This window comes from Pleurodeles waltl, chromosome 11, assembly GCF_031143425.1.
Source record: "Pleurodeles waltl isolate 20211129_DDA chromosome 11, aPleWal1.hap1.20221129, whole genome shotgun sequence".
Lineage (NCBI taxonomy): Eukaryota > Metazoa > Chordata > Amphibia > Caudata > Salamandridae > Pleurodeles > Pleurodeles waltl.
This window is the reverse complement of record NC_090450.1, coordinates 972444521-972516609: the sequence shown is the minus strand read 5'-3', so window position 1 is coordinate 972516609 and position 72089 is coordinate 972444521. Positions and strand designations below refer to the sequence as shown.

At 45.5% G+C, this 72089-nt stretch overlaps 2 protein-coding genes across 4 annotated transcripts; one reads left to right on the top strand and one right to left on the bottom strand.

Moving 5' to 3' along the window:
- Positions 1-49464: 49464 nt before the first annotated feature.
- LOC138265343 (uncharacterized) lies at positions 49465-55580 on the bottom strand. Of its 2 annotated transcripts, none has more exons than XM_069212969.1 (7): positions 55459-55580; positions 52874-53072; positions 51250-51315; positions 51033-51171; positions 50749-50885; positions 50192-50438; positions 49465-49732 (listed from the first exon to the last, which is right to left on the bottom strand). In XM_069212969.1, exons 2-7 carry the CDS (start codon positions 53003-53005, stop codon positions 49674-49676), a joined length of 780 nt encoding a protein of 259 aa, XP_069069070.1. In that variant the 5' UTR covers positions 53006-53072; positions 55459-55580; the 3' UTR covers positions 49465-49673. The 2 variants fall into 2 exon arrangements, with proteins under 2 accessions (XP_069069070.1, XP_069069069.1); XM_069212968.1 differs by lacking the exon at positions 55459-55580 and adding an exon at positions 51637-52399 and having other exon boundaries at positions 52874-53010.
- Positions 55581-55616: 36 nt separating this feature from the next.
- LOC138266446 (uncharacterized) lies at positions 55617-61660 on the top strand. 2 transcript variants are annotated; one of them, XM_069215237.1, is made up of 4 exons: positions 55617-55664; positions 57386-57479; positions 57966-58080; positions 58302-61660. In XM_069215237.1, exons 2-4 carry the CDS (start codon positions 57405-57407, stop codon positions 58775-58777), a joined length of 666 nt encoding a protein of 221 aa, XP_069071338.1. In that variant the 5' UTR covers positions 55617-55664; positions 57386-57404; the 3' UTR covers positions 58778-61660. The 2 variants fall into 2 exon arrangements, with proteins under 2 accessions (XP_069071338.1, XP_069071339.1); XM_069215238.1 differs by lacking the exon at positions 55617-55664 and having other exon boundaries at positions 57370-57479.
- The last annotated feature ends 10429 nt before the right edge of the window (positions 61661-72089 follow it).

Here is a 72089-nt window from a genome sequence, read left to right as displayed (position 1 = left end):
AGCTCTGCCGCAACCACCGACATCACCTTCGTGAAGACTCGAGGTGCTGAAGTAAGACCAAACGGAAGGACCGCAAACTGATAGTGCTGCGATCCCACCATAAACCGGAGATACTTCCTGTGTGACTTGAGTATCGGGATATGAAAGTAAGCATCCTGCAAGTCGACAGACACCATCCAATCTTCCTTGTTCAACGCCAAAAGCACCTGAGCTAGGGTCAGCATCTTGAACTTTTCCTGTTTGAGGAACCAATTCAAGATCCTCAGGTCCAGGATTGGTCTCAACCGACCATCCTTCTTGGGAATCAGGAAATACCTTGAGTAACAACCTCGACCCCTTTCCTGCTCTGGGACCAACTCTACCGCGCCCTTTGAAAGGAGGACTTGTACCTCCTGTTCTAGCAACAGTAGGTGTTCTTCTGAACAATAAGATGGGCGGGGCGGGATGAGGGGCGGGAACTCCCGAAAAGGAAGGGTATAGCCTTTTCCCACAATACTGAGAACCCAAGTGTCCGTTGTAATAGTCTTCCACTTGCGGAGAAAATGCTGTAATCTTCCCCCTAAAGGAGAGGAGTGAGTGGGAAATGGTGGAAGCCTAAGGCTGCTTTCCCTGCTGCACCCCTCCAGAGAACGAGGAAGAGGCAGAGTGCTGCTGAGAGGCTCCTCTGGTGCGGGGCCTCCCCCTCCCTCTGAAAGATCTATAGGGATGGGAAGAGGCAGGGTGCTGGAATCTCCCCCGAAAGGAAGAGGAGGAAGAGCCACGCCCAAATCCCCAAAACCTCCTGAAAATCCTGGAAGAGGCAGAGGAAGAAGGAGCTTGGAGTCCTAGCGATTTGGCTGTGGCCCTGCTCTCCTTAAAACGTTCCAAGGCCGAATCTGCCTTGGCGTCAAACAGCTTGTCCCCATCAAAAGGGAGATCCAATAGGGTTGACTGCACATCTGCAGAAAAACCCGAATTACGGAGCCAGGCCTGTCTCCTTGTCACCACAGTCGTGCCCATTGCTCTGGCCACCGAGTCGGTCGTGTCCAGCCCAGACTGAATAATCTGGGTCGCGGCAGCCTGGGCATCTGAAACAACATCCAAAAGACCCTGGGGAAGCTCCGTAAATGATGAGGAAATGTCATCCATAAGAGCATGAATATATCTCCCCGGGATACAAGTTGCGTTGGTGGCCTTCCACGCCAGACTGCAGGACGAAAAGATTTTCTTGGACTGCGCATCCAGTTTCTTCGAGTCCCTGTCCCCAGGCACCGTCGGGAAAGAACCAGGCGCTGATTTGGATGAACAGGAGGCCTGCACCACCAAGCTCTCCGGTGTAGGGTGCCTAGAAAGAAAGCCAGGGTCAGTTGGTGCAGCTCGATACCTCCTGGCTACGGCTCTATGAACCGCTGGGGAAGATACTGGTCTCTTCCACACCTCTAGCACCGGATCCAGCAAAGCGTCATTAAACGGCAATAGAGGCTCTGCCGCAGCTGAGGCCGGATGAAGCACCTCTGTCAGAAGGTTCTGTTTTGTCTCTGCCACCGGCAAAGGCAGGTCCAGAAAACTAGCTGCCTTCCGTACCACTGCGTGAAAGGAAGCAGCCTCCTCCGTGTATTCCCCTGGAGACGAAAGATCCCACTCAGGGGAAGTGTCCAGCCCACTGGCTGTATCTAGACCATGCAGTCCATCACCCGAGTCCTCTAGTTCTCCTTCTTCCAGGACTCGTTGGTACTCCTGCTCCTCTAATAAACGGAGAGCACGTCTCCTCGAATGAAGCCTCTGCTCGATACGCGGAGTCGACAATGCCTCCGCCGAAGCCGAAGATCGGCACCGATCTTCAGAAGCCACCGACGCCACGTCCGGCGCCACAGGTAGCTTCGGCGCCGATGAAAGAGCACTCGGAGCGGATGGACCCACCGGAGTCACAGGACGAAATCCCGACGTCGGAATGGAAATCTCCGGGACCAATCCCTCCGAAGACACCGGAGCGGCCACCGGCGCCGACACCGGCGCCGAGCCCACGTTCCCAAAAGGGAGAAAGGGCATAAAGGGTGCCGGCCGTAGAGGCGCAGGATCACCCAATGAAAAGGCCAAAGGGCCAGCCGGAGCACTCCCTGGAGCCATCTGTTGGAAGATGGTATACATCGCATTTAGGAATGCGGTACTATCGGCTCCAGGGGTGGGAAAAGCCGGATACTGGGGTGCCTGTATCGAAAGCGACCCCGACGCCGGCCTCGACGTCTGCGACACCGGAGACAACACCAGAGGCTGCACCACTTCAATCACCGACGCCTGTCCAGGTGAAGTCGGTGACGCCGGAGAGGGCAACGGCGTTGATGGATGCGGCGTGACCGTGGGACTGACCTCCCAAGTCCTCCGGCGCCGATCCGAAGACCTGGAACGAGTCTCCTTGCTTGAATGGCGCCGTGATTCTCTACGCCGCCGGGAGTCTCGATGACGCCGATGCCTTGGCGAAGAAGACTTCTTATGATGTTTTTCTTTCTTCGACTTCGCCATAAACAACTTCGCCTCACGTTCCTTGAGGGCCTTTGGATTCATGTGCTGGCATGAATCGCAAGTCGAGACGTCGTGGTCGGAGCTTAAACACCAAAGGCAGTCGGAGTGAGGATCCGTAACTGACATCTTGCCCCCACACTCACGACAAGGCTTAAAACCCGACTTTCTCTGCAACATTATTACTGCAGCAAAGGACTACGCAGCAAAAAATACACTGTAACCACGAAAGTAACAGTTGCTCCCTCGAAGATAACCGTTTCGAATGCACGGAAAAAAGGGAACTGACGTCGGCACGTCGTCGAGGACCTCTTATTGCCTGTATGACGTCAGACGGCGTCGCGTGGGCTAGAGTGACGTCCTCGTCGACGTGCAGAGACTAAGAAGAAGATTTCTGTCGAATGCTGGCGCCATGGGAGTATTCATTAGGTGAGGAATCCACAGGTAGTTGTATCCATCAGAAAACACATGTTTGAGGTATACAGAAAATGGGAAACTGAGGCCACTAAAAGAAAAATTAAGACAGATAAACTAGTAGAGAGAGAACAAAGGAAAACCATAATGCAAAAAGCAGCACACTACCACCATTCCCAAACCCAGAAAAGAATTGAGTCTGAAGATAGAGCCCATATAGCCCAGGTGGAGGGAAGTTATGTATCAAAGCAGACAGAATCCAAACATGCATTAGAGGAAGATGAGGTATTGCTACAGATGTTAGATAAAAGCCCCACTGCAACTCCAACTAAACCCCCCCCCTGCAGTAGCCCAACCTATCATGGGGGCACAGCAACAGCAGCAAGGGCAAGGGCAAAATTTGGGAAATCCAGGTGCACCACCACATCAGCACGTGCCACAGCAATCACAGACCCGAGTCCAAGTCCAAATTTCTCTGCCCTCTGCTCCACCATTACCATCCAGCACTGCAAGTTTACCACTAAGGTCCTCTGTCTCTAATACCCGAAATTGACAACGCCGACAAGATACAACCATTCATACACTATCGCCCATGTGGAGCACACCTATGAAGCCCATTTTGGCACCTACTACACGCTTCACTATTGGTGAGGATGAAAAACGGGTTATCAAAAATCAGTCAGGGACTTGGATGGCAAATCCTATTTACACTCATACCAATATTATGCACACAGTACAACATATGCCACATTCTGAACAGCAATTAGCAATTAAGTACATGATTGAAAAATTGAAAGCAGATTGGTGCTGTGGTTATAGGGACTCTACCCCCGTCCCTTATCAAAAATAATTATACCAACTTTGGCGTGATAGCGAAGCCTGTAGACTTGAGGGTGAGGACCTAATAGAGGGAGTACGCATTTGCTAAGGAATGGAGCAATGGAGGAATGGGAGGATCCTCCTAGGCCGGGAGCACCGTACCTTCAATTGATTACTTCCTGTATTATAAGAGGGAATTGTTGTGAGCGCTTTTCTTCCCTTAATTTTTCTTCCCACTTAGGTTACTATAGGAGTACGCATTTGCATTTTAGCGAGAGAACAAGTCCTAAAAATATATGAAAAGGGATTCCCAATGAGGGAAGTACATCCTGGTCCTCCAACTGCTGCTGTACTCGCAGCTGCCGCCAACCTACCGCCTCCGGTATCTATGGCTCAGTTTGTCCATGTCCCCTGGAAAAGGGAGAGGTGATGGCTATAAAAAAGGATTTGCCGGATCCTCGAAAGAATCCAGCTGGGTTCTATCGTGACCTTAGAACTGCAATTTCCACCACCACCATGACCCTCAAAGACATTGATTATTTTTTTGGGGTCTTATTGGGCCCTGAAGTATGGCATAAAATTCGAAGAGTATAAGATGCGCCTACTTTGGGAGCTACATGGTTTTTTTAGAAGAACATGAAGCACGCAGGGCACCAGGAGCCTTGCCTCATCAGGATATTTTAAATTTACCTAACCGAATATTGACTAAATTAGAAACTGTTATTGCCCTTCAAATTGTGGACTGGGGAAAACTTGCCACTTATAAACAGAAAACAGGTGAAGATGTCCCAGATTATTTTACTAGAATTGAACAAGCTTTCATAGATTTTAGCGGTCAAGACCTCGCCACCGTAACAGGTGTCACTCTATTTGTGGAACGCTTTGTTATTGGCCTTCTACCTGAAATATCACAAAAATTAAAAGCAACAGAGAGTTTGTGGATGACGAAGGGACAGGCAGAGATTTTACAGATGGCACAATATTATGAGAGTAGGTATAAGGAAGAATTAGAAAAGAATGAGAAGTCAGTAAAAGAATTGAAAAAAAGGTACTATTACAGCAGGCATATCCCCAGCGGGACAACCCCTCAGCCAAGGGGTGGCCCACCAAGGGGACGGGGAAGGGGTCGAGGGCAAGGTGCATCTGCACCACCCCAAGACCGCCGATTGAATATCAACCAATGTGCCTACAGTAAACAAGATGGCCATTGGCGTGATACTTGCCGATTACTGGAAGGAAGGCAAAGTATGTCACTGGATAGAGGGCACGCGTCAGGTAATACACGAGGGCGAGGAAGAGGTAGAAATGGTCAGAATTTGCAGAATGGAAACCAGGTCCTGCATAATACTAATATTTTTGACAATGCATTTGAACGACAATATTATGCTGATGATTCCTTTTCTGAATCCTACAATTATTAGGACAGCCACAGACAGGGCCAGGGGCGAGTAAGTATTCCTGTAGATCAGAGTGGTCCCTATATCGATGTAAAAATCGAAGGAGAGGGCCATACGTTTCTCCTAGATACTGGTGCCACCAGAACATCTATTGCACATTCTGCAGTCCCCGGGGCTCCCCTGTCTGGGCTTCATACCACGTCAATTGGGATTTCTGGGATCCCCCGTGGTGAACCCCATCTCAGCACCTATGAGAGTAACTGTAGGACCTTTTACAGTACACACGCCACTCTCTTTAACCTCAGGTTGCAATGAAAACTTGTTTGCATTAGATATGTTAAAGAAATTAAATGCAGTTATTCACTGTTCAATGGATGGTGTCTATGCAACTATGGATAGCATTGACCCTACCCGGTGCATGTTTTCACAGGAATACGACTTACCCCCAGAGCTAGCGGAAATAGACCCTCGCTTATGGGCCAAAGGCAAAAATGATGTAGGCATTATGGATATCGACCCTATTGTAATAAAAATCAAACCAGGTGCCCGGTTACCTCGTGTTCCTCAATGCAAATTACCTAAAGCAAGCGAAAAAGGGCTCAAGGCAGTCATTTCTGATCTTGTGCATGCAGGCGTAATAAAGGAAATAGTGAGCAGCCTCTGTAACAGTCCAATTCTTCCTGTTGTCAAGAAACAAAATGATGCTAATAGATCAGATGTTGAGCAATCAGTTACTGATAACACGGTATATCGATTAGTTATTGATCTCCGAGAAATAAATAAAATAGTAATTCCCCAGTTTCCTGTGGTCCCAGACATGAATAGTCTTTTCACCATGGTCCCACCCTCTGCGTGTTATTTCTCCGTCATCGATTTGAAGAATGCGTTTTTCAGTATTCCAATCGCCGAAGAAAGCCAATATTTGTTCAGCTTCACAATATTTGGTAGATCATTTTCACTGACAAGAGCTCCTCAAGGGTTTGTGCAGAGTCCCAGTATATATAATCAGTGTCTTAAACTTCAACTAGACCAATTCAATCCACCTTCAGGCTCTGCACTGTTGCAGTACATTGACGATATTTTAATTGCCTCAGATTCCATGACACAATGTAAGACTGATACTGTTGCATTATTACATCATTTAGCATCCCTGGGCCTTAAGGTGTCCCTCCCAAAATTGCAGTATTGTAGAGAGGAGGTCACCTATCTAGGACACCTCCTCTCTAAGGAGGGAAGGAGATTACATCCAGACAGAATAAAACTGGTTCATACAATGACTGCACCACTCACCCCTTCTGAAGTCTGAGCATTTTTGGGATTTACATCCTTTTGCAGACAGTGGATTCAAAACTTTTCACTTTTAGCGAAACCATTGATTGCTCTGACACTTTCAGATGTGCCCTCTCCTGTACCCTGGACTGACAGATGTGAGGAGGCATTTCAGGAATTAAAAAAGGCGATGAGCTCTGCTCCTCTATTGGGTAATCCGGATTACAGCAAACCATTTGTTTTATTTGTGCATGAAAAGCATGGCTGTACATTGTCTGTTTTGACACAGGATCAAGGTGGGAGACAACGCCCTTGTGCATACTTCTCTTCCACCTTGGACACTGTGGCGCAAGCTTTGCCTACTTGTCTTAGAGGAGTGACTTCTGCAGCTGCTGCAGTGAAACAAAGTGAAGGGTTTGTTGGTGGCAATTCGCTCAGTGTGATGGTTCCTCATGCAGTTGATATTTTGTTAAACAAGACACAGACGGGTTATGAATTAACACTGTTCAGTCCAAATATTACTTTGAAGCGGTGCAATGTCTTGAACCCAGCTATGTTACTACCCCTCTCTCAGGACAATGTGGAATTTGATCATAATTGCATTTTTGCCACTGAAGAAGAAACCAAGGGACGGGTAGACTTAACAGATACACCCCTATCTGACCCAAAGGGAGAGCTGTTTGTAGATGGATCTTGCTTCAAGTTACCAGACGGTACAACCACTGCAGCATATGCCGTCACCACATTAAAAACAGTGGTTGAATCTCATAGAATCACGCAAAATTCTGTACAGGCTGCAGAATTAATTGCCCTCACCAGAGCTTGTGAAATAAGTGAACATCGTAGTGTTAATATCTACACTGATAGCCAGCATGCGTTTGGAGTAGCTCATAATTTTGGGCGACTCTCGGCGAATAGAGGCTTTATCATGTCACATGGCACTACCATTCAGCATGGCAACTTGATTGTGGTACTTTTGAACGCTCTCAGTTTGCCCCGTCAGGTCGCAATCATTAAGTGTAGAGCCCACAAGAAAATTACTGATGATATAGGACGAGGAAATGCTTTTGCAGATTCTACTGCGAAAGCAACAGCACGAGCACCATTTGACAATGCATACGCTGAGAGTAGTATCTGGGGGAGCCCAAGAACGAAGTATTAGAAAATACCTTGCAGTGTGTAAGAGATATTCAAGCAGAAGCAACAGCAGAGGAAAGGGAACAGTGGGAGAAGAACGGTAGACTAGACAGTGAGGGTTGTTACACAGATGACACAGACAGAAGAAGATGGATGTTACCTAATTGTTATGTACACGCTATGGTCACTATGGCCCACAGTCCTGCACACATCAGTGCCCAAGGCATCAAGACAACTTTGGACCACGTTTGGAGTAATCCCATGATATCCAAAGCTGCTAATAACCTGGTCAAAAGTTGTATGGTGTGTGCAGTGCACAATGCAGGAAAAGGGACCCCTACGCCCCCTGGCCATTTTGCCCCTCTTGACCTCCCCTTTGACGCTATACAGATGAATTTTATCCACATGGAACCATGTAACAAACTGAAATACGTGTTAGTGGTAGTATGTATGTTTTCAAAATGGATAGAGGCCTACCCATTAAAAGACAATGGTGCCCTCTCTACCGCCAAGATATTACTCAAAGAGTGCTTTCCTAGATACGGATTACCAAGATTAGTCTGGAGTGACAATGGCTGTCATTTCGCTAATGAGGCAATGGGAAAAGTCTGTACCGCCCTTAACATCAAACAGCGGTTTCATGCTGCAAATCACCCACAATCAGCAGGCCTTGTAGAAAGGTATAGTTATACTTTGAAGAGCAAAATAGCTAAGATTTGTGCGGGGACCAATTTAAAATGGCCAGATGCTTTGCCCCTGGCACTAATGTCCATTAGGACGAATGTCAGTAGCAAGTCACGATTATCCCCCTACGAAATAGTCATGGGAAGGCCAGCCAATATCTGGGAGGTACCACGACCAAAGAAACTTTCTGAAGTACAATATCCTTTGTTTGTAGACTATTGTAAACAATTGACTAAAGATTTGCATTTGATCCACAAACAGGTCAAGGCCAGCCTACCGACTCCTCTCGAAGGCTCTGGTCACCCTTTCAAGCCATTTCTGCTCCTGAGGTGACACAGCAGCCCAGTGTCAAAGGTTTGCTGTTTGAGGATCAACAAACTCATCAATACAATCTGCATCCGCGCCCACCCAAATGAACAGAATTCTGAAAGTGCGTAAAGTGGTGACCCCTACGAAAGGTACATTTACATCACCCTGATAGCTCCCAGCCTGGAACTGCAAACTGAGGTCTTTTCTGAATGGCCAAGGAATCCTTTGCTCAGCAGAATATGGCACGCTTGCCTTCATGAAATACAGTTCCCCGCTTTCACCGCCACTGGCATTTCCGATGCCCCTGATGTACCAACATTAAAACAAGCTATCCTCACTGTTGTTACGTACACCTTGGGCGACGAGGTTGTAAATGAGATTGTGATGACTAAAACCTCAGCATGAATATGAACACGGGTGACTAGCCTGTGCAACAACACCAGAACAATGGTCAGAACAACTGTCTCAACAAGAACACAAGCATAGTAGGATGCAGCTTGTGCAACGATATTATCTGTGATAAGAAAGTGTGTAAGTGGGGTTAACAGTTCTGTGACTGGCGAGAAAAACCAAGTACCAGTTCTACAGAAGCAGCCAGTCATTAGGGTTGGTGCGGTTTGTAGTCCCAGCAGGAAAGAAGGGGCCTTTTTCTGTTAAGTACCCAGCACACCACCGATCTGATTTCAATTGCTGGCCTCTGCCCTCATTTTGCTGAAACACTGAACAAAACTGACGAACTATACTGAAGACGAACTTTGAAGTATCGCGACTTACTCACTGGGAGTTGAGTTCTGATCAGGAGTAAAAACCCGACAAGGAGTGGTCAAGGGACCTAGGATCAAGCCAACATCTATTGTCCAGTATTCGAAAAAACTAGTTCATGGACCAACTAGTGCAGCCGAACTGCTAGAGTGTGAAGCACAGGGTTGCTGAACTCTAGTGGGTTGTGAACATTGAAGGAAACTGACGTATTTGTCTACATACATATATGATTATTAGTATAGTGGTCTCAATATTTTGCATTTGCATATTTGGTAATTGGGTATATTTTTGAACACACATAGGTGGTTGAGACGAGTAAAACGGCACCATAGAAAGGTTGTAGGAACAAGGAGAGTAGAATAAAATTATGAAAATATATCCATTTGGCAGGACAAATATCCCTCGAGAGAATAGAGAAGAGTGGTCTTATAACTATTTCTACAAAACAACAATGAAGTACCTAGTGACCCTCATGTTAATATGTGTAATGTCCAGCGGTGTTGCATCATTGTTGCAAAATCCCACTTTACACCTACATCCATTGATGAAGGTTCATGGAAAGTTGGCTGAGACATTAAGTCTCACTTGACTGCTGGATTTGCCGGCACTTGTCTAGACACCCTGAGGACCCTATAGGCCTTTATCAAGTACCAGTATCACCAGGCGAATATGAAAGAGGGGAAGTGTGTCTTGTACCAAATACCACTTGGAGATGTGACCAACGAGAATATCAGTGGTACCCTAGGTGTGCTTTGCTCCCTAATACCCAGGCAGAATACAAGCTTTCCCCGATTCCTGGAGAGAATGCCACACTTAAAATGTTTCCCATATGTTTTGGTACTTATTTTTACGGGCAAAACCCAGAGGCAAAATACATGCGGAAGATCCCACCTGAACAATGTGTTTACACTTTGTTATTTGATATTAAAACAGGGAACTGGGATCTTGAAGGAGAGGACAAAATAGACAGAAATTGGACTGCATTAATTAATGGGACTCAGCAAAATTACACTGTAAATTATTGGAACCTGACAGTGGGAGGAAATGAGGTTCTGGTAGATCCAGAAGGATTGTTATATGATCCCTCCAGAGAACGAGATAGAAATGGGAAGAATTCACCTGTAATATTGTCACGAGTTTTCCTTGGCCCCCTCTGGATGGCTAGATGTTCTTATGTTGCACCCTGGGCAAATCTATCATTGCTAAATGAAATTTGGGCAGATTACAAGTACTGTAATAGTTCTGAGCATGACACACCCGAGGGTGTGGGTTTGCCCCGAATAAAATACAGCATTATAAATTCACAAATCCAGGGAGGCATGTATTTTGTATGTGGAAGAACTGCATATAAAATACTCCCTCTAAACTGGGAAGGCATATGTTCACTGGCATACTTGGCACCCAACATTACTGTGATATCAAATATATCATCTTCCCAGCCCCTTAACATGGGGAGTTTTGCGCATAGGTACAAACGAGGGACGCCCATATTGGAGGAACGAAAGAACTGGGTATTTCAAGTACTGCATGTTCTTATTCCAGGATTTGGAATTTTCGACTTACAGCTGGCAATGATGAACATGTCTGGTGAATTAGCCATTGCATTTAATGCCACCAGGGAGGCCATAGGAAGTGTACAGATAGAAATAAACTCTGCAGCCCAATTGGCGATACAAAATCGGCTTGCTCTAGATTTGATTACGGTACAACAAGGAGGAGTAGGTGTTTTAATCCAACATCAGTACCAGCAAAAATGCTGCTACTTTGTCAACAAATCATCAGAGATAGAATTAGATATTGGGAAAATAAAAGAAGCAGTACAGGTATTTGAAAAGGGGGGCCAATATGAAGGAGGCAATTTAAGTTTATCATGGTTATGGTCTTGGCTTGGCGGGTGGGGCTGGTTGTTTAAAGACATACTTTTTATTATAATAATAGCTATTATATTAAGCTGTCTGTTAGTACAGTGTTTACCTGCTTTCTGTTCCTGTTTAAAATTGTGTAAACTTCCTCCAGTTAAAATACTAGAAACCAATCGAGCTATGATGCAGAGAGAAGAGATAAATTCCCTAATGGCTATTGATCCCACTATTCTCACTACAGATACTGGTTGCTCATACCCATCGGTTGTTTATGTCCCCATGAATGGCAATTCCAAGGAAGTAGGAGTAAAATTCAACATATATGAGGAAATTTAGAACTCCTTTCAAAACGTTGGTTATGTTCAGGGAGAAAAACTCAAAAAGGGTCGATTGTAAGAATCCATTTTGTATTGCTCCTTTTCCTTTAACACGTGTAGTTTGAGCTCGCTCTCTCTGAACGCACTGCCTATCACATATGTTATCTTATGTATATTTGTTTAAGTAAAATAAGCCTGGCTCCACACCACGGGCTTGCAGCTGGTTTCTTTCCCTAGCTGGGGCACGTTACTCATTATAATCATGTGGTAAAAATAACTAACCGACCTCGGCTGTTGTATTTCGGGGAGGGAAAGAATGATATCTATACCTTTGAACCACGCAATCCTTTGAAGGGTCTCAAGAATGTGGGAAGTCAGGCAGCTGCAGAAGGGATTTGAGGACAAAGCAGGGAATGGAACCGGTGTGTGGAAACTGATTACCTCCTTAAAATACCTGTATGACGTATATCATTATTTACATACTTTATGTATCCTTTGATGTATGAGTATAAATATCACTGTTAAACGCTCCATGCCAGCACACTTTACTTCGGGCCAGGGATGCCAGTTGTAAATCTGTCCTCTTTTGCTGCAGCAAAAATAAATAGACCTTTAGTCATTGATTTTTCACTCCGGCTCTCCGTGTCAAAACTCCTTTGTAAATGCATTTGTAAGGGGCTTAGCCACTGCTGGGAGACACAAGCAGTTTGTCAGAGAGGCAAGGGGTCTAAGCTGAGGCTGCAAGTTCCCAAAATTCTTACGGCTGAGGCATTCCCGTACAAGACTTTTTCCCCCTCGGGCCAAGGTGAGCCGCACACGCCAGTACCTAGGGATGTGTCAACACCAGGACAGTGCGCGCTCTACGGGCATCTAGAATGCAAAAACCCAACACTCGCAAGATAATGTAATTTATGCATTGTGATGATATGTTATTGTTTAACCTTTTGCATTGCAGAATTCCATCCAAAAGATTAATTTTTAAGGTGCTTATAAATACTGTACATTTGCAATGTATTGCTGCAGACATTCAGAGTGTGTTAGGGTGTGGTCCCTTTCCAGGGCCTTCTAGAGACTTTCCCTGCAACATGCCTGGGCGTGGTTCTAGGCTGGGCCAAGACTCTATAAAAGAAAGTCAGCCCAACTTCCAGTGCTCACTATTCAGAGGTCCCGGTGCAGAGCAGCAGCTTCTTCCTGAGCTCCTGTCCCGGCGGCCTATTTGGATTTTCCAGTCTTCTGCACTCATCTCTCATTGGTGATCACTGTTTCCAGGCGGTAAGACGGTGTTTGGACATTTCCCAACACCGTAATTGAGAATTTTCGTATTCTTGATTTGAATTCTTAAATGAATAACAGATTACTTGTGTGCTGCCATTTTTTGACATTTGTATGGTGGTTTGCAAATAGGGAGGACGCGCAATTTATTCCATAAAGATTTGACTTCGTTATTACATTGTTGTTCATTGCGCGCTGATATTTCTTGACATTTACATGATGTTTTACGAGTTGGCAATCCGTGCAACTCGTTTCATGAGCATTTAACTTTGTTGTTCATTGCGCGCTACCTTTTCTTGACATTTACATGGTGGCATTCGAATCGGCGAAACGCGCGATTCACTTCTCGTGTGTAATTCATGCTGTTCATTGTGCGCTACCATTTTCTGGCATTTACATGGTGGCATTCGAATCGGCAACACGCGCAATTCTTTCCTTGAGTGTTTTTTCATGTTATTCATTGTGCGCTACCATTTCTTGGCATTTGCATGGTGGCATTTGAATCGACAAGACACGCGATTCTTTCCCTGAGTGCTTTTCATGTTGTTCATTGTGCGCTACCATTTCTTGGCATTTGTATGGTGGCATTTGAATCGGCAAGACGCGCAATTCTTTCCTCGTGTATAAATAATGTAAATTATTGTGCGCTACTATTCTAAAACATTTTCTTGGTAGCATTTCAAGTTGACACGTTGCGTGATTTATTCCTTGAATCTACGTTGTGTGATTTCATGGTGCACAATCCTTTATGGTGTTTAATACTCATATAAAAATCTGCAATGTGCGCAATTCACTTCCCAATGTTTTTTCTGAGATGAACACAACAATACCAGAGTTCTAGATGTAATGCTGTGTGTTCCTGATATATATTCTTAAAAGGAGATTCATATGGTTGTTTAGAAATTGCTCAGAGTGTTTCCTGATTCTCATGCTAAAGAAAGTACTCGAATCTGAAAGTCCTATTTAACTTTTCCTGTTTCCTCCTCAGGCATTCGGTCATCTAAAGCCTAGTTAGTTTTAGGACTATTCTAGGGTTGTTCATGTTTTTCGGAAAAGACGAAGCTTAGAGTTGTAGCATGGTACTGATTTCATGAGATGTAATTTTGATGTTGTGTTTTAACCTTTTGCTTCCTACAGGTCTCCTTCCCAGCTGTTCCCGTCCTAATCCCCTTTTCCCCACTTGGACTCTCTTAGACTCTGTGATAAATCTAATCAGAGTATTGGAGCTGTCTTGTGGTGGAAGTGTTGGGAACGTGCACAGACCCGAGGATCTGGTGACTCTGACAGAATAGTGAGCCCACAAATTATTATCCTCCTGGTTTGTGTATGTTCTCAGCATGGCCACACTGGACGAGCTAGTCAAGGCTATCACCCAGCTCCAGTCAGAAGTGGTATCATCAAAGGATTTGACAAATAGTCTGGCTGACAGGGTGAGTCAGTTACAGAATAAGGTTGAGAAGAAAGAACAAAGTCCCACAGGTGTGTCTTGGCCAGGTACTTCTTCTCAGACTTCTGGAGGTAATCCGACTAACATTTCCCTCAATGTTCCTTCAGCCATTCCTTTAGCTCCCCCAGAACGCTTCTCACGTGATCCCTTGAAAGCGCATTCTTTTCTGGTTCAAGTGGAACTTCACTTCACCTGCAGACCACATACTTTCCCCGATGCCCAGTCTAAAGTAGCTTTCTTGTTGTCATATCTGTCTGGAGATGCAGCTACCTGGGCTATTCCTCTTGTGCGTAAAAATAGTCCCCTGTTTTACAACTGGAAAATTTTCGTGAATTTGAGAGAGTTTTCGATCGTTGAACTGTAACACAGTCAGCAGATCGTGAATTATTAGACTTACGCCAAGGGAATCAGGACTTAGGGGGTCATTCCGACCCTGGCGGTCCATGACCGCCAGGGCCGGGGACCACGGAAGCACCGCCAACAGGCTGGCGGTGCTTCCAGGGCCATTACCGCCGCGGTCAGAAAAGGGGAACCGGCGGTTTCCTGCCGGTTTTTCCCTGGCCCAGGGAATCCTCCATGGCGGCGCTGCTTGCAGCGCCACCATGGGGATTCTGACCCCCTTCCCGCCAGCCTGTTTCTGGCGGTTTTCACCGCCAGAAACAGGATGGCGGGAACGGGTGTTGTGGGGCCCCTAACAGGGCCCCATAAAGATTTTCAATGTCTGCTTTGCAGACAGTGAAAATCGCGACGGGTGCCACTGCACCCGTCGCACCCCTGCAACTCCGCCGGCTCCATTCGGAGCCGGCTTCCTTGTTGCAGGGTCTTTCCTGCTGGGCCGGCGGGCGCCCTTTTGGCGGTCGCCCGCCGGCCCAGCGGGAAAGCCAGAATGGCATCCGCGGTCTTCTGACCGCGGAGCGGCCATTTGGCGGTGACCGCATGGCGGGCGGCGCGGTCAGAATGACCGCCTTAGTGTCATATTTAGCCAACTTTAATCGGCTGGTCGCTGAGACATCCTGGCCTGAAGAAAAACAAGCGGCCTTGTTTTACAGGGGACTCAAAGAGGAGCTAAAAGACATCTTAGCGCAAATCGACCCACAACCTGCCAACTGTCAAGATTTAATAAACCTTGTCTTGAGGCTTGATCATCGTTTAAATGAACGAAAAGGAACGTGTAAAAAGACTGAAAAACATTCTTGGCATGCTCATGATAACAAAGACTCAAGAACTCAGAGAGAAAGAATGCCGGAACCGATGAAAATTGGAACCATCAGGAGACCTTTGACCAAAGATGAAAAGGACCTACGCAAAACAAATGGGCAATGTCTCTATTGTGGGCGGAAAGGTCATTTCGCCAAAGATTGTCCAATAAAAACAAAGAGCAAGCGAGGCCCAGTTCAGAAAGTTGCAACCAATGCATCAGTCAAGTCGGAAAATCTAAAGCACCCAAGTTGCAGAGAAGGGTTGCTCTTGGGTGTCACCGTGGATCCTTCACAATCCAAACATCTAAAATTGGGAATAAGAGTTCAGGTCAAGAAAAAGACCTATTTCAAGAAGGCTCTAGTCGACTTTGGGGATACCGGAAACTTTGTTGACGCCCAATTGGTTCGTGCATGGGGGATCCCATGTATTGAAAAGAAGACCCCAGAAACCATCCAGGCAGTTGATGGAAAACTCTTGACTGGAGGTCCGATAACTCTGCAGACTGTCCCCTTGACAATAATTTGCGAAGGTAAAAATCAAAGAAAGACACATAAAGAGGAACTCATCCTTGACGTGATCCATGCTCCCCAGTATGGGATCATCCATGGCTTGCCATGGTTAACTCATCACAATCCAGAGATTAATTGGGCAGAACGAAAGATCGTGTTCTCATCAGTGCTATGTAAAGAACATTGTCTCCAAAGGACTCAAGAATCGGAAGTTCGCCATTCTTACATAGCTACTGCCGCAGAGAAAGAAGTTCAGTTGCCCAAACAGTATTCGTCTCATGAAGATGTATTTGATGAGAAGGAAGCAGAGAACTTACCTCCTCATAGATCTTATGACTGTCAAATTGATCTAGTCCCAGGGGGGATACTTCCCAACTGTCGTGTGCCAAGGCTGTACAGGCCCATGAATAATATGCGTACATTAATATCCTCCCCAATATTGTTGCCCAATCCTGGGAGGGTGGTTGGGAGTGCGCGGCGCCACCCAGGGCCATACCGCCACCACACGCAAGAGAGTACAGGGACTTGTAATATGCGTTCCCCATCTGTTGCCTGCTCCACTGGACCACTGAGACCTTTGTTGCCCGCCACTCGGAAACAGGGACACTCGGACTTAATTGGATCCCCAGTTTGTAGGTTTATTCATTAACCGGATCTCTTGGAGCTGTGTAGTTCTTGCATAACACTTATACTGCCTTCCGCTGTCTGTGAGTCCTTAATCTGTGCCTTGCAGGCACTCCGGAATGTCAGTACAGGAAATCAAGATGGTGAAAAATAAAACTTCTAGAACCACACTACAGGATCACCTGGAACACCCCACGAGAGCATCCAACACCAGTGACTCCTCTACCGCTCTGCAGCACTTGCAAACCATGCTCCAAACTCTCTCCACCCAATTTGAGAAAATATTGCAGGCCATTCATGACACTAAATCTTCATTGGAGGCCAAAGTTGACTCAGTCTCCCAGGGTGTTAATCTCCTCCGTGAGGTCCATGGCAGACTGACCGAAAGGGTTGAGGTAACAGAGGGGGTCATTACGACCTGGGTGTTAATCTCCTCCGTGAGGACCATGGCAGACTGACCGAAAGGGTTGAGGTAACAGAGGGGGTCATTACGACCTTGGCGGGCGGCTACTGCCGCCCGCCAGGCGGTAATCGCCGCGCGGCCCCCATTATGACATTCCCGCTGGGCCGGCGGGCGCAAACCAAGTTTGCGCCCGCCGGCCCAGCGGGGATGAGGCCGAAACATAGGAGCCGGCTCCTAATGAAGCCGGCGGTGTTGCGGCCGTGCGACGGGTGCAGTTGCACCCGTCGCGCTTTTCACTGTCTGCTATGCAGACAGTGAAAAGCTGGCCGGGGCCCTGTTAGGGGGCCCCTGGACACCCCTTACCGCCAGCCTCTTCCTGGCGGTGCAAACCGCCAGAAACAGGCTGGCGGTAGGGGTGTCATAATCCCCAGGGCAGCGCTGCTTGCAGCGCTGCCCTGGCGGATTACCACCGCTGGGGCTAAAACGGCGGGAAACCGCCGGCCCCGGCGGTGCGACCGCGGCGCTTTTGCCGCGGTCGTAATAGGGCTGGAAGCACCGCCAGCCTGTTGGCGGTGCTTCCGTCCTATTAGTCCTGGCGGTCTCGGACCGCCAGGGTCGAAATGGCCACCAGAGTCTTCTCTATGCGCCATGAGGTCTACTGTTCAAGAACTGGAGACACAGATGAGGCAGCTCAGCGCAGAGGTGGCGGTCCTTGATCGCAGGGCTGGGGATGCGCAAGGCCACTCCTGACGGAACAATGTACGCTTCCTAGGCTTCCCTGAAAAAGCAGAGGGCACGGACACAGAGCTTTTCATTGAAACCTGCCTAAAAGACACCATCCTCAAAGGGCAGATTCCCAAATAATTTTTCTCTATTGAAAGAGCTCATAGAATACAAGGGAGACCGCCATTGCCAGGAGCTCAGCCTCGCACTTTAATTGCTTGTTTACTTCACTACCGAGACATGTTCCTGCAAAGATTTAGGATGCATGGTCCATAGCAGCATGAGAACGCAAACATCACGACATAGCCAGACTTTGCGGCAGAGGTACAGAGTCAGCGAGCTACATACACGAAGAAGAAACAACGGCTCAGTGAACAGAACTATAAATATGCCCTGATGTTTCTGGCCAGACGCTGCATGGTGGATGGCAAGATGGTCCATATTTTTTTCCACACTGGAGGATGCCTAAATATGGATGCATGCCAAGGGCATCCCATATCCTTCGGCCGGCGAGGCGTATTCCAGTGAGTTGTTAACCCCCCGAAATCAGCGTCAGCACCGGAGTCGTCCACAGTCTAAACCTACCAAAAGTCAAGCAGCCGAAGAAAGGGGTGGGAGTGTCAGGTTTGTGTTGGGGGGGGTGGGGGAGCCGTCTACCGGTGACAGGGAAGTAATTCCCTGTGATCGGTAGGGCCTACCACCATGGTTTTCGTGGCATATGCTAATGCCACGAAAACCATGGTGGTAGGCAGGCTCATAATGCTGCCGGCGGTACTGTGGCAGCCGCCGGGCTGGAGATTGACATCTCCGGCGAGGCGGCTGATACTGCAATAGCGGTATGAGTGGAGAAGTGGCAATGTGGCAGTATTTTCCACCAGCCTGTCGGCGGTACTACCGCCACATTTACACTCACTGCCGGGGTCATAATGACCCCCACTGTATTCATTCATTCCTCTGACGCCATCAGGTGCACTTTTCTATCTTGCAGTAAACTCACATGATAGCGAGCTTATGAAACTTCAAACTAAGTTGCATGTTCAGGTATATGGCACTTCTTCATCTACATTCACCAGAGGGGTTCTAATATGGATTGCGTGAGGGGTACCATACACAGTATATCACCACAGGATTGACATTGAGGGTTGTTTTGTTGTTCTGGAGGGTAACCTGGATGGGTCAGCACTGCCATTGGTGGGTCTTTACTCACCCAATAGAGCACAAAGAGGATTTTTTGAATACGTTACCCCTGCACTATTCTGGGACCCACTGGCCCCTTGTCTGTGGGGCGGAGACTTTAACTGTGTGTTTGATGTGGATCTAGGTGGCTCTTTTCCCCCAATGCACTCTGCACCGAGTAGCAGTCTGTCTCACAGCCTAAGAACTTGGGCCAGAGACAGAGGATTACATGATCTATGGCGCATTAGACATCCACTCGGGGGGGAGGAGCCAAGATGGCCACCGATTCGGACGCTTGAGAACGGAGCTCCGACTCAGGCCTGGCCTACAGATCCTGGTGGGCGCCCCCGGACAGGGCGCATCAATAACTGAGATGCGTGCCGGCCCCCGGGGCGACCCTGGAACAAAGGAGCAGCCGAATCGCTGCTGAACGTGGATGAAGCTGCGCCGTCCCGATCGCGGGACTCCGGCGGCGTAGAGGAGGCGCCCGACGAAGCGGCTCCCTGTACACAAAATCGGAAGCAGGTGAGGGGGGGGCTACGCCGGCCGGTAGTCTCGGGCCCCCGGGACACTGGTGGGGCGGGGGGGTCCGAGCGCTGGATTGGCCCTCTCGGGCCCCCGGCAACCGGGGGTGGTGCTCTGCTCCCCCTCCTCCCTCACCCTCCCGGCCAAGCCATGAACGGAGCAGGAGCTCCGCGCCTCAATCCGGGCCGATCCTGCCGAGAGCAGGATCGGCGAAAATAAGCAGAAAGGAGGGGATCCTCTCCCCCCCTCCCCTCCCCTTTTCTTGGGAGGCATCTGCGGCAATAACAACGCGCCCGCTCCTGAAGCGGGGCATCAAGCTGGCGCGGACGTCCTAGGCCTCCGCCTGCCGACCGCTGCGCGCCGTTCCCCCCCCCCCCACCGGCAGAATACATCGCCGAGCTGAACCTGGGCACGAAGCTACGAGCCGGCCCATAGCGCTCGGTCTGGAGACCTTGAGCAGACGACAGGAAGCCGCCCCGGCACCAGGAACGCACGACACAAGGAACGCTCACCTGGGGCCAGGGCGAAGTGAGATACGCCTGCCGCAGGCGGGCGGCTGCATCCCCCCTCCCGCCCTTCCTCCTACACGCGGGGATTGCGAGAAACGGCACCCTGCCCCAGTAGGGACCGGCCGAGGGCACTTAACTCGGAGACTGACCTTTCTTCACCCCCCTTTCCCCCCCTGCGCAGGAGTGCACCCAGAAATTCTAACCGTAATTGAACGGATGTGTTCCCACGCAGACGGCGTAGACCCCCTGGGTCTCCCCCCCCCCCCCCAAAAGGGGACTTCGCGAGGGGCTCCCAACAGGGGGCAAGGGGCTCACACAGTCAATATCCAGTGCCCCGCCGGACCTGCAGGAACCACAGCGACATCCTACACTACTCTTTGGACCTGCCTCGCATAATAAACGAAGAGGCCCCTCAAAAAAAAAAAAACTGCAACCTGGAAGAAGCATAGTCGCACTCAAAAGCACACGACCACCGAAAGTTATATCCAATTAGTCCAATTAGAAAATACACTTCAAACGCACTCAGTGCAATTCGAAAAAGTACTACAGGCTATCATGGACACTAAATCTTCCTTAGAACATAAAATAGACGCAGTAACGCAAGACTTAAATCTACTTAGAGTGGACCACCGGAAACTGGCAGAGAGGGTGAAAACAACGGAGGATACCCTAACAGCGACAGGCCCAATTGTATCAGATAATCAGAAACAAATACAACGGTTAGACGCGGAAGTAAAGACCCTTTGGAGACGGGCCGAAGAAGCAGAAAGCAGATCCAGACGTAACAACATTCGCCTAGTGGGGATACCGGAATTCCCCCCGGAAAAAAAACAGGAGCTAACAGCAGAGCAATGGCTAATTAAAGAGGTACTGAATGGCTCCCCTTCCAAGTTCTTCTCGGTAGAACGAGCAAATAGAATCCCGGGCAGACCTCCACTCCCGGGTCAGCTTCCTAGATCCCTCATAGTGAGACTCCTGAACTACCGGGATCGAGACCTGATTCTACAGCGTTTCCGCAATAAAGGTCCATTCCAATTTGAGAACGCAGTGATCCACGCATATCCAGACTTCACTCAAGAAGTACAGAACAGGCAGAACTCTTTCATGAAAATCAAACAACGACTCCGGGAGCACAACATTAAGTACGCTCTCCTTTTTCCAGCTAAACTGAGGTTGAGTTTGGACGACCGCACACATATGTTCGCTTCCCCAGAAGATGCCTGGACATGGATGCATGCCAAAGGCTTCGCGCAATCAAACGAGGGTGCACCTGAGGAGGAAGAACGGACCGCCGCCGCAACAAGGAAACGTAGCAAGAGACGCCCAAGGGGCTACCCCACCGAGAAACAGGCGGCAGAAGACAGAGCGAAAATACTAAAAGAAACTCCGACACTCATGCAAAACCCCTTTGAGACATTCCGGACGACTCCTACGTCTGCATCAGACTCGGACTCGACCAACTCAACTTCAACAATCACGGAAGCGCTCAGAGGTCCGGACATCACTCCAAGAACAGCAGACGAACTGTGAAATAGATAATGCAATAAAAGCGAGACTGTCAGAAACCGGCCAGGACATTAGGAGTCCAGATTCCTGAAGCGGCTAAAGCTGGAATCGTAAAATAAACCGCACTGACTCCGAAAAGGATCTTTTTATGTTTAAAACAGTTCACCAGTGATTATAGCAGTATAAACGCAGTGGGCGGCGGAAGGGGGTTGGGGGGACAGATAAATGAGAGGGCCCTCTCGGGGCTGCTCACGCAAACGCATGTGCACATTCACAGACCAGGTCTGAGGAAGGGTGTGTGCTCCGCATAGGTGACACGCCCGACCCGAATGAGTGCCCCCCCACGAGTATCCGAATGGATACCGGCCCCACCAAGTAACAAAGATGGGGTTCTTCTTTTACTTTTTTTACTTTTTTCTTTAAGTTTGAGTGGTAGTAATCAATTAGAGGGATTAGTAAACACGGTGGGTGGGATAGTGGGAGTTAAAGGGGTTAGACGAGGTCAACATCGCCAGCAGGGTACACTAACGCGCTCGCCAGCTCTAGTCATAGACCTAATAAAATGCGCAGACAACTGGAAGGAAATGGGACTTAAGAGGGAACAAAAGAATGCGACACCACACAGGGAAATACGGCTCAACAAACTGTAGCACACACACAACAATATGAGATAATTACGTGGAATGTAAGGGGAATGTCCACACCGAGCAAGAGAGCGCAAGTGCACGCACGCCTCAAGCGCTTAAAGGCCCACATAGTTATCCTACAAGAAACACACTTAATGGAAGATGAATTACAAGAGATTCAGACGAAATGGGGTGGGCAGGTCACAGGCACAACACACTCAGCGTACGCCAGGGGGGTATTGATCTGGATAGCAAGAGGTGTCCCGTTTGCCAGAACCTCGCACAAGATTGACACAGGGGGCAGGTATGTGATAGTGGAAGGCCACCTAGATGGGAGACAATTAGCCCTCATAGGGATATACGCACCCAACAATATGCAAGCGAGATTTCTGGAGTCGCTAACCCCGGCGTTGCTGGACAACCCAGCGGCGCCCACAATATGGGGGGGGTGACTTTAATTGTCTCCCGGACGCAGAGTTGGACAGATCAGTTCCTCCTAAATCAGCAGTAATATTCAGAAGCATCACAAGCCCACTACAGAAATGGGCGGATGACATGAGACTACATGACCTTTGGCGACTACAGCACCCCAGACAGAGAGAATACTCATTCTATTCTGTGCCACATAAGGTGCACACAAGAATAGATATAATCTGGGGCACCACTGACATATGCGCGCTAACGAAGGTGTCAGAATATTTAGCTACGACACTGTCGGACCACTCCCCGCTCAAAATAACCCTGGGCTGGGACGGGACCCGACAGGTAATCTCCACATGGCGGCTGCAGCCAGAAGCGCTCCAGGACCAGGCCTATGCAGAGGGACTAGGCACAGCACTAAAGCAATACTGGGAAGTCAATTCTGGCTCCGCACCACAAGAGCAACGGAATGGGAGGCACACAAGGCGGTAGTAAGAGGGCTCTGCATGGCAACCTCATGGGGGGTCAGGCACGCCCTACATTCGGAGATAAGCAAATTGGAAAAGGAGCTGAGAACACTCGAAGTAGCGATAGCCGGTAATACAGCACCATACGCCACACTAACAGAAGCACGCATAAAATACAAAGAAACGGACTCCCGTCTCCGCAAACATGATCACAAGTATCACTTAATGCGTCAACAATCTGAGGGGGACAAGTCGGGCAGACTGTTGGCTTGGCTCCTAAAGGGACCCCAGCAACAGACCCCAATAGGGACTATAAAACTAGACAACAATGAATGGGTCTCCACGCAAGCAGATATAAACAGGGTGTTCAGGGATTATTACACGAACCTATACACAAAACGTACGGATTTTACACCCGGTCAGCTCGTAACTTTCCTATCTGGCGCTAATTTAAAACAATTATCTCATGAACACGCCGAAGAACTAGAAACCCCATTGAGTGTAGCGGAACTAGAGGCCGCATTAACACAAATGCCAAGAAACAAGGCACCAGGAATGGACGGCCTCCCAATGGAATACTATGCGAAGCATTCGGCCCTCCTGAAGCCCCATCTATTAAAAGTATTCGAAGAGGCCTGGAGACACAAGGCACTGCCCCCCACACAGAGGGAAGCAGTGATAGCGGTCCTGCCCAAGCAGGGACGGGATCCCACAGATGTCAAATCATATAGACCACTATCACTTTTAAACACCGACTGTAAAATACTGGGCAAAATGTTGGCCAACAGGCTGGCCCCAGTCATCCACACACTGATACACGAAGATCAAAACGGCTTCATTCCCAAACGTAATACATTCCTAAACACTCGCCGACTCCTGGGAGTGATGGGAAGCACCCCTCCGGAGGCATACGACGAAATGGTACTATCATTGGACATAGAAAAGGCTTTTGACACGCTGGGATGGGATTTCCTATTCAATACCATGCGGGAAATGGGAATAGGCCCAAAATACATACAATGGGTGCAGACATTGTACTCCGGGCCACAAGCAAGGGTCAGAACAGGCGGAACGCTATCTGAAAGCTTCCCGATCGCAAGAGGCACTAGACAGGGATGCCCCTTATCCCCCCTGCTATTTGCTATTGCTATGGAACCCCTGGCTGCTCGCCTAAGATTGAGGGAGGAGGATTGGGGTATACTAAGGAACGGGACAAAACATATAATATCTCTGTACGCTGACTATGCCTTAATATACCTCCGGAATGGAAACGAAACAATACCATCAGTAATGACACTCCTCGCTGAGTTCGGCACAGTGTCCGGACTGGTAGTAAACTGTGAAAAATCGTGTGTATTTCCCCTAGTCGCTCGGACACTGTCAAACCGAGCTACAACCTTAACCAGGCGCCTGAGATGGTGCTTTGACACATTTAAATACCTGGGGGTTCAAATTTACCATAAACCGGATGACCTCAGAGATGGTAACCTGGGGAGAGCACTCGCCTCCATTAAGGGATCACTCTGCTTCTGGGGCAAGCTGCCACTGTCACCAATGGGCAGAGTTGCAATAGCAAATATGCTGATACTTCCCCGCCTGCTATACTATTTCTCTGCGTTGCCACTCTTAGTCCCCAAGAGCTTTTTCCGCGAACTTAACGGTGTACTGCTACAACTCATATGGGCAGGAGGCAGAACACGCATCGCCCTCACCACATTACAACGCCCAGTAGCCGAAGGCGGCATGGGCGCCCCAAACTTCGAGCGCTACTATGCGGCTGCCCAGATCCAGTGGGTACTGGACTGGATACATAGACCTACAGTAGCAGAGTCAGCAGGAGCGTTGGCCAACCTAAAGGGCAACCCATTGGTCGCATGGATGGCAGCCGGAGCCCCGAAGGGAATAGCCGGCAAACCACAATTTCAGGTGGCGCATGCATGCTGGAAGAGATATATTCAGGGTGGATGCTGCGCGCTTCCCTACTCCCCTCTAGTGCAACTAGGGGCCCTCCCGGGATGGGCTGGTGGAGACAGAAGAAGGTCTTTGACGGTGTGGGCAAAGGCGGGCATCGAGAAGGTCGCCGATTGCTTCAAGGAAGGGAAATTAATGACCTTCGAAGAAATACGCGACCTCACAGCAGTAAGCCCAGGGCAATTTATGACATATCACGCCCTATGCCACACCATAAAGAAGACATGGGGGTCGGGAGAACAGGAACCCACGACCTCCGCTACAGTACACCATATGTTGCAATACGACGGCCAACTGCAAATAGTGTCAAACTTGTACAAAGTACTTAATAAGGAGACGGTACCCGCCCTGGGGAAAGCACTAAGTGGAACGAGGTGCTCCCACTCCCGATCACGCAAGAGGAATGGCCTTGCGCCCTACTACACGCTAAGGGAGTATCGAGAAACCCTAGGTTCAGATATACGCAACTAAATTATCTACACCAAACATACCTCTCTCCAGACAGGATTAAAAGTATCTTCCCTAGCTCTGAGCCCGCTTGCCCAAGATGCCGTGCCCCGCTGGCACATTTCTATCACATGGTATGGGACTGTCCCCTAGTACGAGAAAAGTGGAGCGCAATAGTGGTAAAGGTATCTGAATTGACGGGCCTGGCACTCACAGTAGAGCCTAAATCCTGTTTGCTAGGCCTGAGAAATAGAAACAAAAAGCACAAGCACCTACATAAGTTTATTGATCTAGCTTTCGTAATGTACAAGAGATTGATAGCAATGAACTGGAAGTCGGCCGCCGCCCCGGACCTGATGTCCTGGCACAACGCGACACTAAGATGGGCCATCGCAGAACTGATGGTGCTAAGGAACACAAAAATGGGACCACGACAGACGGGTAGCGAGGTGTGGGAGATCCTGATAGATAGACTAGACGCCAAAAGTGACGAGAAACCGCCCTGAACTAAAACACACGAACAGCTGCAAATAGTGGTCAGCCTTGACAGCTTCCCACCCTGCCCTACTAGGGACTCTTCAAGCGAGAATCACCGGAGCGGTTGGCACCTCCCTGCACCCGAGAGCAAGCCAGGGGTGTTCCATTACGATCGCCCGCAGAAGTGATGCGTTTCCACACCATAATGCAAGTTATATACCCCACACTCAACACGCACATCCCCACCGTATTAGACCTTCCCCCACGCAGCACATAGGCGCCAGCTCCACAAGAGTATATACCTGATGTAACGGAAAAGTGCCCATATTTGTATTTTGGCGAGCGACTGTTCAGGAACCATTTCGGTAACCCTTATTTAATGTGCGATAATGACCTCAGTTAAGTTGTTAAGTTAGTGTGTTAAACTGTGTATCAGCAACGCTATTGATGCAATATATTTGTAAAATGAGACAAGTAAATGTTGGAAGCAGAATTAAAGCAAAAATGTAATACAAATATCTAAAAAAAAAAAAAAGAAAAATTAGACATCCACTCAGAAGAAAGTACTCCTGTCATTCCCCTGTACATGACCTTCACACCAGGACTGATTTGATGCTTGGCAACACACAACTGGGACAAACAATTATACATTTGGAATACATGGCCGGCACCCTCTCCGACCACTGCCCTTTACTACTCAAGGTACAACGGGGCAAACCACGCCCATATATACCCACCTGGTGCCTTCAATTAGATGCCCTTTCAGGTATTCCCTACCGGTAGGAATTATCTAAATGCCTTACACAATATTGGGAGCATAATACTGGGTCTGCCACACTTCAAGCAACTGAGTGGGATGCTCACAAGACGGTGGTGAGAGGACATTGCCTTTCGGCCACTTAGGTGGTGAAACACACATTACATGCTGAACTAAACTCCTTGGAATGAGACCTCTGTGCTTTAGAGATCGAGGCCGCTAACCGTGTGGCTGCACCCGACTGGTTAAACATGACCATAAGTTTCAAACTGTTAAATTGCATGCAGAGGGCGATTGTTCAGGGAGATTATTGGCGCGACTTGTCAGGGATGATAGGCAGCATACTCCCATTTGTGCTCATCTGAATGCAAGATGGCTCACTGGCCACAGTGCAAGACTCTATAAACACTGCCTTTCATGATTACTACAGTGCATTATACCATTCACCACCGTTTCTGGATGAGGACACTCTGCCCCAGCTGCCCCCCTGCCCCCCCTTACAAATTGTGGAACTAGCTAAACCTATTCGGCTGGAGGAAATATGCACAGCGATCTCACAATTGGCTAGAAACAGGGGTGCTGGTGCCAGCAGTTTACCAGTAGAATATTACGCCACGTATTCAGTGACCCTTACTCAGCACTTGTTAAAAGTGTACGAGGAGGCATGGTCATGCAGCAAACTTATAAGCTTGCAACGGGAAGCACTGATTATAGTCCTACTAAAACCAAGGTGTGACTCCACAGATGTGCGCTCCTATAGTCTGCTGTCACTCCTTAATATTGATTGCAACATACTAGGCAAGATTTTTGCGAACAGGCTTCTTCTATTGATCACATCATTAGTACACACAGATCAATCCAGATTCATACCAGGTAGTAGCACTTTTCTGAACATCAGGCAATTCTTACACATCCTGGACGACACTCCCCTGCTGGCATATGATCGGGGTGCAGTCTCCCTAGATATTAAAAAGGCATTTGATACGCTAAGTTGGGAATTCATCTTTGCAACATTAGGCTACATGGAATTCAGCCAGGGTTTCCTTAAATGGCTTTGCATCTTATACACTAAGCCGACTGCTAGAGTGAGGACAGGAGCTTCCTGAGATCCAGAGGCCCCAGACAGGGCTGCCCCCTATCACCAATGATCTTCGCACTGGCAATGAAACCCCTGACCTGTCACCTGAGAGAGCCTGCTAGACTCTGGGGCATCCAGGAGTCTAACACCTTTCATATAATATCACTCTATGTGGATGATGCATTAATATATCTCAGGGATGCTGGACTCTCGACACCCCCTCTAATACTTCTCCTAGGTACTTTTGGGTGGCTGTCCGGTCTGCAAGTAAATTGGTCAAAATTATGCCTGATTCCCCCTATCCCAGATTCCTATGCCATTCAGGGACACATTCACACTGTATGTGTATACTCATGCTGTCACGACTCAATTGAACACTTGGGCATAGAATGTACCAATCGGTTGAAGCCTTACATGATGGGAACCAAAGCTGTTCCCTTCATTCTATCTGCTGCTTCCTCCCTTTTGGGGCTCCCTATCCTTGTCTCCACTAGGGAGGGCAGTAATAGCTAAGATGCTCATACTCCTGAGACTTCTATGTTTTTTTGCAGCTTTACTGATAATAATTCCTAAACACTTTTTTCGAGAGCTAAATTGACTGCTGCTATCACTGATATGGGGGACAGACCTTCAGCAGGTTGCATTGCATATTTTACAGCATCCACTTATGGAAGGGGGTCTAGGGGCTTCCACCTCTGAGCTCTATTATGCTGCAGCTTAATTAAAGTGGCCCACCCGATGGCTCGCCAAATCCCCCAGTGCTGAAAGGACATTGACATGCATGCAAATGGGCACGACACCTGTATATTCATGGCTCTCAGATTCCGCAAACCCCTCGCCTAGAGGTCTTACTTTGAAAGGGACCATTTGCAAGTGTTGGTGCTGCTATGTTAGGGGCAGTGTGGCGGCCACCCTTACTCCACGCTAATTCCTATGACGCAAATGCCGGGTGGACGGGCATTGTTTCAGACACATGACTTAACCCCCTGGGAGGAGGCAGGGATAACTTCACTAGGAGATCTCTTCCAAGACAGAGCTCTTCTGTCATACACTGACATAATGGTACACTATTCCCTGGGTCCTGGGCAATTTTTTATATATCATGAAATGCGTAGGGCACTCTGAGATGTGTGGGGTATGGCCGAAGCGGAACATCCACGGTCTCCAATACTACATACTTTGCTATCAGGCATTGGAGGAAAACGAGCCGTATCATTACTATACACAGCCTTGACAGCGGAGGCTGGAGTACCTATGGAGACCGCCTGAGGCAGATGGGACACTGTCTTCCCGCAACCATTGTCACTACCGCAATGGTTCAAAACACTAGAGCAGATGAAACTGTTGTTCCGCAACCCGAGGTTCTGATACACTCAGCTTAACTACATACAAAAAGCATATTTGTCTCCTCGGCGAATCAAGCGCATGTTCCCCTCTTCCACCCAAAGGGGTGTCCAAGATCCGGCTTGATCGAGGCCAACTTTTATCACATGATTTGGGAATGTCCTCCCCTACTGGACACATGGCACACTATCACGACCCATATCTCTATAATAACTGAACACGCTTTTTCACCCATCCCGGAATCTTGCTTTTTAGGGATCTGCCACAGGTCCAAGACAAACAAACACCACCATAGATTTATAGACCTGGCATTTGCACTGTTTAAGCGACAGATTGCTTTGCAGTGGAATGCACCGTTGGTATCCCAGTGGCTTCAAATAGCATTAAAATGGGCCACTGTAGAGAAAAGCATATTACGCACGTTGAGAGATAGCGTCAGTCATGCTCCAGATATGAGATGTGAGAGGTTTTTGTAGTGCGCATCGAAGCTAAAAATGACAACCGCCCCCCAATGAACCATGAACCAATGAATACTATCACCACGGACCAGATAAATTGTGGGATCCCCACACCCAACTGACAAACACCCAAATTATTAGATAGACAGCAAAAACAGGCACACACTGGCGCCTGTGAGGGCTACGATGAAGCACCAGTGTCCTAATCAAGATGTATCTCATAGTTAAACAAAAATTGGCAGCAGCTCTGCTCATTGACCCTCTATGGCCTATCCTTAACAAGTATTTCCATGCATTATGTGTTTGAAGTGTACAAAAATATTGACTGTTATGTTCCAGTGCTGCCACAAAGGCCCTGCCCTCAAGTCCTTTTATGCTCTGTCTTCCTTATATATCTTACTTTCTCTCCGTTTTCTTATCCCCATGTGTGCAAGCAATATTCTACCCCTTTGAATAATTCACTATGTATTCACGAGATATATACCCACTGCTATGACTGTTTATGTACGTTGTGTCTATATACAATAAAAATAGATTTTTTTTTTTTAAACAGCCCATAGAGGGCACCATAATAAAAATATCATTTATAAGAAACATGGTCATGTAACCATATTGTAAACCCATGGAGGGCATAACCCCATGAAAAAAAACAGGGGAAAGCAATGCAGTATAACCATATACTTAGCCCAGAGAGGGAGTTTATAGGGCTAGCAGGCCTACTGCAATAATATTACAAACAAGGCCTTTAAAAAAAAACTCCCAGCTGTAAAACAAAAGTTCTAGCCATGAGAAAGCTTAAAAGACACTGAATGGTGGGAGGGGTTATTGTTTTGGGGTCCCCACTAACCTAGTGTAGGGACCCAGAAAGGATGTAGACAGAAAGAGTGTTTTGAAGGTGGTCCCATTGTCCTGGGACCACCACAGGCTGAATGTTTTGTAAAACTAATGCACTGCAAGGTATTATGGGCGAGTTTTTGTGCCACAAATATTACAGTATATTGACTGCAATGTTCAGAACAGCCCCTAAAGGACACAACAATAAAAATAGCATTTGGAAGAACCATGGTCATGTAACCATACAGTCAGTCCTTAGAGAGCATAACCACATGAAACAAATGGGAGAAAGTAATGCAGTGTAACAATATTGCCCATAGAGGGCATAATGCATTATACATTTTCAAAGCTAGCAGGCCTAGTGCATATTACAAACAAGGCCCATAAAACATAACTTTGTCTAGCTGTAAAACAAAAGTTCTAGCCATGAGAACATTTTTAAAAAAGATAATGAATGGTGGTAGGAGTTATTATTTTGGAGTTCCCATTATCATAGTGTGGGGACCCAGAGATAATGTACACAGAAAGGCCATGTAAAGTTGAATGTTTTGAGGGTGGTCCTATTGTCCTAGCATCACCACAGGTGAGTTATGAGAAAACATGTTTGGTAAAAGTAATGCCCTGCAAAGCATTATGGGGCAGGTTTCCATGCCATAAATATTTTATTATGTTGATAAAACTGCAAAGCTTAGAACAGCCCCTAGACAACATCACAATGAAAATAGCATTTGTAAGAAACATGCTCATGTAACTATATAGTTAGCCCCTAGAGGGCATAACCACACACAAAAAATTGCAATAAATAATGAAATGTAACAATATACTTAGCCCCTAGACGGCCTAGGGCATTACACATTTTCAGGGGTAACGGGCCTACAGCAATAATATTACGAACAAGGCTCTTAAAACACAAGCTATTCCCAGCTGTAAAACAAAAGTTCCAGCCATGAGAACACTTAAAATACACTGAATAGTGAGTGGGAGGAGTTATGATTATTTTGGGGTTCCCTCTAACCTAGTGTGGGGACCAAGAGATGACCTACATAGAAAGAGTGCATTGTGCTGAACGTTTTGGTGATGGTCCCATTGTCCTAGGACCACCACAGGCTGAGTTCTGATCAAAAATGTTTTGCAAAAGTAATGCCCAGCAAAGCATTATGGGGCGATTTTCCTAAGTGCAGTGAATATTGTAGCATTGTCTCTCCCGCTGTGCTGGGAGAGCCGCTTTCGCTTTGAGGATTTCTGTTTTACATAAAGCATTTATCAATTTCAAATGTTTTAAGGGGAGAGCCACAAGCAATGGCTCTGATCAGGTAACGGTGAACAATGTGACCCTGTTGTGCCTATTGGTGCTGTGAGCGCCGTTGCCACCATGTTGCACGAAGGGGAGAGACAAAAGAAAACAAGCATTTGCAATGTAATAGAACTGGACTTTTCTTGCCACATAAATTGGTCAACCCTGTCTCATAATTTTGTCTTTTCCTGCCATGTTTTAGTGGTCACTCATGGCTACTGACATCAGAAATCACAAGCCCTTGAGGGGAGAAGAGAAGATTACTACACTACCTTGCGTTGTTCAAACATCTGAATAGAAATTGGAAAATAGGGCTGGAAAAGTATTTTATTTTAACAGAATGAAAAGTCTTGCAAGCATTCTTGCCTCCCATTTCAAGGAGCAGGGCAGCTCTGTGTGCGATGTTGTAAGTGCTGGCGGGGGGGCCTGAAGAGAGAGAGACTTGAGATGCGAGGCTAAGCAACTTTCACATCATTGCTTCTAGGTTTAGCTACATTCTACCAGAAAGAGCATATTGTGGCTTTTGTGAGCAGTGAGCTAAACAACCAGGTACTTCTTTTGTAAAAATAAGTTTGTTTTAGGAGCCAGAGGTAAACGAGGACAGCACTGGAATAAAGCCAAAACACATGTCAGTGACATGGGAGGAGATGGGAGGAACGGAATGCTGCATTAAAACGCAGGCAGCTGCCAGCCAAAAACACCCACAGTGAAAGGGGAGCACCAAAGAAATAACAAAAATAATCAGTCACAGCAACAGATAAAGAAACCAAAGTAGAATAATACAGTAGTTGGTTACTGCTCGGAAACAGAAAAAAGGAGGGAGAAAAAGGCAAAACGGACCACTAGCGAGCAAGAATTTTTAAAGGATACTGCAACCAACAAATGAAATCGCTTTAAGCCATAATAAGTATACTAAAAGTATACACAAGGTCAAACGCTTACGCTCGACCTAAAAATAGTTCGCCGAAGCTGAAGTCTATCGGCAATTGTGCAATAATCCATGTAACAGGGGCAGTCTGCAAGACGCGACAAAAACAGGATCAAGGCATGACAAACGTAAACCATTTACAAATGATATCAAGTGATTTCTTAAAAAGGCAAGCCCAGGAGCACATGAAAGTGATGGGTGTGGTTAAAAGCCCATGATACTTACAACAGGTCAAAGCGCTTGCGTGCTCGAGCTTAAAAAGTCACACAAAACTCCAAAACCCTCTGAGGTAGGGAACTGGAAGTGTGGATCCTCGAGGGTGGGCTAGCCTCCAACACAATTCTTTTCACAAAAGGCTACGTGAGTAAATGGTGGGAGAGCACTATAAGAGCTTAGAAAGTGCCTCCTTAACTCCAGGTGCAGCACTCTCTTCATCAAACAGGGGTTTTGGAGAGCGCAAGGCTGTCAGTGTTCAAGCATGACACTTGGTAGAACATTCCATCAACTTGTGTGTGTGTCGAAATGCTGTGAAATAGAGGGTAAGAAGCTAGTAAATAGAAACTGGGAAGTTCTCCGGGTGCTCTCCCACAGATATAATTAAAAAACAACTAGGCAGCTTCACATCCTATATTGGGGTGGTGCATCTGTAGAAATAAGAAATGCACAGTTTCAAGAACACTGTTTGTAAGGGGAAGAATTTCTCTTTGCTTTGGATTCAGACAAATGGCTTTTTTTTTGCAACACCTTGTCTCCCCTTCCCTCGTCACCCTCAAGGACCTGGAACCCTAAACCTATTGCTTTACCAAACATGGGGGTGGCAAACCGAGCACAAATAATATAGGAGTGATTAATGTGTCAGTGTCACGGGGTTGAACATCCTCACTAAAACGCAAAGTGGGTGTGAATGTTAACAGTTGCACCAAGCACAATGTCTTGGTTTTCTTTAAACGTCTTGTGTAGGATCTTGGAACAAGAGAAACAATATATTTTTTGTAGTCTTCGCCAAACATTTTGACATTGCATCAGAGATGTGAAAGGGGACCCCGGACCCTTGACTTGTTCCTTCTACAACTGGTGCCTTAATCATGGAATTTAGGGTGGATATCAGGGAGAAATTGCATAATGTCTTAAAGGAGTGGATGTAAAACTATAAAGGTGCACTTGCCTCTCATGACATTTGCAGGTCTGGGGCTGGAAGCCTTTTTGTCTCATAAGGCCTGCTTCTACTGGCAACAAGATGACGTTTAGGCCTTGTTATTCCCTATTTGATATGCAATGGCCACATTATCACAGCTCTCATTTGCTGGCATAACATGACTGGACTAAATGTTTCTAGTCTTACCTTTGATTCACAGGAACTTTCATCATCTGCACAGTACCCAAGATGCCCCTCTGCACGCTGGGGAGGATATGTTTCTGTATCTCCAGACTGCCGCTGGCACCAACAAGGCTGAGCATGTGGTTCTTTGCGGTGCGGACATGGGGTTTCCTGGGTTCTTCCCTTGAAAAGCAGGCATGGGTCCTGTATTTCTACCCTGTACTGGAGCTGCTCTGGTCTGGACCGGCTTTTGACCACTCTTCCCTCTTTGATGGAGTGCAATTTCTCCAGGTCCCTTTTGAACTGCTCTTCACTGCAGCGCTCTCGTAGCTGCTTGTACAGGCAATATTTCTCTTTCAGGGCCTGGTCTCCAAGCTCTCTATTTTGCCTGCATTGCTTTTCCAGAACCTGCCCCTGCTTTTGCTTGAGCCGCTTGTACTCCTCCTCCATTGCCAAGTACTGGCTCTTCCTGTACTCTTGGTAGTGGTCATTCAGGATCTGCTCCTGTTCCTGTGTCTCCTGGCACTTCAAAAACTGGTCTTCTTTGGACCTGTCTTGGATGCCCTTATACTGAGAGTGACACTCCTTTAGAAGCTGATCTTGCTTCATCTCCAGGCAGTGCTTCTTTTCTATGGCCCTGAGATGTTCCTCCATTGTGCGACGGTACTTCTCTTCCAGGCATCGAAACTGCCTGTCAAGCGCCTGGTGTACTTGCTGGTAATTCATGGTTCTGATGGGGCAGCTCATGGTCGTCCTATTTGCTTCTTAAGTCTCTTTTCCTTGTCTTTGTTGGAGAGAGACACCTAGAAGAAACAGTACATCTATGATGTTCCAATAAATCAGCAGTGCTGGGGTCACATACGACTAGCACTAATACCTAGAGTTCTTACGGATAACATTAATTACTCCAATTCCACATTCATCCTCCCAATATTTACTAAATTTATGTCTGAGACTCCACCTCACTGTAGATGTCCACTGTCAAAGCAACTTTATCTTTTTTCTAGCACCTCAATCCACAATCCCCTTTAACTATTCAATTCAAGGAGGGAGGGTGGGAACATAAGTACTGGAACGAGGGTTGTAGAATCAGTGTAACAAAGATTACTAGCAAGTAATCTAGATATTACCTCCTCAACCTAAACGCACACATGCCAAAGCAAAAAATGTCCTTTATAAGGAATAATAAATACAACAAAATTAATGTTCTCCAATATTTTGCATTTAACAGATTCCAGCCAAAAATGTTTTTGTTTTGTCAGTTAAGACATTGACAACTTCAGGGCTAATTAATGCTTGTGTGTTAAAGGAAATCACAAGGAAATATCGTATCCGAGTACTTCTCGAAGCATGTGATGTGATTGTTATATATACACAAGACTAATGTGTTCAGCCTGTCAGCTAATGGCTCTCATGTGAGATTCTGCCAACGGCGGGAATAAACCACTGAATCCTGACAACTGCATACTGGAACCTTGCGAGACCTGTTCTGTTACTCTGATTAAGGACCATATAACATGTGCCTCATCATTTATTTACTCAAGAAATATGGACAAAAATTGATATTCTTACATTAAGAGCCATTACCTGACAGACTGTACAGACTTATGTTGCTCAAATACGAGCCACATCACATGATTCGAGAAAGTATCCAGTTACAATATACTTTAATGCAATCGCATTAATTAGCACTGATGAAATCAATGTCTTAACTGACAAGATAAAACAAATGTTGGCTAGAATCTGTTAGTTGTCATGTATTGCAGAATGAGCTAATAAAGAAAATTTGCACATTCAACACTGTGAAATCGATTTTATTTGTTTGCAATTGCCGGCACCTTTGTATGTAACCAGGTCCTAAATTGGGGAATATTCGAATGTTTTTCCCTTTTATTGCTAAGCACTGCGAATGCTTGTTTTTTTGGACTGAATGAGTGTGCTTGTAAGAACTCTGTCACCTGTTTGTACAACACAATTCATGCTAGCCAGACATTTTTAACTGAAAAAAATATGAATCTGTTATTAAGTTTCAAGACATTTCATGACATTTCGTGAACTCAAAACCTTTGTACCAATACCTACTTCAGCTCCTTGGACGAAATTCAGTCAAATGTAGAAGATTTTGCCCAAGTTGCTGCAACACAGCTATTCAGAATAGAAATTTCCAAAAGGTGTACACAATTTTAAAAAACAAGCAATTAGGAAGTCGTTACTCCTTTTAAATAGTGAAAGAGGAGGGTGGATTGAAATGCTAGATAGAAAATAAAATAGTTTTAGTTGATGGTACCCACAGTAAGTCAGAGCATCACAGCTGAGTCTAGTAGGGAAAGGGACATGAAATGTGGTTGAGGAGGTAATATAATAGTTAGCTCCAATAAAGGACCGGGGTGAAATTACTTACCCGTCATTGCTTCACTCTCGTACCGCTTCCCTTCGCCACCTCCTCCCTGTCAATCCTCTCCCATACCTGTCAATTCACGCTCATTTGAGGTGCAATTACATTCGTCCTCCAAAAAAGCAACACGGTTCCCTGAAATTCAGAGGAATGGCCCTCTTTGCAAACGTGCATTTGCTTTCTTAAAAGGTTTTCCTACTCACGTTAATGGGATCACCTCATGAAAATCACTTCACAAAATACGCCAGGGGTAGTGGAAGCGACATCAAGAGCACTTTGAGTTCCACTTTCATTCACACACATGTACTTGTACAAATTCACACTTACATACATCTCACATAAACACACTCTCACCCGCAAGCACGCTCACAAACAACATTTAAAAGCATTTTCACTTACCTCGGCTGCTATGGGAGGGAATATTCCAGCTAACTGTGCCCATTTTTAGGGTCGAGCCTGCGTTGCATGCGCTCGCGCATGCGTATCGCAGCGAGACGCTTTTGTATTTAGAAAAGGGCTCGGAGCCCGGTCAACTTCACATCAGTGTTTTTTATTGGTTCGTGGGCTTGCCTAATAAAATCTGCTTGCTTTCATTAGTCGAAGGCAAGCATACGTCATGCCTTTTCCAGTGGCTAGCCCTCCTCAAGCGCAGCGACCAAGTACAGAAAACATGCGAGGCTCACTGTTTTCCATCGGGCTCGTGGACTTCTTTTTCTCTAATTTACGAGCGCGATCTCGCTTGGCAGAAGTCGAGCGCTTTACATAGTTAATTTCACTTTTTCGGGTTGTGTACATAAATGCACTTTTGCCCGATAGGTGAAAAGTCGGGTTAGGAGTTTACAACGCGATCAGCTCTAACATGAGCAAACGCGAGACCCGTTGCATTGTAAATGCTTGTTTATTATGCTAATAGTAAATAATATGCTGATTATTCACTACTATTGTAATAGAAAAAATTGAGAAAAAAACAAAGAGGATGGAGCCCCAACTGACGTCCATAAGTGCGAGCTGCCCCTGTGTTCCTGGCACTGAATTTGCCACCTCTGAGGCCAGGGGTGGCAAAGGTAGTGCAGGGGTCGCAAAGGGCAAGCCTGGGACCACAGTTGAGACCCCTAAATGACGTCCATGGAACAGTGCTTAATTTGTAAATAAAAACATGCCGGTGCCCAAAGCCCTCCTCCTAAACACTCGGCTGCTGCAATTAAATGTGGGTACACAGAATACTGAGTCAGCATAACCCTGAAGCCATCTCGGGCATCTTCAAGCCATATAAAGCAACTCCCTGCCCATTCAGCTCACAGCTTCCTGCTTTTTCAAATTATGACGCTTTTTCGTTTTTCCCTTCCTCTGTCTTTCCCATATGTGTCTTTTGCTCGCAGTAAATGGTTGAGGCAGAAGAATAAGCCCCGGCCCGCAAAAATAAGTGCCGGTGCTCAGCACCGAAAACAACAAGCACAAATTAAGCACTGCCATGTGTAATGTGGGGCCCTAGGCCCTCATGCTCGTAAATGAGGTGACGCAGACACGGTGGTAGGGTAGTACTGAACTGGCCCCAGGCACGTGCGCCCGGCCCCTTTTATTGGCAGGGTCACCTGACTGGTGACGCCTGTGTTGGGTGGGTGTGGGTTATACCAGTAAGACCAGCCCTCAGCAGAGTGGCTGACAGAAACACTAGAATGAGTCCAGCTGGACTCTACACCATGGACCCTCTTTAAACATCCCAAGCTCGTCCTCATTGGAGACTGCAGATGCTGACGGACACGATCTGCCCTTCCCTGCTTCTCTACTCTGACACCCCTTTGAACCTCTGCTTCTCGGTCTCCTTCCTTCCTACCCTATCTGCAGTCCTTTCTCTGCTCCCCTGTCCTGTCCCTCGTCGCCCATTCCGGTCCCAGTCTACAACATAAGACCCCCAAACACAACCGCTCCCTGCCCGCTCGTGTCTGAGTCCTCACCGGTGCTGGTCCATTGACAGGAATGACTGGACCTCCCCCTCCGCGGGGGCCGACGACATGGATCCCTCGACGCCCTTCTCCAGGTCCGCGCCTTCGCCACCGCCCGAGCTTTTCAAACACGAACTGCCAGCTTCCGAGGAGGCCGCGCGCGGGTCAGAGGGCTAGCGCGAGGCGCGGGTCAACAACGCCTGTGAGGCGGCTACGAAGCCTGGACCTGGCGCGGGTCAGAACCAGTGGCCTGGCGCGCGACTAAGGTCAGAGGCCTGCGGCCTACCGCGAGGACCCGGCTCTGCTGCTCCCCGCGCGTGGGGCTGTGACTAGGGCTGAGCTCACATAAGGTCATAAAGGGTAGGGGGACTGGGGGCGCACATACATCTACAAGAAGAGGTACATGGGGCATCAAAGGGGCAGGGGAGGGCCGCCAGCCTTCTGGCCAGGTAATAGAAGTCAGAACCTGAGGTCCAAGGTACAAGGGAACGCACCAACCTACTAAAACAAGCTCACCAAGGGCAGGAGATGAGGAAAGACAAATGTAAAACGGAGGCAGGCGGAGGGGACGCCGGTGGATGGGTTAGAGATGTGACTAGGCCAGTGCTTAATTTGTAAATAAAAACGTGCTGCTGCCCAAAGCGCTCGAACACGCGGGTGTTGCAATTAAATGTGCGACCACAGAATACTGAGGCAGCCAAGGGCCAGATGTAGCAAGGCTTTTACGCCTCGCAAACAGCTAAAATCGCTGTTTGCGAGGCGCAAAACCCACATCGCGATGCCCATTCCCATTTTGCGAGTCGGTAACCTGGTTATCGACTCGCAAAATGGGACTGCGAGTCGCTAATAGGAAGGGGTTTTCCCCTTCCTATTTGCGAGTCGCAGTGCGATGTAAGATTGCTTTGTGACTGCGAACGTGGTCGCAAAGCAATCGTAGTTACCCCAGTGTCACACTGGTGGTAACCCATTCGCAAAATGAATGGCCTTGAAAAAAATGTTTCAGAGCAGGCAGTGGTCCAGTGGACCACTGCCTGCTCTGAACAAATGAAACAAAAACGTTTCATTTTTTTCGCTTGTAATGCATCTCGTTTTCCTTCAAGGAAAGTGGGCTGCATTACAAACCAAAAAAACGGTTTTATTTAAAAGCAGTCACAGACATGGAGGTCTGCTGTCTTCAGCAGGCCACCATCCCTGTGAGTGCTGCGACTCGCAAGGGGGTCGCAAATTGCGACCCACTTCATTAATGAGGTGGGCCTTTGCGACCCCCTTGCGACTCGCAGATGGTGTCAGGGACACCATCCTGCATTGCAATTCGCAAGTCGCAATGCCGGATTTTCCTTCATCTGGCCCCAACTCCTGAAGCCATCTCGGGCCCCTAATCCATTTAGAGCCACTTCCTGCCCCTTCAACTCCCTCTTGCATCTTTCTGCCCTTGTGACGCTTTTTCGTTTTTCTCTTCCTCCATCTTTCCAGTATGCGTCTTTTGCTCTCAGAAACCACTGTCTCAAATCAAGCACTGGACTAGGCTAAGCTCAGACTAGATGGGAAAAGACATCGCAGGGAGAGTACATTTCTAAAAACGTGGGCAAGGTGGCAGAAGGTAGGAGAGGGCTGTCCCCCGGCTTCACCTCAGACCAAGTAACAATGGTCAGAGCATGAGGCCGCAGGTACAGGGCACACATTAACCTAACAAACATTGGCAATGCCACTAGGTCCGGCTTATAAGTGAAAATGCTTTTTGTGTCATTAATGGGTTTATGCACCGAATAAGTAATCATACAGCCATTCTGTCACTCATTGTTGCACCCATGCCTCCATTCATCCACGCACAGATTCATTCTTCCATTCACCCTCTTACACAACCACAATAAAACACAGGGCCAGGGAGAGGTGGAACTCGGTCCTCCCAGACCCGGTACCACAAGAGGATTGGCCGAGAGTCCTGCAACATGCTCGAGGAGTGTCGAGGAACCCCAGATTCCGCTACACCCAGTTCAACTTTACACACCAAACATACTTGTCCCCAGCCAGGTTGGGGCGAATGTTTCCCGGCTCGGAGCCGACATGTCCCAGATGCAAAGCGCCACGGGCGCACTTCTACCACATAGTCTGGGAATGCCCTCAAGTACAAAAGGTATGGAAAGAGGTGGTGCTAGCAATCTCGGAATTGACAGGACTAGTGCTGACAGTGGACCCCAAGTCATGCCTTCTGGGGCTGAGGACAAGAACAAAAAGGCACAGACACTTACACAAATTTGCTGACCTAGCATGCGTGATGTATAAAAGATTGATCACAATGCACTGGAAAGCGCCTAGAGCACCTGATCAGAAATCATGGCATACCACTACATTGCGCTGGGCCCGCACAGAATATCAAGTACTGAGGAAACTAGCACAGGAGGGGAAACAACATACAGGCTGCGACACCTGGGAAGCATTGGTGTCCAAACTCAAAGCTAAAAATGATGACAAACCCCCATGATGTGGGCGCTCCTCTGCACAACATATTAAGTAGTAATACGCCTGCGTACCCCATGACGGAATTGCCCCCCGTATGCGTAACTTATTATAGACGTGAAAGCGCAAAGATCCTTGCCCTAGCTGCCCAACCGTCCACTGGTTCTGGCACTCCAGTCCATATATACTGTAAGCACATTACCACACACCCCGCTCACCATCACCGTACACACGCAAAGGCGCCATCATTTATCATAAAAGGAGGACCCAGTGGAATATAGTCCATATCAGAAGGCGCGTGCAGGGTTTCCCAATGTCACAACACAGGAGCAGGAGCCCAACTAACGCGGAATGTACTAATATTGTTTTCCACAGGTGGATCTGAAGTGTGCACAAGTAGGGGGGGGTTAGGTGTTTGAATGTTACCAACTCAGATAAATGTGATCCTGCTGTAAAATAGAGCAAAGTATACAATATGTATCTGGAATGCAAAACCAATAAAAATTATTTTTTTTAAAAACACAATAAAACACACACAAACTCAACAACATATCCGAGATCAATAAAAAAAAATACAAGTACAAAAAAGAAAACGTGCTGCCATCTAAACACAACAAATGCAAAAAAGAACAGATGATGGACAGAATGCTGAACAATGCAGACATTCACCCCTAGCCACAAAGATCTGGGTTTAATCCGTTGTTTTTTTGCTCACCATACCACCTCAGTTTGGACCAAGCCATATGCAAACCAGTCTTGACCCTGTTCCCCATGGGAATTAATTTTTTCATTTATATTCTTTTGCAAAGCCAGTTCCTGTAGAGAAACTTGAGCTAGTCCAATACTCTTTGCAAACTTAATCATTTATTTGAGAGATGGGTCACCCAACGTAAGCAGTTTTTGCTGAATGTGTGTGTTTAAACAATGACCAATAAACTGATCCCTAACCAATTGATCATGAAATTTGCCAAACTGACATTGGGAACACAATTTCCTTAACACACTAATATAGTCCTCCACATTTTCACTGTGTAGTTGTTTCCTTTTAAAGAACTAGTGTTGTAATACCACAGTGCTAGGGTGTCTGTCAAACCTGAACATCAGTTTTTTTACCGCTTCCTGATATTCATCCAACATTTCCTCCTCAACAGAACTGAGCTCCAGGAGATGTTTAAAAATTTCTCTCCCTTCAAAGCCCAATGAAGGAAGCAACAAACATTTTTTTCTTTCAGGCCTGAATCGTGATGCTCCAATGGCTCCTAAATAAGTTTCAAACGCATCCAACCACTGTTTCCACAATACAGGAGGATTACCGGGAACTTCTAGGGAAAGGTGGTGGAGCATTAACAAACTGCATGGTACAAATAAGAATACTATTAACACCGAAAATACTACTTTTGTCAAAATGTTACTAGAAATTGAGCTGTGCGTGTCAGCGAAGCCAGACCGGTGATAAAATCATACTGACATATGGAATGTCTATACTTGAGAGCACGAAGAATTGTTATGCAGAGAAATCTGTGTAAATGTTTCAAAGTTTAGCTGTGTGTATCAGCAAAGTATAACTAGCAATAATTCAATGATAAACTGTCAGTGACACACGCAAATTTCCATAAAATATATGATTACGTAGCAGCTGCCCGTAATCCAGCACTGTTCATATCAGCGAAATTGCTTATAGCTCCCTTGCGTAGCTCCGCTCCATATACTTGAGCACATCCGTTTGTATCGTTGCTAGGCAACCACATGTAACAACGTAAGTCGTATGGGCGGGGAGCAGCGGCTTGTAAAAGCGTGTGCGCGTCTGCCAAGCACGAGCTGGCAGCTAGATGCTATGGGTGCGCGCAAACCATAATGCCCTGTACCTGAAACTTGCAAGTCTTACGCACTGCATAAAAAACCTCCCAGCCTGCCTGCTGCACCAACACCACCTCACCGGTCTCACAACTGACAAATAAACACAAGCTGCATACCCGCTCCGACGAGGTAAATTTGTCCTTGCATCAGTGCGCGTATGTCCGCATAGCATGCTGCTTGTGTTTACGAAGATGGCGCCTCCATCGCTCGTCAACAAATTTATGTAGTAGTTACTGGAAAAACGACTACGGAATGTAGAAAAGGGAAGTTTTATTGCATGTAAATAAGAGCCACCTTCCAGCTATGCTCTGTCTCCAAGCCGCAACTCCTGAGTGCACATCACTCGAATCTCAACACATTCTTGGCCCACGTTCTAAATTCTTTTTTCCTACATATTCTAATTAACTCAACTACAACAAAGTTGCCACATGGGATGTGATGCACTGGAAATGAAATGAGCTGCAAGGAAGTAACAACCCATTAGCGCTGCCTGGAGAGCTGTGGTATCCTGTTAAGAAACAATAAACAGAGCAACAGCAAAGAAATGAAAGGGGAGCTACAAAATGAGATACTGAACACTAAAGGACTGTCCAACTAGCCCTGACACTGAAGCACATTCATTTTCAGGTGGATGCACACTTGCAGACCTTCCAACTCATACGGTCCCACCGTGTGTCACATGATATCAGCTCCCAACACTCATTCACCGGTGAGGAGCTAATATCACACAGTTTGCTAACAATTAGCTGGAACCCCCTGCAGAGATCAGATTTCCAGCTAATTGTTTGGATGCTCTGATCAGCCAATGTCCATTATAAGCAGTAAAACCTCCCCAGGACATTGGCAGAAGCCTCCAAGGCTTTGTTATTTTGGTGTTCGAGTGGGAAGGCGATGAACTAAAAAGTGCTTCGGGCCATAATCAGCACAAAGCCATTGCCCCTTTGAGGCCCCGCCCCCCTCCTCACATGGAGAATATTGTTCAGAAGTTGGCAGGTATGCACTTGTGATCCGAAAAGGAAATCATTCACAAGTTAAGGGAATCAATGACTGATGTGGACTAAACCATCACCCCGTAAAGTACATGGCCATGAATGGAAGCACAGTGTAAATGATAGACAGAACAGAGCTGACCCTAAGGCCCTATATATATATAAATATATATATATAGATATATAGATAGATATATATATAGATATATATATATATATATATATATATATATGGTTTTATGTATAAATCCAGGATTTATAAAGCGCAGAAAATCACCCATGAGCGTCTCAAGGCGCTGAATTGTAGGCTTGGGGAGATCTAAGTGATTTGCCCAGAATTCCATGAGGTTGAGCCAACCCCAAGACTTGAACCTGGTTCCTCCCAGCTCTGAGCGTTACACCACATGATTTTTTTCATTAGAGGATCATGGCAGACAGCTTAGAAGAGATTTTTAAAATAATGATTACATTGTACAACATTTCCCCCCAGGGTTTTCAGAGGCAGTAGCCAAAACCAAAATCCTTCCCTACAAAGGTAATTTATGACATTTCATGTAACAAAATAACTATTTTTAGTCGTTAATACAGAGAAATAACAATCCATCCTTATATGCCTATTGACTTTACCATATGCTTTCCACAATCAATATAAAGTATTATAGCAATGAGGTATCTCAGTAGTTCGCAGAACCTTGGTAGTTGATGAAGTTATAATTCAAAAGTTGATTCAGTCGGATGTCTGGCCTGCCTTGTAGTGGGTACCATAGGTACTTACACCTTGCACCAGGTCCAGGTATCCCTTATTAGTGTAGAAGAGGTGTCTAGCAGCTTAGGCTGATAGAAAAGGTAGCTTAGCAGAGCAGCTTAGGCTGAACTAGGAGACGTGTGAAGCTCCTACTATACCACTGGTGTCACATGCACAATATCATAAGAAAACACAATACACAGATATACTAAAAATAAAGGTACTTTATTTTTATGACAATATGCCGAAAGTATCTCAGTGAGTACCCTCAGTATGAGGATAAGTTATATACCCAAGATATATGTACACAAACCAAAACTAGGAAAGTAATAGCAAGAAAAGTAATGCAAACAGTGTAGAATCACAATAGGTTGCAATAGGAGCACATAGGTAAAGGGGCAACACAAACCATATACACCAAAAGTGGAATGCGAACCACGAATGGACCCCAAACCTATGTGAGCTTGTAGAGGGTCGCTGGGACTGTAAGAAAACAGTGAGGGTTAGAAAAATAGCCCACCCCAAGACCCTGAAAGGTAGGTGTAAAGTGCACCTACTACCCCCAGAGAGCACAGAAGTCGTGATAGGGGGATTCTGCAGGAAGAACAAACACCAGCAATGCAACAACAGTGGATTTCCGGACCTGAGTACCTGTAAGACAAGGGGACCAAAACCAATAGTCGCAACAGTGTCGTGAGTGGGCAGGAGCCCAGGAAATGCCAGCTGAGGGTGCAAGGAAGCTGCCACCTGTTGGAAGAAGCTTGGAGTTCTGCAAGAAAGAAGAGAGCTAGGAACTTCTCCTTTGGAGGATGGATGTCCCACGTCGCGATGAAGCTTGCAGAGGTGTTCCCACGCAGAAAAACCGCAAACAAGCCTTGCTAGCTGCAAGGGTCGTAGTAGAGGGTTTTGGGTGCTGCTGTGGCCCAGGAGGAACCAGGATATCGCCACTTGGAGGAGGAGACAGAGGGGGCGCTCAGCAAGTCAGGGAGCCCTCACAGAAGCAGGCAGCACCCGCAGAAGTACCTGAACAGGCACTTGGAAGAAGAGTGAACCGGAGTCCACACAAAGTCACAAAAGGGAGTCTCACGACGCCGGAATACAACTCAGAAGGTTGTGCACTGCAGGTTAGAGTGTCGGGGACCCAGGTTTGGCTGTGCACAAAGGAAATCCTGGAAGAGTGCACAGGAGCCGGAGCAGCTGCAAATCACACGGGACCCAGCAATGCAGTCTAGCGTGGGGAGGCAAGGACTTACCTCCACCAAACTTGGACTGAAGAGTCACTGGACTATGGGAGTCACTTGGACAGAGTTGCTGAGTTCCAGGGACCACGATCGTCGTGCTGAGAGGGGACACAGAGGACCAGTGATGCAGTCTTTTGGTGCCTGCGGTTGCAGGGGGAAGATTCCGTCGACCCATGGGAGATTTCTTCAGAGCTCCTGGTGCAGAGAGGAGGCAGGCTACCCCCAGAGCATGCACCACCTGGAAACAGTCGAGAAAGCCGGCAGGATGAAGCAATACAAGGTTGCTAGTAGTCGTCTTGCTACTTTGTTGCGGTTTTGCAGGCGTCCTGAGCAGTCAGCGGTCGATCCTTTGGTAGAAGGTGAAGAGGGAGATGCAGAGGAACTCTGGTGAGCTCTTGCATTCGTGATCTGAAGAATTCCCCAAAGGAGAGACCCTAAATAGCCAGAAAAGGAGGTTTGGCTACCAAGGAAGGAGGATTGGCTACCAAGAGAGGTAAGAGCCTATCAGAAGGAGCCTCTGACGTCACCTGCTTGCACTAGCCACTCAGAGCAGTTCAGTGTGCCACAAACACCTCTGTTTCCAAGATGGCAGAGGTCTGGGACACACTGGAGGAGCTCTGGGCACCTCCCCTGGAAGGGGCAGATCAGGGGAGTGTGGTCACTCCCCTTTCCTTTGTCCAGTTTCGCGCCAGAGCAGGGCTGGGGGAATCCCTGAACCGGTGTAGACTGGCTTATGCAGAGATGGGCACCATCTGTGCCCATCAAAGCATTTCCAGAGGCTGTGGGAGGCTACTCCTCCCCAGCCTTCACACCTATTTCCAAAGGGAGAGGGTGTAACACCCTCTCTTCAGAGGAAATCCTTTGTTCTGCCTTCCTGGGCCAGGGCTGCCTGGACCCCAGGGGGGCAGAAACCTGTCTGAGGGGTTGGCAGCAGCAGCAGCTGCAGTGCAAACCCTGAAAAGGCAGTTTGACAGTACCTGGGTTCTGTGCTAGAGACCCGGGGGATCATGGAATTGTCCCCCCAATGCCAGAATGGCATTGGGAGGACAATTCCATGAGCTTAGACATGTTACATGGCCATGTTCGGAGTTACCATTGTGACGCTATACATAGGTAGTGACCTATGTATAGTGCACATGTGTAATGGTGTCCCGCACTCACAAAGTCCGAGGAATTGCCCTGAACGATGTGGGGGCACCTTGGCTAGTGCCAGGGTGCCCCGCACACTAAGTAACTTTGCACCCAACCATCACCAGGTGAAGGTTAGATATATAGGTGACTTATAAGTTAGTTAAGTGCAGTGGTAAATGGCTGTGAAATAACGTGGACGTTATTTCACTCAGGCTGCACTGGCAGGCCTGTGTAAGAATTGTCACAGCTCCCTATGGGTGGCAAAAGAAATGCTGCAGCCCATAGGGATCTCCTGGAACCCCAATACCCTGGGTACCTCAGTACCATATACTAGGGAATTATATGGGTGTACCAGTATGCCAATGTGAATTGTTAATTTTAGTCACTAGCCTGTTAGTGACAAATTTGGAAAGCAGAGAGATAATAACCACTGAGGTTCTGGTTAGCAGAGCCTCAGTGAGACAGTTAGGCATTACACAGGGAACACATATAGGCCACAAACTTATGAGCACTGGGGTCCTGGCTAGCAGGGTCCCAGTGACACATAAACATACTGACAACATAGGGTTTCTACTATGAGCATTGGGCCCTGGCTAGCAGGATCCCAGTGAGACAGTGAAAACACCCTGACATATACTCACAAACAGGCCAAAAGTGGGGGTAACAAGGCTAGAAAGAGGCTACTTTCTTACACAGTCCGCACATTTTTAAATGGTCCAAGAAAAGTGTTCAGTATAGTTGTTGGAAAAGGCCCTTTCTGCAGGGTTATCCCCAGACTTTTTGCCTTTCTCCTCCTATTATTCTGACCCTCTTTTTGTTGGCTTTAGGACCCTGGGCACTTTAGCGCTGCTAATCCGTGCTAAAGTGCATGTGCTCTCTCCCCTAAACTTGGAATAATTGGCTTACACCTATTTGGCCTATTTAATTTACCTGCAAGTCCCTTGTAAAGTGGTAAAACATGTACCCAGGGCCAGTAAATTAATTGCTACTAGTGGGCCTGCTGCCGATATTGCTTCACCCACAGAAGTAGCCTTTCAAACCGGTCTCAAGCCTGCCACTGCAGGGCCTGCGTGCACAGCTTACTGCCACACTGACTTGGCAAGTCAAACTACTTGCCAAGGTCTAAAGTCCCTTTTTACTACACCTAAGTCACCCCGTAGGTAGGCCATAAATAGCCCTATGGGCAGGGTGCTGTGTATGTAGAAGGTAGGACATATATTTTTATGTGTTACATGTCCTAGTAGTCACAACAGCCTATTTAGTTTCTCACTACTGTGAGTGCTGCTCCTCTCATAGTATTGCATTGGAAATACTCTTACATATGTATAAGTGGTAACTTATGATCTATGAGGAATAGCATGGGCATGTTTAGTATGTTTGGAATGGTAGTGAGAAATTCTGCTTATTGGTATAGGTGGATTTTGTAATACTATTTTAGAAATGCCACTTTCAAAAAGTGGACATTTCTTTGTGCTTACAACGCTGGTGCCTTGCAGCCTGACTGCAATCCACATCTGGGGTAGAGTGATAGCTCCACTTGGTGCATACTTTCCAGACAGCCATAACACAGGAAGGACTGGGTGTGACAGAAGCAGCATTTGCATATTGATAGTCTACCTGGGTTGGGGAGAGGGAGGGTTGTTCACACCTTACATGTGAATAGGCTGTGCCCTCCCCTCACACAATGGACTGATTACCCTCTACTGATGTCTGGAGACAGGGCTAGGTCAAAAGGGTGTTGTGCTTTACTTAAGGCTCTTTTGAAGTTACCCCCAGAAAAAAGGGATTTTTGAGTATGAGTACATGAGCCTGACCCCATGATTTTTAGAGCACTTTTGGCACGGGGATTTGACCTCGGTTAGAAGGACTGCTGAGCTGCAAAATGACTCATCTGAACTGCTCTTCTGTTTGTTTCCCTGCTGCCTGGTATCTGCTGGAGGGTACAAAGGACTCATTTGGATTGCCTTTTCTGTATGTTGCCCTGCTGCCAGCTGTCCTACTGACTGGCTGCACTAAGCACACCAAGGACAGCCAAGAGGAACCGCCACTTCAATCCCTTGAGTATGTGTGCTGGCCTCCCTACCCCTTTTTTGCCCCAACCGGTATTCTCACCGCTTGGTGAGCACTTTTAAATTCTTACCCCCAAGTTACCCTAGTCAAAAAGGAAGATCTTCCTGGAGTCATTCTGAAGTCATCTGATGACTTCACCAGTTAATTGCAGGAATAGCCCAGGTGAAGTCATCCCAAACCATCCTGAAGTATGTGTATAGGGCGAAATCTTTAAATGAGATGACTCTAGAGTCATCCCAAAAACTACTCTAGGATGGTGTTCTGATGACTTCCACTGGCAGGGAGTGATGACCTTTTACAGCTCCACGAATACTAATTGACAACTTCAGGATGAGTGTTAATTACTCCAGGATGGTCTCAAGACAATTTTATGATGCCTGTGGATTACTCTAGGATGATCCCACAACAGTTTCAGGATGAGTGCGGATTACTGCTCGATGATCCTATGACCGCTTCAGGATGCCTTTTGATAACTCTGGAATTATCCTATGAAAATTTAAGGATGAGTGTGGATTACTCTAGGATGATTTAATGGCAACTCAAGAAAGAGCATGGATTTCTCCAGGATTATTTTAAGACAACTACAGAATGAGTGTGGATTACTAAACAATGACTACACAAGGACTTTCAGATTAATTCTAAATACTCTTAGATGATTTACATCAACTGCAGACCAAGTGTCGATTACTCCTCTATGATTTAATGAATAATTTAACAATGTAATATACTTAGCAACTTGTGCCATCTCTCCCATACTCCTGACTCACTGGGACTTCCCTTATTTGCATTATCTGAAGCGGTTTTACACGTCAAAACATTGAATAAAAACAGCAATTGAAGTGAAAAGGATCAAAAGATGTGTCAAAATTTAATTTTATTTATCTAAAGCATACATGTAGCCCCACAAGGGCCAGGACACCAAACAAGACAATAAAAAGAAAACCCCTGACACTGTACAAGAGAACAAAAAGAAGGGCCGATATACTTAAAAAAAAAAAAAAAGGCTTAACTAAAACCAGCTAGTTCGTTGTTCATTTCTAGAGTTGGAGTTTTCTTTAGTCCTCTTCTAGCATTGCAGATTTTTATAGCCAGCTTCCTTCTCATTGTTCTCAGACTTCATAAACTCTGGGCGGGGAGAAAAAAAACACATATTAGTATCACGGTATAACCACTATTCACCCTTTTCTCACCATTTTTGTCCATCTGCCCAATGCTGGGGAAAATACTGGAATAGAACAATATACCATTAAGGGCAGTGCACCCCAGTTTGAAGACCTCTAAATTATGAGCCTGCTGTTTTGTCACATTGATTTTTCCACAGCACAAGAGCACATGGGAGGGTCACTATCTGGCCAATGTGGATTTGGCTGTTTTACAGCGATGTGGGTTAACAAACCCCCAAGCATTTGAAATTATATCCCAACACAAGGCTTTGAGCCAGGTTAGCACAAACCCAGGACAAACTGTTAGTGCTCTTTTGCAGTCAGCTGGTAGTTAATGTTGCACAGTCAATGTACAATAATCTGAGAAGGACCACCTGTGCAAACATATTTTTAACAGATAATGTATATTAATGTTTCTTACCAAATAATGCATCAACCTTCTCCTCATCAAGGGCAGCAGTTCCAGCACAAGCCTTAGTAACACCTTTTGCAGCTGCTAGCTCTTTCGGTGAAAAAAGGACCTCACTGACACCATTCAGAAGAAAGCATGCGCTGTCCCGAGCTGCCTTTGCTTCCTCCAAGAGTTTGTGTAATTCCCTCTTCGGCACAAGAACATTTCTGAACAGGTCAGGGTCATTTGAATCCTTCACTAGCTGCTGCATATCAGTCTGCAAAGAATGCAATGTATAAAAAATTTGCCATCATGTTAGGTTAGATACTGAATAAAAATGTTTAGAAATTATGGGTTTTGGATGTTTATATGCCATCTGTTCATGTCTAATAATCTTTTTTCAAGATTAGTTGGGTCACCTCCATAATTATAAAGAAGTCATACCTAAAACATTGTATGCAGAAAGATTTGAAAGTTTCCTCAAGCATGACATTTATAAAGTTTGTCATATAGAAATTTTAATTGTGCAGAAATGTACAATTTACAACACAAATAGTATGCCAAAAGAGTGGTGGAAAAAACAATACCTTTTGTACGGAGAATGATCCACTGCATATTTGTGAAGTTGCTGTATATGTCAAGTTTCTTGAACTTGTCAAAGCGGACAGCGCAGCTCGCAAATGCTGAACGGCCAACTCATTGTTGCAAGTGCCTTGTAACTGTGCTATAATGAAATAAACAGTTCTTAAAGGCAGCAGATATAATAAACACAAGCATATATTTTGGCAATGCTGGTGTTTGGGTGGAAAAAATGATTGGCAAATGAAAATTGTGGTAGTTTACCTGGTTAGTTAGAGTATCAATCACTTACCTTTTAGGTGTTCGTTTTCAGCTTGTAAAGCATTCACTTCTGCTTGTAACTGTACACACGTCTCATTCAGGCAAGAACCATGGGCCACAGAATAGCTTTCATTTTGGTTAATGATAGACAATGAGCTGTATTCCATTTCCTTAGAGAGAAAGCAAATCATAATTAGGCCATACAAATGTAAATGCATTTTCCTATGTATATTGAAAAAAATAACTACCCCAGTGTGAAATGATGGGCTTTCCTCAGTTGTCAAATGAAAGGATTTATCAGGGTCTTCAATGTCCTAAGGGAGAAAACAAAAAAAATCACAAATGTAAGTAATAATTAGACCAATATTTGTACAGTTCAAGCAGTTTTCCATCTGTTTCACATTTTAAAGGTATGTATATGTGCCTTATTGTTGACAAAAGTAATGCACCAAATTAATTCTATTATAATAAGGATTAGGGCTGTTTGCAGTGATAGTAGGGAGATGATGTGTAGATAATAAAGTAACTTTTGGCAGCAAAATGCATATTACGGTCACCAAGACAAAAATGGATGGCCTGCAAGCTTCACAATATGCAATAGTGTACAGTGGCAGTATTCATTTAGATCTGCTTACATCATGGGCAGTGCTCTCATTTGAAAATGTGTCAGCATGGTGATGGGTATGATTCACATCCACCTCCTTGACTCTTGCTGCAGATGGAAACGATGGGAATTCACTGGAGGTCAGGCTGTGTGACCTTGAGTTGTGATCCATAAAATTTTGCTTTGTTGAAACCTTTGGTGCCAAGTGTATCATCATTTTGTGATCACGTTTACAGGGTCTAGGGGGTGTTACTTGATTGCTTGAACTACCCAGCTCTTGCATAGGGAATAGTTGTTTCGGTATAAACTGGTGACGTGGGGAAGAGAAGGCATGTTTTAGTCCTTGATCCTTAAATTGAAGAGGGGTCTCCAAAACAGTTTCATTCTCACGTTCTGCTTCATATTCACTTGTTGATTTTGAATGAAGGACAGTAGCCATCCCTGCTAAAAGGGCCAGGTTTTGAAGTTTCTGTAAGTTAATTTGTGAACTTGCATCACCAGGCTGAGATGCTGTCCTTTCAGCAGGAGTTTGGTTAGTGACTTTTATCATATCCTGGCCACTCTGCTTAGGTTTAATTTTTTCCTTGCATCTTTTCTCTGTAATTTCTTCTTCTTGGAGTTCACGTAACACTCTCTTAAGTCTTCCTGCACTTCCCGACTGCCACATTCCATTAACAACTGTTTTTCCTTCTGTGCTCTTTGAATTAACACCTGTTTTAGACCCTCCATTGTGCCAGAATAGCTTTCAATTAAGTCTTCAGAAATTCTTTGAATCATAAGACACTGTTTTTTCACTGAAAAAAAAAAGATATCTTTACAACTGAAACACAGTGGGGAATTTAAAATACCTAGACTTGATTGCAAGGAATGTGCAAATAAACAGGTATTTATATTAAAGGACACAAATGCACAATCTACCCATAACAAAGTATGTTTTCATTAATAGACAGTTCACATTGCAAGCGTAGCATGAACATGCACCTCCTAAAAAAAAAAAAAAAGACACCCAACTAAAATAGTTCTTTATTGACAAATGACTGCCTTAAAGTAGTGTCATTAGTTAACTGTTAGCCCCTTTCAAAAAGTCTTAGGTTTGTCTTAGGAGATAGTTGTAAGGCTTTTTGTGTGGACATGCATGTGTTATATTTTACTGCAGCATCACTGGATTCATTTATTTCTAGCGATTAGGTCTACTGAATCATGTCAGTGGTTTGTATCAATACCCTTGAGTTGTATTTTCAATAAAGAAGTTTACATATTTTGCTTACCCGATGATTGGAAGAGAACCGTAGCTTTGAAGTCTCTCTCTTCAGTGATTGGCCGACCACTTTCCTCAATATTTTCAACCAGCCACTTACATAGAACTTCAACGGGATTGTCCAAAAGCAGAAATTCTCCATCTTTTCTAACACAAACTGAACGATCACAAGCGAAAAACAGGACGTTGAAAGATGCCATGATTATATCCTGATAGATACAAAAAATCTGGAGTTAGTTGCGACTTGTCTAGTGCCTAAGTGTCTAGTTGTAAAAAGATGCACAGGTTTGGTAGGATTCCCTAAGTGCTGTCTGGGCTACAGCCCAAATTCCACAGCTAGGCACTTTCCAAAAAAACACGTCAGATTTAATGGTAAAAATGTGGTGTGCCATGTTCTGTTTTGGTGTGTTTCCTGTCACGGGCACTAAGCCTACCCACGCAAGTAAGGTTCCATTTTTATCAGGCAACTTGGGGGTACACAATAGAAGAACAAGTGTTATTGCTGATTGTCTTTCTTTACATTTTTTCCTTCCAATTGTAAGACAGCGTGTATACCTTATATAGTGACCATTTTGGAAATACAAAGGTTTCCTTGATACCTATTTTTCACTCTTTATATTTCACCAAAAGACACTAAACACATAACAAGCATTTGAAATGCAATGGGTCTCGCTTTTGCTAAAGTTAAAGCTATTAGCTATTAGCGTTGTAAACTCCTAACCAGACTTTTCTTGCCACATAAACAGAAAATTAATGTTCATCAGGGAGGCGTGTCTTGTGTTTAATAGTGAGGCCTCTATGTCTTTTTGTGTTTAGTAGTGAGGTATCTGTGTATAGTATTGAACATCAAGGCCTGTTTACCTGGTGTTCAGCATGGAAGCCTGTCTGTCTCATATTTAGTGATAAGGCCAGTGTGTCTAGTGCCTAGCTCTGAATCCACTGAGCCTTGTATTTAGCAGTAAGGTGTCTGGGTCACCACGTCTTGTGTGTGTTTATTGTTGAAGCATGTGTGTCACTATAGTTGGTGATTATCAGCAATGCCTGTGTTCACGAGGTCTGTGCTACTAGCTCACTGCAGCGCTATATATAGCAGTGAGGTGAGTGTGAAGGTATGACTACTGTAGTTGTAAGTGCTTCTAATAGCCAGTGCTTACTTTGTGCACCGGCACTTATTTTTCAGGGTCTGCACTTATTTTTCAGGCTCAGGCATTTACTTAGAGAAAAAGACACATATGGGAAACACGGAGGAAGAGAAAAAAAAAAAGCGTCACCATCGGAGAAAGCAGAAAGCAGCAAGAGTGAGCCAAAGGGGCAGGGAGTGGTTTTAAATGGACTGAAGAGGCCCCGGTGGTTTCAGGATGACGCTGCCTCAGTCCGTGTTCACACATTTCATTGCAGCAGCCGTGTGTTTCAGAGGAGAGCTTTGAGCACCGGCACATTTTTATTTACACATTAAGCACTGCTTATAGCAATAGCACTGCAGCTGCCTTTAACACTGAACCCTGCAGCCGCTTTAGAAGGACATTCAAACCAGCACCTGAACACAGGCACAGCTGTAAACAGGAGCACACCCCGTTTCTGGCCTCTTTCAGGCTGAGGTGTGAGCCTCTTTACAAAACAGACACATCAGCTGGCATGAGATTTACACACAAACCACCCTAGGCCTCCTGACAAGTCTTTCAAGTTTATGTATGGCGCAAACTCGACCCGGTGATATTAGAGCGCTTTACATTACTGAAAGACACTTTAAATGCTTTCAGCTGGCCCTTCTCCCCACACAGCGCCACTCAGTGAATGTAGTGTGTGAAAGTGCTTCTAATAGCCAGTGCTTAATTTGTGCACCGGCACTTATTTTTCAGGGTCTGCGCTTATTTTTCTGGCTCAGGCATTTATACTTCGAGAAAGACACATATGGGAAACATGGAGGAAGAGAAAAACGAAAAAGGGTCACCATTGTAGAAAGCAGAAAGCAGCAAGAGTGAGCCAAAGGGGCAGATTTGGTTTTAAATGGACTGAAGAGGCCCCGGTGGTTTCAGGATGACGCTGCCTCAGTCCGTGTTCACACATTTAATTGCAGCAGCTGTGTGTTTCAGGAGAGCTTTGAGCACCGACCCATTTGAGCACCAACATACATAGCGCTGAACTAAAGTTACCAAAAATGAAAAGCATCGCAACACTGCGTTTTCCTCTATAGATGAACGCAGTGCCACATCACCAACAAACACAACATATAGCGCATATACGCACACAGTGATCATGAAATGTACACAGTGAAATGTATCGGCAAAAGTGCAATGTTAACGGTAAAAGTCACACTCCAATATTCATTTAGCAGACATAAACAAGGATATGTTGTGATGGTGTAATGAACGGCGTGAAGCTTTCTGTGAGCACAGCAAGCTAATTCATGCCAGTCTGAAACTGAAACCCGGCTCCATTCCCAAATCCCAGCTGCACCTCAAGAACTTTCCATGACCCTGCTTGCGCATTAATTGCCATTATTATTGCCAGCAGATAAACGCTGTTCTAGCTGGCTGCCTGGGTTAGCATTTCCAAACCATCCTGTTTGTCCAAACCCGTTGCGCATATCCTTACCTAAGAAGCCGGAATTGAAGTACTCTTCGTTGCAGGTGAGGAAAATAGAGAATGAAGCATCGCCATTGTGCCTTTTTTATACACATCTGATTGCATCCTTGCGGTACTCTGTTGGTGCAGCAGTACAATGACGTCACTTCCGGCGCTACCGGATGTGCGTAGAACCTTTTGGTCCACCTGAAGTTTAATTCAGGTATCTGCTAGAGGTGAGTGCATGCAATGTGGAATATTTGGGGATTTAAAAATAACTTTTTCTAATTGTGTCCGTGACGGGGCAGTTACAAGACTGTACCTCGCATATATTACCTCTGACTAGCGCTGCAATGGTGTTGTACTAATTTACCAGTAAAAAGCAGGGACGCTCACCGAGCTTAGTTTCAGTCAACAATTAAATTGTCAAGATGGAAAACAGGTGATTAATGGAGCTGGAGAGAGCTCGAGTTTTGTCTAGTGCAAGTTTTAACTCATCATATATGCAGATTAACATGCCTGCTGCAAAGAATGTGTACCATGCAGGTCACAAAGTGCATAGAATGTAGGTCAGTGAGCTACTGCTTTTATTATTACATGCAGTTTATAAGTTAAAATACTAAAATAGAACAGTGAGCTAGAAACTGTTATAAAAGAGTGGAAACTGCAAGATATAGGTGAGAGCTTTATGTTCTTTTTTCACAGCCCTTAAATGCTGCATAAAATGTTAATTTGGGTACAAATCAATTCCTATAAGTAAACACAACCATGCTGGTACTTTTTAGTGTCAAACCTGCGAGTGCGTGAGACTATGTTGTGTTAAGTAAAGGTGTTGGAGCCCACTTGTCGCTCACCATTTGATGGTTTGCGTGGCACTCTTCTTTGCAGCCTGGTAATTCGTCAAGGCATGCCTGGCATCATTTCCAGTCCTCTATTTGGAGTATGTATCAAGCACTCATTAATTCATTTTAATTAGTGCCCATCAGCTGCTCCTAACGTGATCGAGGTACTATTTGTTCTTTTTAACTTCTAGTGCCCCGCAAACAGAAAGCTTGTGACTGCCAAAGATGTGCCCAGCAGGACAAACAAAATTGCAAAGTCTTATTTTTGAAAACAAACTTTCTTTTATTTTGTTACGTCGTCTTTTCTCAGTTTCCACTCATGTTTTAATTTGTTTTTGCTTGTGGGCACTGTTATTAAAGGAGGACAATTAACTTGTTTGAAATATGCAAGACCTATTACATTGCAAAGGCTTTTTATATTTTGAGTTTGCATTTCCCCAAATCAAACACTCAAACTGTACTGCATACCAGTATGGATGATGTGACTCCTACACCATGTAGTCCTCTGTCTTATGTAACACTTCCTATACACTGATTTACACACATATGATTAATTTGCCTAGCAGTAAGATCTGCTTTCTTTATTGAGAACAGGGGTTGCGTCCCGCGTCAGCATCCTGTGGATCTAGCTGATTTGTTTATTTCCCCGCACTTAAAAAACAGATCTTAGTGAAATGTTGTTCGTAAATCGCTGCCAGCCACGAACGTGTACTACATAAAAACTGATTAAAGGTGTTTGAGACATGATTTTATTTCCATGGACATAAATCGAAAAGGAAGTGGCCTAGAGGCAAGGTCAGCTCACAATGCTGGGTGGTAGAAAATGTGTGCTGACTCAGTGATCCCACACACAAATGTGAGGAAAATGTGTTTTATTTTTAAGCTAACTTGGAGGTTTGCAGGGGATTATAGGGAAGAGAAGGTTGGATGATCTATGCAAGTCACACCTTCCTGGACTCCCCCAGGTGTCTAGTTTTCAGAAATGTTTGGGTTTGGTAGGTTTCCCTAGAAGGCTACCGAGCCCGGGACCAAGAACGCAGGTTACTCCCTTACAAAGCCAGGTTGTTTTGTAATACATTTTGTGCATATGTTGAATAGGCTAATCATTTTTCAAGGCCATTGGAAGCAGTCAAAATGATGCCAGTGAATAAAGGAGGACAACTTGGAAAAGGAAAGAAACGGGGACCATACAAAAAATGGTTAACAGAGGTAAGCTCACATTATGAAACATTACACCAACTCTGTTCAAAGTACACTTCAGTCTACAAAACTGATTTACTCACAAAGGCCAGTAACCTCAGAAACTCACCAAACTTACAGGCACCCATTTTATCAGCCTTAAACAATGAAATGGTGCAGTAATTGTAACATGCAAACAGGGTTTAATTGTCAAGTTTTGAGGGCACGTTAACCTCGTAAGCCACAAGACCAACTTCTCTGATTTGTATGAAGCAAAGTCAATACAACCACACTCATCCTCAGGGACGTTATTGTACCAGGACATTATTTGTTTATTCTCAAGTCTCATCCTAAATCCCTGCAAATGAGATGAATGCACACAAGACACAAAATAATTCACGCTGGAAATACAAGAATTGCTCTATAAGTGGAACTTTTGGAAGCCGTAAAATGTCCTGTGCTACACATTACCAAGTGCAGAATAGTATTAATTGTCACTTATCTGCATGATTGCAGTCGGAGCATTTCATTGCAGAAGGAGATGGCAACATTATACAGTATACAGTACCAAAGAGAGTAAAAGAAGGATCCTTGCAGACCTCAAGCAGAGCAGATGACATTCTCCTCAAAGGTGCAGTATGAAACTACAAACTCATTTTTTACTGCTTGCATTAATTTGATACATAAAAATATATTGTTGAAGGGTTGTCACCTGTAAAAATAGAAGTCCTCATCAACCCACCTTCGGTTTCTGTCTTCACAAATGTTATTGGTTGTTGACCCATGTTATATTTGCAATTTAAATGTATTTCACTTACTAAATGTATAATAATGTTTTTTCTTTTGTTATAGTTCTGCACACATCACCTTCTGCGGAGCAGTGTACATTACATTCAGACAACACTACAGTGTTACCAGATTATACCCCACCAGTAGAAGACACAGATGAAGATCCAAGGGACAGTGTTTGGGATAAGCTTTGTACCAGCTTAAAAGGTGAACTGCATGCTCAGCTCAAAGATGATTTAATTAATGATTCAGATTCTGCTTTTGAACAACTTATGGATCAAGTTGGATATACCATTCAAAATGAGTATGAAGAAATTGAAGTTTGTTCTGGTCAAACCAATACCACAGAGGAATCAGCACCTATTTTTGAAGGCTCCAACAAATGCTTAGGGGTGGTCATACTATTGCTTTGTTGCTTTATTATTCGTTTCCGCTTGAGCGATGAGGCAGCTGGATACATGCTGAATCTCATTTATTTGCTCTTACCACGTGATAATAGAATGTTCAGAACTATGTATCACCTTCACAAATATATTTAAAAAAGTGTTAAAGCCCCTAGTATTACTTACTATTGTGCCACTTGCTATACACATGTTGATAAAAACACTCAGGCCTGTCCTAACCAACATTGTGTGAAAGATTTGACTCAAAGCGACTCTGTGTCTTATTTCATTCAGCATAGCCTAATTGCGCAGTTACAGACTATGTTTAGACGAAAACATTTTACAGAAAAGGTGAGGAAACATCGATTTGATCACTATATGGAGAACGAGAAACAAACAATGAAAGATGTATATGATGGGAAAATGTATTTGGATTTATACAAGAGTGGGTTCCTGAAAAACCCCAATAGCCTTTCATTTTCAATGAATACAGACGGTGTTCCTGTATTTAAAAGTTCAAAAATATCAATGTGGCCAGTGTACTTGATGGTAAATGAGTTACCCGTATCCCAAAGAAAGCTCCGTGAAAATATATTGCTATATGGTATATGGGTTTCCACAAAAAAGCCAATAATGTGGTCTTTCTTAAAGCCATTATATGATGAACTTGTACATCTGGAAAGTGGAGTGTCATTTAAAGATCACAACAACTGTAGTTCTACTTGTCATGCTAAACTTCTGACAATCACATGTGATTTACCAGCTTGCTGCCTTGTTTCAAACAGCACCCAGTTTAATGGCAAGTTTGGGTGCTGGCACTGTCTACAAGAGGGTGAAGTCACTCTTTCAGGAAAAGGGCACTGTAGGGTATTTCCTTATAATGTTCTAAACCCAAAAGGCCCACCAAGGACACTGGATACTATTAAATCTGATGTAAACAGTGCTATAGTTAATATTGAGAGTGGACTTGCTGATTACAGTGTGAGGGGGATCAAAGGTCCCATGTGGTTCATGTTTTTGAAACACTTTTGTGTAACCAAAGGGTTTGTTATTGATTACATGCATGGTGTCTGTTGTGGCATTATGAAACTGCTGCTGACTGTCTGGTTCACTAAAGAATATAAGCATTGTTCCTACTCTTTTTATGAAAAAGTCAAAGTAGTTAATGTCTATTTGAAACAGATAAAACCCACACTGGATGTTAGTCGAGTTCCAAGGTCTATTGATGAACTACCATACTGGAAGGCCTCAGAGTTTCTGAACTTTCGTTTATTTTATAGAATACCTGTGTTAAAACATGTTTTAGATAAATCGCGCTATCTACACTTTTGTGTACTTGTAAAAGCAATTCATAATCTCTTAACTGACAACATTACCCAAGAAGATTTAAATATAGCAGAACAGTGTTTACTTCTGTTTGTGCAACTGTTTAATGATTTATACGAAAAAAGATTTTTGACAATGAATGTTCATCAACTGGTCCATTTAGTAGACAGTGTAAGAGCAGCAGGGCCTCTGTTTATTTCGAACTGTTTTGTTTTTGAAGATCTTAATGGTTTTCTTTTACAACACGTGCATGGTACGGTAGGCATAGAAACAGAGATTCTAGATGCAGTAAACATGATACAAGTAATACCTGTGTTGAAGGAGAATCATTTGCCTCCTGATAGTGATGAGACAGATTTCTACCAGAGTATGATGTGTTCATATAATAATAGAAAACGGTACGTAAAAATAGAAACTTGTATTTACAGTGTTGGGTCTACATACCCTTACAGCTTAACAGAGAATGAATATATAGCAGTAACTCAGATTGCACATATTTCAGGCTCTGATGTAGTAGCCTATAACAAAATATTCTTAGAACAATCAAATCAAATCAAATCATTAACATTTATAAAGCGCGCTACTCACCCGTGCGGGTCTCAAGGCGCTAGGGGGGAAAGGGGGGGTTATCGCTGCTCGAACAGCCAAGTCTTTAGGAGTCTCCGGAAAGCGGAGTGGTCCTGGGTGGTCCTGAGGCTGGTGGGGAGGGAGTTCCAGGTCTTGGCCGCCAGGAAGGAGAAAGATCTCCCACCCACCGTGGAGCGGCGGGTGCGAGGGACGGCAGCAAGTGCGAGGCCAGCGGAGCGGAGGGGGCGGGTGGGGACGTAGAAGCTGAGGCGTCTGTTGAGGTATTCCGGTCCCTTGTTGTGGAGGGCTTTGTGTGCGTGGGTGAGAAGACGGAAGGTGATCCTTTTGCTGACTGGGAGCCAATGCAGGTGTCTCTTCTTGTTTACAGCTCAAATTACACTCGTATTCAGAGGAGAGACCAAAGTGTAATAAAATATATAACAGAAGCCGGGGTGTTTGCCTATGGCCGGGTCACTAGATTCATTCAATGTAAGCAGGCAGACTTGTCTATTAACTTGGCACTCATGATTCCACTTAAGTGTGAATCCTATGACATCAGGGAACCAGTTCATATGGTAGTAGTAGATAACAACATCACAGCTATCAGGTTATCAATGATAAAATGTGTCTGTTTTTACATTCAAGTGGAAAATGAATCATTTGTAAGTGAAATGCCAAATCAATTTGAAATAGATTAAGGCAAGCATGTTACAAAGTTCTGCTATTTGCATGTCTCTCGGTATACAACATTTAATTTGAAATCATCTAGATCATCCTAGTTAACCTGTGCTCCAGGGACCCTTGGAGGTCCGCAACACTTACTCAGGGCTCCACGACTGCTTAGAAAATATAATGTTGACAGAATTATAAAGTGTATATCAATATAGAAGCAAAATGTCAAATTGAAAATGCAAATGTTTTCTGTAAAAGTACAGCAATGTGAAATTGTAATTAATAATTACTTTGGTATCCTTAGATGGATTTGTGGGAGCAGTGTAAGCACCTCAAGTAGAATACAGTGTGGCCGATGGGTGGCCCCAAATGAATTTAGGAAAGTTTCAACCTTGCGCTTAGAAATACAATTTTGATTTTTCAGATTTTTTTTTTTTTTACATTTGTTTGTGAATTAAATAAAATATTTCAACATTTCTGTATTTGTTTGATGAATGCTTGTTTTGTAATTTTGTGTGTTAATTTGAAGTTCAAACTCATTTTCAAGTTACTCTTAAAGCATGAGGAATAATTACATTTTCTCTAGTCTTCAGATAATCATTTTTAAGTAATCCTTAGATCATCAGGAATGATGACACCTGAAGTCTTCAGATACTCATTTTCAAGTCATCCTTAAATCATCAGGAATAATGACACCTTGTGAAGTCATCAGATACTCATTCTTAAATCCTCCTGAGGTCATCAGGACTTGTCACACTTTGTGAAATCATCAGATATTCATTTTCCAGTCATCCTTGAGTCATCAGGCTCAAGTTTCCAAACTTTGCTGATGACTTCAAGAGCTTGATGATGTCAGATGATGTGAAAATGACTTCTACAGTAATTGGATGATCATCCAATGACTCTGGGATGACTTCTAAAGTAATCCTGTTTGACATGGGTAGGCTTGTTCTGGGCCTGCAGAAAAGCACATTCCGGGTGCTTCAACTTTCACCAGAGTTAGCATGTGGTGAAGCGCCTTACCTTTCCCTGCAAGTGTGGGCTAATTTGCTCCATGTCCGGCAATAAAGCGCATACAGAGCGCTTCCCCTTTCAACAGACCTAGTGAGTGGTGAAGCGCTTTAATTTTCCAGCTGAGTGCAGGTTAACTCGCTCCGGGTCCTGCAGCTGGTGCACAGTGAATCGTTTCCACACATAGGCTGGACCCTGGGCGGTGACAAAGTCTGAGGGGAAGACAGCCCGCAAGCCCCCGGATTGACACCACACCAGGACAAACTGCCGCAGCCCCAGAGGAGGAAACCATGTCCCAGACATCCCATCTGCTACACGCCGCATACTCCCAGGTGCTGCTGGCTGAAAAAGTTTGCAGATGCCCAGACCGAGCGTGATGGCAAGTAGTGCCCTAGGGAGTTATACTGCCCGCCCGCACTGCCTGAGCGAGCAGCCTCTGCACCAGTTCTCAACACGGGGAGATCCCAGGAGGCCACCCTGCCACCGCCTGATTCACATGCCCCCTCCCCGCGTGTGCGCCTACCTCAGGGGCACGGGCGACATTACGGGGGAAGCCCTGGAGAGAAGCTTCCCCTGCCAAGGTAACTTGCATAGTTTACCCTACAGCCTGTAATAGGAGTGCAGAGGCCTCCTTGCAGGTCTGCACGCAGGAGAACCGAGGAGGGTCCCCCGCCATTCCCGATCATGTGTCTTACCAGTGGTCCATCTCTCACCTTCTCTTTGGGGTGTGTGTTGCGGGTCGAGTCTTCAAAGGAGGCCCCCGCTTGGGACCGGATCACTGGGAAACGTTTGTCCTGCATTACCTGTAGTAAGCTCATGGGTGTCGCTGCGGTTTACAATACTTTAAGAAATCACTGTAATTTGCCTGATACATGCGCAAGTACTCCAGTGCACCTCAAGGAATCCAGTTCCACTATACAGCATGTAATAAGAGGTCAAAGTGATAATTTGGTTAAAACACGACCTGTTCCCAAAAGTTAAAGAGATAGTATCCCCTACGAGGGATTTACTAGCCGTTGCGGTTGAAATCAGAACCGTTAAAGGTCTTGTCAACATAATAATTGTAAACTTATATATTAGACCTGGCACCCAAAGGTCCCAAACCATACAGATGAGTTCAATAGTAGACTTTTTTAACTGCCTACCTAATGGGCGGGGCTTAATGGTCGCGGGCGACTTCAATACGCAATTGAATCGCAGAGATGGTAATCAGCAAGAGGGATCCCAGCTCACAGACCCATGGGTCAGATCAGGGCCGGTGCAAATTACATCCAAGAAAGAAGGAGTAGCCTCAGAACTACTGGAAGACCTAATAAAAATAAAGGGATTAAGAATAGTAAATGGGAATACCAGATCAGATAACCCGGCGTCACCTACATATAGGAGAGGCGCATACACTAGCCACTTGGACTATGTTTTAGTAAATGACGCCCTTTGGAAATCCCTAATTGACATGATAGTTCTCCCTCGTACTGATAGTGACCATCTAGCCTTAAGCACCTCCTTCTCCACTATTTTATTTAGTTCTAAGACACTGTCAATGTGGACTTTAAATAGTGCCCTCATTAGGACCAATGATCGTAAAAATGTGAAATGGGATCGGGTTGAAAGTGATGCAAATTTCCAGCTAGCGATCTATAGAGCAGTTGCAACAACTCTTTCCCCCCTGAAACATACAAATATCAAATTGGTGGATTTGGTCTATCTCCACAACACCCTGGTCACCCGATTAAAACCACACTTCCAGACGGTAAGGAGGCGGACAGAGACTGTGATTAAAACCCCAAGGTGGTTCTCCAACTCCTGCCGACAAGCTAAGATACAGTTACTGGGAGTACTAAAGGAAGGGAATTTAAGAGAGATAAGGAAGAACAGGACTGTATACAAAGATGTACTTAAAAATGCAAAAAAAGAATGGGCAAATAGGAATTGGAATAAGATTGTTGTGGCGTTCCAGGAGAAGGACCTCAACCTATTTTGGAAACTAGTGTCAGATAAGAGTAGCCCTCAAGAAATGGAAAGCTACCCTGTTATCCAGCCAGAAACGTGGATGACGCATTTTTCAAGTATATATAGAAAACCACATAACATTAGTATTATTACACCCCTACCAAGATCGAACGATCCTGTTGGCAATACCTCAACGTGGGGGAGCATAACACCACCCAAATTTGATCTGGACCTATTTTCCCTAAAAGAAACAACAGAGGCTATCCAATCCATACGTAAGGGAAAGGCCCCTGGTCTTGATGGCATCCCAGGAGATCTATATCTTTCTCGTCTGACAACATGGTCATTGTATCTAAATGCACTTAGTAACGAGATATTGAGGGGGGGAGGACTCCCTACTACATGGCAAGGAGCAGTTATAGTCCCTATTTATAAGAAAGGGCCAAGGGAACAACCTAACAACTATAGGCCTATCAGTCTTATTGATGTTAGTCAAAAAATCTTCACTAAGCAAGTGCTGAACAGATTACAGACATGGATAGAGGATTCTCAAATTCTCTCCGAATCTCAGGGAGGTTTCAGAAGAGGAGTGAGTACAATAGACCAGGTATTTAGGTTCAACCTCCTTTGCTGGAAATACCTGTCACTCAATAAAAGCCAATTGTATGTAGCTTTTATCGACTTAAAAGCTGCTTTTGACATGGTACCTCGGGATATACTATGGGAGGTTATGGAGAGTTATCAACCCAATAGCGAATTACTAAGACTGATTAGATATCTTCATGAAGGGACTTATGCTCACGTACGTTGGTCAGATAGTGGCGACCTAACGGAAGCCATACCCGTCAATAGAGGGGTTAGGCAGGGCTGCATCTTGGCACCAACACTATTTAATCTTTATATAAACGGTGCTGTGGATCAATTGCTACACTGTAATCACGATGCCCCTAGATTAGCCGGAACCCCGGTCCCTATTTTAATGTTCGCCGATGACACCTTACTAATTTCAAGAACACCTATGGGTTTGCAAAATGAATTGGACACCTTTTATAATTTTTGCTCCAACAGAGGTCTTGAAATTAATCTAACAAAATCTAAGTTCATGGCCTTTAACCCACATAAACTATTTAGGGGAAAAATGACAATAGCAGGCCAATCAGTGGAGAGAGTTAGACAATTTGACTATTTGGGGATTAGGCTAAGTGACGACCAACGCTGGTCGGCACAGATCAAGAAGAGTCTGACAGCACTTTGGCAAAGGTCTACAGTGATAGCTAAGAAAATAGCTAATACTTGTGAAGGGGAGATAACACCTGCCATCACCGTCTACAAAGCAGTGGCAGTAGCGACCTCAATTTATGGTGCAGAGCTTTGGGGACACACCAACTCTAGGTGTCTGACCACGGTAGAAAACCGGTTTATTCGAAACTTCCTAAAGTTGCCGACGAGTACCCCTCTCACTCCGCTCAGATTTGACTTAGCTCTAAATGAAATACACAATGAAATTGCATTAAGACCTCTAATGTATTGGATTCGTCTTTGGACCTCAGAGGTCCAGTCCACTCTCCACACAGCACTAGATGAATTTCTCGCAAATGACAGTGTACTAAAGATCCCTTGGTTCAGACACATTAGAGACACGTGCAAATTTCTTAAAATGGAGGAGGTGTGGAGTGCTCCCCACAATTTGACAAAGGAAATAAAGGAACGTGTAAAAAGGTGCTACTGGGAGAACATTCTGACCCAAATTTGGCTAAAAAATCATGGTAGTTTGACTTTGCAGTTCTTAGACCATAAATGCAGCCCCAAGTTCGAGGCCTACATGGATAATGTAAATCCTCCCTATACCAAAACACTATTCATTAAGCTTAGACTAGGGACTCTTCCACTCAAGTCATTTACAGCGCAATGGAGACCGGAGGACTGCAATTCAATATACTGCCATCATTGTCAAAAGACAAAAGAGTCACTCGCGCACTTTATGTTTTTCTGCCCTAGATATCTGGTACCTAGGAAAAAGTGGATTGCTCCATTATGTAGGGCAATTGGGATAAGGGAATGGAACACTGCATTACGACTTCTAACAACTGATACAAATGATAAAATAGTTTTTTCTGTGGTGAGATACTTGCGAAGTGCATGGTCAATAAGAACAAAAGAATTATTATAAATGTGTAATTTTAACACATTGGTTTTAGACTATATTCACTTAATATATCAGTTTCTAACCGGATGAAGCTAAAGTTTTAATGGTCGGGATTTGTAGTTTTAAAGAATAACGATGATTTGCATGGTTTTATAAATCTGTGACCTCATTATTCATCTAGGGTTCTTAAAAAAGTAAATTATGTAATTCTTTCCTCCTGTACCAGAGATAAATGATAAAATTGGTCCCCCAGCGGCGAGGTTCTTGTAAAATACATAGGAGACACGAACTAGAACTCTTATAATCATGTGTTTTTAATAATTTGGTTTTAGATTATATTTATTTAGTTTGATAAATTTTAATTGATTGAAGCCAAATTTTAACGACCTAATATCTTTACATGTCTTGAGATTTTGTTTAAAAACAATGTTGTCTATACATTTTTACAATTTTAAAAGTGTTATGTTTCTTAATCATGTTATGTCTTGCATTGTCTACTTTTATGGCTTATAGCCGAAATAAAGTTATATATATATATATATATATATATATATATATATATATATATATATATATATATATATATAAGAGGGCAAAGTGCACTGCTCCCTACACCTGTTGTGGGAATAATTGGTGATTTATGGCTTTCTTCTGCTATATGGGCATCATTTATATTAGGATTTGTATACTATACACAGCAAATATGATTCACATCGTTTTGGTCTTGTGATGGATGTATAACATAGTGATGTATGTCATTCTGCCTTACCATGTTTTAGGATAACGAGTACTATGTAATATGGCTGCCTAGCACGCACAGAAATGTTGGTTCATGATGGGTGCGCAACATATAGGTCTCTCTCTTATTGCACTCATCGTGATGTCTGACAATTGCCTAATTGTATAAGTAATTATTGCTTCATGTGTTGGTCAATGTTTATATGCAATACAGAAACCTATTTTTATATAATCATGTGTGCAGTCTCTTTTGAGATGTATTTATTGTGTCACTGGTGTGAGTGTGTTGCGCCAACGCTTTACACATGACCTTTGAAGATAAGCCTGACTGCTCTGTGCCAAACTACTGGGGGTGAGCACAGGTTATCTCCAGTGTGTAACCTACTCACCCTACTAGAGTGGTGGGTTCTGCCTGGCCCGAGGTTCTTACGCAGCCAACCTGAAACCCCATTTCTAATATTGATGATCAGATGTGAGGTTAGGACTTGCGTTGCGCAATGCCACAGTGACTCATTTTTGCACTACAAAAACTCTGCACTTACACCATTACGTGTTGTATTTTGTGATTCTTCTGTTCTCTCACATCAGTCATTTTTAGGTTGAACATAGCAGGCGCAAGCACTGCTTTTCCGTAGTGTTGGTATGTATCTGGTCTTTTAACTATGCCCATCGCTGTCACTTGTTTATGGGCTTGCCTTTCAAAAATCCTTTGTTTTCGTTGGTAACTGCTTTAAGTTTGTCCCTCCTTAGGGTGGTTTTGTTACCGCTGAAGTACTGGGTTTTTCAGAACCCAGTGGTGCCAGGGAACACACCCTAAGACTTCGAGTCCTTCCTGTTTCAGACTACAGAAACACAGAGTCTTCTTGGTGAAGTCAAAGATCTTGTTTATTGGCTGCAGCCAGTAACAGGTATCCTAGAAGTACAACACGGTGTATATTCTCAGGAGACTGCTCCTCTTGCAAAGCTAACCTTCTCTTTTATACAAAATATTATGCTTTGGGCAAACATTCCTTATTTTACAGTTGACCATTCACATATTTTCACTACAAAGAAATAGCAGGGTTATGATGACAAGCCCATATTTCAGTTTGTCCAGCCCTCAATCAGTTACCCGGCAAGGCTCAGTACTTTCATCAGATATCAACGGACCCCCAATATAAACAGGCACCTCCTCCTTGTAAGCAAGTCATAAAGAAAGAAACAGGGACAGGTGTGTGTAAGATTAGGCATGGTTTGTGTGTGATGAAAGGTTTTATGATGTGTTGTGCCTTGATACTAATCTCATTCGGCCACTGGGAAAGAAACTGGCCGAACAGGTTTGGCTTCAGGCAGTGGAGTCAGCTTGCCCAGGTCACAGAGGAGTCAGCAAAGATGTACGTGTCCTTCAGACTCGTTTTCAGCATTAGACATTGGCCTATGTGAGGGCAATCACAAAATGGCTGTCGTTTAAATGGAACACGAGGGTTCAGGACGGAAACTCTGATATTCGGGTGATTTCGTTACCCGAATATGAATACAATGTTTGTGCATACTATTCTAATCATTCTCGGTCTGCTGATACCAAAATCGTTGTGATACGACGATGTTTATAACACGGGTCCAGAATTTTCAGTACCACAGACCCTCCTTTTGCCCTTACATAGACAATAACCTATACTCACGCTAATCTGAGTCCAGGTCTATATTCATAAAGTCGTTGAGATGTTGCTGTAGCATCATCCTATTACCTAGCTCGTCCCTTGATACAGGTTTCCTTACACACGATGTAGCACAGAGGCCACATATTGCAGGAGCACACTGTACACACAGACAGGACAGGAAAAGAATGGCTAAGATCATCCCAATGACTACCAGAGTCTTCCATCCCCAGGCGGATATCAGCTCCCAGAACCACCCCATCAATGACCAATCTCCTTTATCCATGTGAATAGACTCTGAGATCTTATGCAGTTTGGAAATGGCCTGGTAGACTGTTGGAGCGTTATCTAGGATGAAAACACAGCAACTTGATTGGATCACTTTACATACCCCACCTTGGTCTGCAAGTATGACGTCTAATGCGACCCTGTTCTGAAGAGTCATAAGGCGATCCGACTGGAGCTCAGCAGTCAAATTACCAAGGGCACCGGCGGTTTCAACTACCGTGGATTCAACCACCTTTGTCAATTGCCTTATGTTCCTGCTGTTAACCATAGGACCCCAAAACGGCAGAAAACCCTTTACGAAATCTCCAAATTCTTGTCCTGTAGTGTCTTCTTTACTTATGACACCTCTAACTATCCTTGTCTTATGGTAATCTGCCGCAGCCGTGTAGGTGGGAGGTAACAGGAACGAAACAAAACATGTGCCTGAGAAGTCAGGGGACAACCATGTATAGGCTCTATTATGGCAGATGAAATAGGTACCCTTAGCTGCTAAGGACGAAGGAGAAGTCTGAGACGCAAAAACATATGTTTCAGTGCAGATACTTTTCCCTAACTGAGCTCTGGGATTCTTGCCATTACCTTGCAGACATAGGTGACCCTGATGGGGTACAATCCAAATCGGGGAGGATCTCTTTGCTCGCTGGTTCCCACTCAGAGTAACTCCATATCCTGTTATGTTCCATCCAATATATGCTAGTGTCTCATCTCTCGGGATAGTCTCATAGGAAATATCTTCCCTAATCATATCTACTATACCCTTAGCTAGAGCACTATTTTTAGGATTATCTTTCACAGAACGTAGGGGGTTGGCTTCATACGCGTATATGAACACCGTTCTATATGCCCATACAGAACTATTATGGCTGAAAGGCAGGACCAGATAAGGGATACCTTTATCAGTAGTATGAGGCATAAGACCACACACCCAACAGTTAGTTGTGTTCACTACTAATTGGTTTTGGTGTAGAAGCTGAATGAATGAATTGTTGACAAATTCTAATCTTCTGGCAGACTCGTGTTCAGGCAGGGGGTGAAAAGAATGCGAGGAAACAGTAGAAGGAGGTATGGGCTGTGTAATGGGTGCAAATGTCACTTGAAAAGAGAATAAAACATATCCTATTAAAAACGTCATTACACTAAGCAACATAAAAATACATAATATCAAAAAGTGTTTCTTTGTCATTATTATACACATTCTGGCTTTAAAGTCCATCTGTCTGGCAGGTCTCTCATTCTTGAAAAACTCCATCCTCTCTAATTGCTGCTCGTGGTGGTAGGGTGTTCTATGCTAGGGAATGCTTCTGTCAGTCCAGGGCAACTCCCTTAGACCGACCAGAACTGTCGACCTAACGTCTTCAGCTGCACTCCAAAGACTTGGGCAACCACGACCCTACAGCTGAACCCGGATGGCGGTTCAAAAAGAAAAAAAACAAAAATAACAAAGTTTCTCAGGGGGGGGAGGAGCCAAGATGGCGACCGGGAAGGACGCTTAAGAAAGCGCTCCGTCTCGGGTTCGCCACCAAAATAACTGCAGGGCGCCCCGGGGACGCCAACATCCTCGCACAGGAGTGGGACCCGCTCTGAGAACCTCTCTCCCCCAGCCGACGGTTACGGAGGAGTTTGTGCGGCCGAGAAAGGAGGTTCCTGAACGACGACGCCGCCTCGGGAACTGCGGCCGCCATCTTGCCTCGTAGCGAGGCCCGGAGCTCCGTCCCTGAGCCCCGAAGGTGAGGTGGGGGTGCAGCGGCGAGGGGATCCCTTGGCGGGAGGGCAGCAGGCCCGCCGCTGGGCCCTGCACTGCTTTGGGCTGCTCCCCCCCCCCTACCGCTTGATAACTTTTTCCATTGCTGACCCGGGGCGGAGCGGCGGTGAAGTTGCGGACGGGGACTCTTGGTGGTTCCCCCCCTCCTAGCCCGTGGACCGGCTGCGAGGCGTGCCCCCCCTCCCTTTGGCCGTCTGGGGCGCCGGCGGATCGGGATCGGCAGGGGGGCTTGCTCTCTACGCCCCCTGAACATTACTGGTGGCTCCGGCAACTTTTTTGAACGCTCGTGGGCCACGTGGGATGCGCTCATTGCAGTAAATTATGTACACCATCATTCCCCTGGCACGGGGATTAGAACCCTGCATGGAAGCTCAAATGAAGGAGCGCGCACATGGCGATCGACGTCGTGAGGATGAGGGGCCCACACCCAGGCACTGAATTGTCCAGGTCGACTGCAGTAACACTAGGGGCGCGCGGGCTTTGCCGCCATCCCCCGCCCCACCATCCGTCGCCCTCCCGCCGGTGCCGGTAGAGGGGCCTGGAACTCACATCAAAGAACTTAGGGCGGTCGGCAACCTAAAGAACTAAAAGCGTATTCCGGTGTGGATCCGAGCGGATATACGGCCCTCCATACCTGTCCAACCCAGGGACCGTGGGAGTTCGCGTAGGCGCAGAAGGGACAGGGACTCACAAACTGAGACAAAATGGCCGGGAGATCAAAATCAGCGAGGAGTCAAGACCGGGGCACGCATGGACCAGCGCCTGGGGACCAGCAACCCATACCCACTTTACAATCACTGGAATCTACACTTTTGGCCCACTCCACACAATTTGAGAAAGTACTCCAAGCAATCATGGAAACTAAAATTTCATTGGAAAATAGAATAGACACGGTATCACAAGACCTAAATATCCTTAGAGCGGACCACCGCAAACTATCCGACAAAGTGAAGTCAACGGAGGTGGTGCTAAACGAAATGAGCCCCAAAGTAACGGACAACCAAAAACAAATTCTCCGCCTGGATCTAGAAGTAAAAACACTGCAGAGAAGAGCAGAAGAGGCGGAGGGAAGATCACGACGCAACAACATTCGGTTTCTTGGATTTCCGGAAAAATCATTAGATCAAAATTCAGAGATTTTATTGGAACAATGGTTAGCCGAAGTGGTCTTGAATGGAGCCCCATCTAAATTCTTCTCAGTTGAAAGAGCATACAGGACTCCCGGGCGCCCCCCAGTACCGGGCCAGCCCCCAAGACCGCTGATAACCAGGTTCCTGAACGTAAGAGACCGGGATGCGATATTGCAACAATTTCGCAGTAAAGGCCCATTTCAGTATGAGGACTCAACTGTTCACGCCTATCCAGACTTCA

Excerpts from the sequence above, each read along its gene's own strand:
- LOC138265343 (XM_069212968.1), bottom strand. The coding sequence starts at position 52,272 with ATGTGGCAGTCGGGAAGTGCAGGAAGACTTAAGAGAGTGTTACGTGAA. Across the intron at positions 51,316-51,636 it reads ATGAGAGCACTGCCCATGAT|GACATTGAAGACCCTGATAA; the intron begins GTAAGCAGATCT and ends TTTCTCCCTTAG. Across the intron at positions 51,172-51,249 it reads GCCCATCATTTCACACTGGG|GAAATGGAATACAGCTCATT; the intron begins GTAGTTATTTTT and ends TTTCTCTCTAAG.
- LOC138266446 (XM_069215237.1), top strand. The coding sequence starts at position 57,405 with ATGATGCCAGTGAATAAAGGAGGACAACTTGGAAAAGGAAAGAAACGG. Across the intron at positions 57,480-57,965 it reads ACAAAAAATGGTTAACAGAG|TCGGAGCATTTCATTGCAGA; the intron begins GTAAGCTCACAT and ends GCATGATTGCAG. Across the intron at positions 58,081-58,301 it reads AGATGACATTCTCCTCAAAG|TTCTGCACACATCACCTTCT; the intron begins GTGCAGTATGAA and ends CTTTTGTTATAG.